We start from the raw sequence: 72,089 nt of genomic DNA, 5'->3' as shown, positions 1-72,089 counted from the left end.
AAAATCCATATAGATCACATCCACTGCACTACCCTCATCTATATGCCTGATCACCTCCCCAAAGAACTCTATCAGGCTTGTTAGACACGATCTGCCCTTCACAAAGCCATGCTGACTGTCCCTGATCAGACCATGATTCTCTAAATACCCAGAGATCCTATCTCTAAGAATCTTTTCCAACAGCTTTCCCACCACAGACGTAATGCTCACTGGTCTATAATTACCCGGACTATCCCTACTACCTTTTTTGAACAAGGGGATAACATTCGCCTCCCTCCAATCCTCCAGTACCATTCCCGTAGACAATGAGGTCATAAAGATCCTAGCCAGAAGATCAGCAATCTCTTCCCTCGCCTCGTGGAGCAGCCTGGGGAATATTCCGTCAGGCCCTGGGGACTTATCCGTCCTAATGTATTTTAACAACTCCAACACCTCCTCTCCCTTAATATCAACATGCTCCAGAACATCAACCTCACTCATATTGTCCTCACCATCATCAAGTTCCCTCTCATTGGTGAATACCGAAGAGAAGTATTCCTTGAGGACCTCGCTCACTTCCACAGCCTCCAGGCACATCTTCCCACCTTTATCTCTAATCGGTCCTACCTTCACTCCTGTCATCCTTTTGTTCTTCACATAATTGAAGAATGCCTTGGGGTTTTCCTTTACCCTACTCACCAAGGCCTTCCCATGCCCCCTTCTTGCTCTTCTCAGCCCCTTCTTAAGCTCCTTTCTTGCTTCCCTATATTCCTCAATAGACCCATCTGATCCTTGCTTCCTAAACCTCATGTATGCTGCCTTCTTCCACCTGACTAGATTTTCCACCTCACTTGACACCCATGGTTCCTTCACCCTACCATTCTTTATCTTCCTCGCCGGGACAAATTTACGGCTAACATCCTGCAAGAGATCTCTAAACATCGACCACATGTCCATAGTACATTTCCCTGCAAAAACATCATCCCAATTCACACCCGCAAGTTCTAGCCTTATAGTCCCATAATTTGCCTTTACCCAATTAAAAATTTTCCTGTCCTCTCTGATTCTATCCTTTTCCATGATAATGCTAAAGGCCAGGGAGCGGTGGTCACTGTCCCCCAGATGCTCACCCACTGAGAGATCTGTGACCTGACCCGGTTCATTACCTAGTACTAGATCTAGTATGGCATTCCCCCTAATTGGCCTGTCCACATACTGTGACAGGAATCCATTCTGGACACACTTAACAAACTCTGTCCCATCTAAACCCTTGGAACTAATCAGGTGCCAATCAATATTAGGGAATATGGCAGGGAGTTCAGAAGCCTAGTCGCCTGGGGTAAGAAACTGTTTCTCATCCTGACTGTTCTTGTTTTTATACATCATAGTCTCCTGCATGATGGTAGAAAGTCAAAGAGGATGCTGGATGGATGGGTGGGATCCTTAATAATGCTAAGAGCCCCGTGAATGCAGCGCTTCTGATAAATGTCCCCAGTGGATGGTAGGGAGTCCCCTACGATCCTCTCAGCTTTTCTCACGGTCTTTTGTAGGGATTTTCGGTCCGATACTTGGCTGCTCCCATACCAGATGGAGATGCACATTGTCAGGATGCTCTCAATGGTGCTCCTATAAAAGGTAGTTAAGATGTTTTGGGGGGAGGGCGCTTGCTTTCCTCAATCTCCTTAGGAAGTGGAGCCACTGCTATCCTTCTTGTTCAGGGGGGTGATATTAGGAACCAGGTGAGGTCTTTCCTGATGTGAACTCCCAGGAACTTGGCGTACGTAACTCTCCCTATGGAGGAGCCATGTATTTGCAGAGAGGAAGGGTTCATCTGCACCTTCCTGCAGTCCACAATAATTTCCTTGGTCTTCTCCACGCTCAGACTTAGGTTTCTATTCTCACACCAGTCCACCTGCTGCTCCACTTCCTCTCTGTACTCTGACTCATCATTGTTGTTGATGTGTCATCCGCAAACTTGATAACACATCCCCCGATCTAAAGACACTCGTTCATAAAATGGCATTTGGTAACTTCAACAAACCATATCCATATAATTAACAGCATGATTAGCAATTGAACCAGAGAATGGGTGTCCCGGATGGTTCTGATGATAAGTCATTGATCTGAAATGTTGATACTGTTTTATACTACTTGACCTGTTGGATCTAATGTTAAATGGTGTTGTCCAGGAGGTTCTTCAAACTTTAAGAATGAGGTGAAAATCTCACGGCTAAAGTTGTTTTATTAAATGTTCATCATGGTACAGGGTCAGACAGGAAGAAAGACAAGTAAAGAAATATCAAAGGAACTTGAGCTACGCTTTCTGCATAAAGTACAAAACGATTTGAAACAGTGCACAGGTACAGACCGAGTCACTCATCAGCTTTGCAGACAAAGAAACTACGGAAATAAAGAAATAAATATACTCGAAATTGCTAAGAGTTTACAGAAAAAAACAGGCGATTATACAAACATATAAGCAAGTGTAGAAAAAGCTAAAGATACAAGGGAAAGCATTAAAAACAATGATAAGGCATACCAGAGTAAACATTACAACTCATAACACGGAGTAACCTTAGCTCCCCAGGGCTGATTGATCAAGTCAAATACCTGAATCAGATATGCCTTCAGGCTCATCAAGTACATGTATGTAGGTACAATCCTCTTTGCCTATCACTGTACATGTTGCCCCCAAAACAGTTAAGAAAAGCTCTAGTAACATATGATTTTGGAGAGCCATTTTACACATTGCATCCATCTCTGCTGTTACTTTTTTAAGGCACAAGCAGTGTCATTGCTTATCCTTTCCAGAGCAGCAGCAACATTTTTAATTTCCCTCATAGGTATTGCAATTGCATACATTGGAAACAGAATTGCTTCTGAGACGTCATGTTTATATTTGGATTCAGGTAGCAAGATAAGATTTGAGTGTGTCTCATAGCAGGGAAGACATAACCCAAATAAAAGGATCCTGACCAATTAAATGGAAGGGAGAGATAAATTCCAACTCCACACATGAAGTACATGTTGCTCCATGAATTCAAGCCATTTTTTAGTGATTGACAGGAACCTTCTTGGATTGTGATATTCACACAATGAATATTGTCAATGAGAACACTGCTATCATTATTCCATTTAGGAGAGTGTAATGTATGGTTAGATGAACTATACCCAACTGGAGGTGCACATTATTAACTCATGCAAAAGGCAGCCTTTACAGTGAACACCTGAAAGGACTTAACAGGCTTGCCACAGACCTCAGATTTGAGTATAGAGATATCCCAGGTGAAAACATTGGCAGGATTAGACTCGATATAACTCAATAGTTTAGACTAGTGTTTCCCAACCTCTTTTAGCCCAATGCCTCCCTAAAGCACTTCCATACTTGCCAATGCCCCCTTAAAGCACCTTCATAATTATCAGCACCCCTCCTAGGTACAATAGACTTTCTGGCACTCCCATAGTGTAAAAACATGTCTACCATATGCTAACATGAGAAAAATGATTTTGCTTTGAATTTTTATTTGTCTTTAAACCTGGCTTACACAGTACCTGTGCACTGTACAGCAGCTTCAATACTGATGTGATCCTTGAGCTTGATGGTTGTTAGCAGAGTTGAAATATCTGGTTCAAGTTGTGACAGCAAAAGCCTTAAGACCCCACGTGTAACAATGTCCAAGCACTTACTGTTTTTTGTGAGTATGTGGTTCACTGAACTGAAGCCTCTTTCAACAAGGTAGGAGGATGGAAATGCAATGAAGAACAGATTGGCTTTTCTTAAAAGATGAGGAATCTTTGTATGACAGTGTAGTCACAAAGCTCAAAACTATTCCATACTATTCCAGTTAGTTCAATTGAACAATCACATAAGGTCTTATAATCCCCAAAGATGTCTCTTGACTGGATGAAGCGAGGTCACTTTGAACACCTCAGTAGGAATCCATGGGGTCGGCAGGTTCTCTGATTGGCTCTATTTCACCATTTGGTTCCAGCCAGTGCTGTATCGTTGCATGACCTGTTTTCCATAGATCTGTAGAGAAAGTTGAGAGGGTGTACTTGATTTACCACCTGTTGAATTGCATCAGTCAAGGGGAACTGTTTGGCACCCTGGTCACTAATATATGCATCCCCAATAATGTCTGTTTGGTTGGTAAGGTTGGTTTAGAGTGCTGAGTTTCAGATGCCCTGTGACAATGAATGCTCCCTGCCTGCAGAGCTATGGTTCTTCCTGTGTTCCAGTGCCTCATCCTTGTTTTTTGTGGAAGTTCCTGCTCTACTAATGGTCAGTTAGGTCTCGTGCCTTAAATTCGGGTGCCTTTTACTGCCCCCCAAGAATCTTGAACACCCCCAGACAACTTCTATTTCCCCTAACATGCCCTTAGGACATGTAACCGCCCCGTTGGGAATCACTGGATAAGACAGGCATTATCAGTACAAATGATCTAGGCTAAGATCTTGTGTCAGAGATGTGACCCTTGGATATCTATGTTTCCTTTGAATAGAGTCAATGAGCGATTGGATTTGATTGAAATGGAAAATTGAAACTGCCACACCACTCTTCCAGAAAGGAAAGAGGCAGAAGAAAGGAAACTGTAGGCCAGATAGTCTGACCTCAGTGGCTGGGAAGATGTTGGAGTCGATTATTAAGGATGAGGTCTCAGGGTACTGGAGGCACATGATAAAATAGGCTGTAGTCAGCATGGTTTCCTCAAGGGAAAATCTTGCCAGACAAATCTGTTGGAATTCTTTGAAGAAGTAACAAACAGGATAGACAAAGGAGAATCGGTTGATATTGTGTACTTGGATTTTCAGAAGGTCTTTGACAAGGTGCCACACATGAGGCTGTTTAACAAGCTATGAGCCTGTGGTATTCAAGGATAGATCCTAACATGGATAAAGCTGTGGCTGATTAGCAGGAGGCAAAGAGTGGGAATAAAGGGAGCTGCTGGTGACTAGTAGTGAGGCATCGCTTGGAGTATTGTGAGCATGTTTGGGCCCTTGTCTTAGAAAGGATGTGCTGTAACTGGAGATAGTTCAAAGGAAGTTCACAAAAATAATTCCATGATTTAATGGCTTATCATTCATATGAAGTCAAGTCAAGTCACTTTTTATTGGCATTTTGACCATAACTGCTGGTACAGTACACAGTAAAAATGAGACAATGTTTTTCAGGACCATGGTGCTATGTGAACAATACAAAAACTACACGGAACTACGTAAAACAACACAAAACTACACTTGACTACAGACCTACCCAGGACTGCATAAAGTGCACAAAAACAGTGCAGGCATTTGATGGCTCTGAGCCTATATTCACTACAATTCAGAAGACTGAGGGGAGTCCTCATTGAAACCTATCGAATGGTGAAAGGCCTTGATAGAGTAGATGTGGAGAGGATGCTTCCTATGGTTGGAGAGTCTAAGACCAGAGGACACAGCCTCATAATGGAGATGAGGAGGGATACCTTTAGCCAGGGAGTGGGGAATCTGTGGAATTCTTAGCCACAGGCAGCTGTGTAGGCCAAGTCTTTATGAATATTTAAGGAAGAGGTTAATAGATTCTTGATTGGTCAAGGCATGAAGTGATACAGGGAGAAGGCAGGAGACTGGGGCTGAGAGAAAAATTGGATCAGCCACGATGAAATGGCGGAGCAAACTTGATGGGACAAATGTTATCATTGTTAGACCCTAAAGCTGAACTTCATTCAGGGAAAATAGTACATGCTTATATACAGGGTCTACAGGGATGGGGTTATTGTGAGATGTGTGGCATTGGCATTTCCACAAGAGACTATAACAATGTCTTCAAACACATAAGGATATGTTATGGGTCATTTCAATTCAGTAGGCAAGACCGATAAAAATGAACATAGCAATAACAAAATCTATCAGGATGAGTTTCCTCCTGTCCAGTGGTTAGCAACTTTGATGTCTTTTTGCTGGTTAGTGATTTATTCACTGTAACCCAGTGGTGTGGGCACTGAGTCAGGGGTTGCTAGCACGTTAACCTTAGTGCTTGCTGTTTCTTCACTTCCTGATGCCACTTTAACTCACTTACCGTGGCTAGCAGAGTTGACCTACTTTTTCCTTTGACCATTACTGCTGAATTAGTAATCAACAGGACCTGATAGGGTCTTTCCCACCAAGTGCTTAATGGTTCCTTATGTGATTTGTTTATGGGAACCCACACTCTAGGAATCAAGCTGTGTTCTCCTTCTGTCAGTTTGCTCCAGGTGGCAGAAACCTGCTGAGAGGCAGATTTAACAGCATGGGTTCGTTTCGCACAGTAGTCAATTAGGCTGTCTGTCATTATGTGTATAACAGCTTCTCTGGGGTCAATACCTCTGGGTAATGTCACCATCTCCAATGGGCTTAGCCTATTCAGGAGAGAAGGAGGGAGAAGCGTAATGCGGTAGTCGTAGGGGATTCCATAGTCAGGGAAACGGACAGGAGATTCTGTGAGCCTGATAGAGATACCCGCATGGTGTGTTGCCTTCCAGGTGCCAGGGCATGGGATGTCTCCGATACGGTCCTGAATATTCTGAAGGGGGAGGGTGAGCAGCCAGTTGTCTTGGTACATGTTGGTACCAATGACATAGATAGGACAAAGGAGGAGGTCCTGAAGAGAGATTTCCAGGAGTTAGGAAGGAAGCTGAGAAGCAGGACCTCCAGGGTAGTAATCTTGGGATTGCTACCTGTGCCACGTGCTAGCGAGGGCAAGAATAGTAGGATCAGGCAGATGAATGCGTAGCTGAGAGACTGGTGCAGGGGACAGGGCTTCAGATTCTTAGATAATTGGGATCTCTTCTGGGGGAAGTATGACCTGTTCAAAAAGGACTGGTTACACCTGAACCCGAAGGGGACCAATATCCAGGTGGGAAAGTTTAATAGAGCTGTTAGGGAGGGTTTAAACTAATTTGGCAGGGGGATGGGCACCGGAATGACAGAGCAGAGGAAGGGGAAAATAAATCTAAGATAGTGAGCAATAAAGATGTCAGGAAAGATGGGCAGGTGATGGGGCAAAGAGATTTCAGAGATTTCCTGAAGAATAAAGCAAAGCAGATCAGAAACAACCTATAATCAGATCAAGATAACTGAGAATATGGCATGATTTCTAAATTTTATTTGAGGTAATATGTGATCCAAAATTGTGCTGCAATGCAATGTGATTTATGGCAAGTACTTCTGCCTCTATTCATTTAACCCTACTAGCCAATCACTTTTTCTGATTTGTTTGTAGCTTCATCTAATTTAAGTACAAATCAATTAGCCATCTGGAAAATTAGAGCCATGGGTGAAGATTTACAAGCTGATTATTGCAAGACTTAGAAATACAGATATGGATAGAATATTGAGTGTACTGAAATTATTATTGTGGCTGTGTTTTTTTTGTTGAATATAAAATATTGTAATAAATGAGTAAGTTTTCTCATATATGAACCATCTGAAGTGGTAAACTTCAGTTAATTGGATTGATATGTGAACTGAAATTTAATTTTGAAATACTAAAAGTTGTCAGTTCTGAACAACTTTTACCCAGCGTGTTGAAATAGATGAATTTACATATTTACCAGTAAAATCAGGGAGCCCACTAGATGGGTTACACTATCTATCTCAACCAAAATATTATGCAATGGTTCATTTCAAATTTCAGGTATTCTTTAGTTGTATTTGTGAAGAGAACTATTGTAGAATTTTATCATACTATTCCATGCAACAGAATATCTTAATTGCATTTTTCTTGAAGAAGCAAAGTAGAAATTGTTTTAATAATATATGTTGCTGGTGACTGTGCAGCACCAGCTGACAGTGACTCAGAAAGAGCTGACTAATATTTCTGAGTTCACCAACAACTTCATACAGTCATTTGTTGATATGGACCCATTCCAGAAAAATTTGCATGAAAATGGTGCATTTTATTCTACCATAAATTATTCTCAATGTTACCATGTATCTATAAACTTCACATTTGGAGGTTCCCTGAAATGCAAACAACTATTATGTACTTCCAGGAAGAATGCCATTTCAGATAAACAATGGTTTTCCAAATTTGTGCCAACTGTGCCAATTATGGCATTCACTATGAGTGAATATCCTCCCTAGCAGACAGCCTGAAAATGACCTTTCCATGGCTTAATTGGTTAAAATCAATATTTTCAATATTGAAATAAAGTACCTAAATTTAATTGCAATTGAGGTATCCCCTAGAAAGTTACAGCTGATATTTTTCCTCAAGCTCCTTATCTGCTATATGAAGGGTTTTTAGCAGAAATCCCTTCATATAGTAGAATGAACTCTCTCAATGACTACTGACAGTAGTGTACACATCTATTGTGATGAGGTTTGAGAAGTTGTTCATGGCTAGAATTAATTCCTGCCTGTGCAAGGACTGAGACCTACTGCAATTTGCCCACAAGCACAATAGACCTACAGCAGATCCAATCTCACTGGCTGTCCAATTGACCTTGGACCATTTGGATAACAGCAATACCTAAGCCAGGCTGTTTTTTTTTGTCAATTACAGCTCAGAATTCAACACCATTATCCACGCTGTTTAAATCAGTAGGCTTCAAAACCTTTACTTCACTGTGCAACTGGATCCTTGACTGCCTCATCAGGAGACCACAGTCAGTGCAGATTAGTAATAACATGGTCCTTCACTGTCAGTCAACACCCCAGGATGTGTGCTTAACTCACTGCTCTACTATCTCTACACTCATCTCTATTCTCTCTACATCCATGAAATGACCGTGGACTTTAGGAAGGTACAGGCTGACCACTCCTCACTGCACATGCATGGAGAGAGTTAGGAGCAGCAAGTTTCTGGCAGTGCACATATGGATGATCTCACATGGTCCCTCAACGCCACCTCTTTGGTCAAAAATGGAGAGCAGTGTCTCCACTTCCTGTGGAGATTGAGGTGAGTGAGGACTCACTCCTCCCCCATTTTAACCAATCACCATCGAGTGTGTCCTGACCAGTTGGTATGGGAATTGCAAGGTATCTGACTGAAAGTCATCACCACCTTTGATTTGGCATCAGCAATCTTAATATGGCTTTGGAGCTGTGCTTAGCTTCACAAACATAAATGTAACGCGAGAGAGCAGGAGACTAAGCACACAACCTTGTGGTGTACCTGTGCTGGGGAATATTGTGGAGGAAATGTTGCTAATCCGAACTGACTGTGGTCGGCAAATGAGGAAATTGAGGTCCAGTTGCACAAGCACTCAAAGACTCACATAAAAATGTGCTACTTTGATGAGTAATCACAAAGAAGTTGATGTTTATGTGACCACTGATACCTTCTGAAGAACAAGGGAATATAGAAGAGTTAAGAATGAAGAATGAGAATTGACTGTCAATACCAGTTAGTACTTATGTAGCCCTACTTTAGCAAAAGCTCCCAAGATACTTCACAGAAGTGTTATTGAACAAAATATTTAGGCTGTTAAGACTTTGACTAAAATATTATATTTAAGGAGGAGAGAAAGGTTCAGGGAGATATTTACAGGGTTTTGCCCCTATGGAATCAGAGTAAATAGTGGAATAATTAAAAAGGTCAGAAATGAAGGAACAGACATTTCTGAGGCTTGTGAGAGCACAAGAGATTATAAGGGAATGAAAACACTAAGGGCTTAAAGGAATGTGAAAATAAAGATGAGAGTTATACAGTGCAACGAGACCTGGGTGTCATTATACACCAGTCATTGAAAGTGGGCATGCAGGTACAGCAGGCGGTGAAAAAGGCGAACGGTATGCTGGCATTTATAGCGAGAGGATTCGAGTACAGGAGCAGGGAGGTACTACTGCAGTTGTACAAGGCCTTGGTGAGACCACACCTGGAGTATTGTGTGCAGTTTTGGTCCCCTAATCTGAGGAAAGACATCTTTGCCATAGAGGGAGTACAAAGAAGGTTCACCAGATTGATTCCTGGGATGGCAGGTCTTTCATATGAAGAAAGACTGGATGAACTGGGCTTGTACTCGTTGGAATTTAGAAGATTGAGGGGGGATCTGATTGAAACGTATAAGATCCTAAAGGGATTGGACAGGCTAGATGCGGGAAGATTGTTCCCGATGTTGGGGAGGTCCAGAACGAGGGGTCACAGTTTGAGGATAGAGGGGAAGCCTTTTAGGACCGAGATTAGGAAAAACTTCTTCACACAGAGAGTGGTGAATCTGTGGAATTCTCTGCCACAGCAAACTGTTGAGGCCAGTTCATTAGCTATGTTTAAAAGGAAGTTAGATATGGCCCTTGTGGCTACAGGGGTCAGGGGGTATGGAGGGAAGGCTGGGTTCTGAGTTGGATGATCAGCCATGATCATAATAAATGGCGGTGCAGGCTCGAAGGGCCGAATGGCCTACTCCTGCACCTATTTTCTATGTTTCTATGTTTCTATGAAACAGAAAAGTGATTGGTAAGCAAGACTTGGTTTAAGTTAGAGCACAGCTAATGAAATTCTGGATGATAAATTAACCGAAGGTAGAAAACATCAGTTTGAAAACAGTTGGCGATTAATGTAAAACCTAGAGTAATCAAATAGATAAAAGATAGGAAGCTGGACAGAAATGAGAATGAATAGGTGGAATTAACCAGTTTTGGAGTACTATTTCTAATTAATACTAATTGCTCAGATGTTTAATTCATCAGTTTGCAAGTGATTCCAAACTAGAAGGCACTGTTGATTCAGAAGAAGCCATGAATTTTAAATTGCATGAAATGACATTTATTATGAATGAAAAATTAATTAATTAACTTTAGTATGATAAACCACAGATTATTATACATTGGAAATAAATTATCCATTGTATAATAATCACAAATTATCATATATTGGATAACATAAATTTGCTCTGCATGATGCTGAAAATTGGAATTGCCGAAGGCAGAATTAAAAGGAAAATCATATAAAAAATGAACATATCTGAGGATGTCTGAAGTACTTAAGCTTGTTGGAACTTTAAAAGATTTTTAGTTTGAAGCACTTTTACAGTCTTTGAGAAAAAAAATGAATGTATGAAGAACTTGGAAATAATTTGTAGGAGAATGAAGTGTTCCTGATTTTTACTAAGACTGAGTTATGAAGAAGGACTGAAAGTCTTGTTACAGATTTTGACTAGCAACACTGTGATGCCATATTATAATAAACAGAAAGGAAGTCCATTCAGATTGATTCTTACAGTAGAACACATTGGTCATATTCATGGACATAAAAAGCAAATATAAGGCCAGTGTGGAGATTTTCACACAGATGTAGAGCACTGCTTCAGGAAGGACAGCAGAAACAATTGGATGCTGTGATATAGTGATTTTAAAGGGCTTCATTACTAATTAGTCTTCATTTACAATATTACTGTGAAAATTTCAGAAAAACGCATTTCAGGATGTATATTGTATACATTTCTCTGATATTAAATTGGACTTTGAACCTTTGAAATTTGATGAGAGAGATAAAAAAGGATGTAATAGTTTTTCTAATTTCAATGAGGATTTTGCATAAAATTATTTTTTTAATCATCACAAGTTCTTTTTGATTCTTATGAAACAACTAACTTGCCTTTCTCGTAGTCTACTCCATGTATTTATATTTACATTTATTTATTTAGAGCTACATTTCAGAACAGGTCCTTCTGGCCCAACAGGCCAAGCTGCCACCAACCCACCAATTAACCCTCGCCTAATCACGGGACAAATTAAAATGACAGATTAGCCTATTAACCGGTATGTCTGTGGACTGTCGGAGGAAACCGGAACACGCTGAGAAAACCCACATGTTCATGGAGAAGCTGTATAAATTCATTGCAGATGACATCAGAATTGAACTTCGAATCCCGATGCCCTAAGCTATAATCCTTTGTACCTTCCCTTCAATTATAACTATTTTATCACCACATTGATTATATTTATTATAGTTCCACCATACAATTTCAAATCCAGATGTGTATTCCAGATGAGCCACATACACAAAATGCTGGAGGAACACAGCAAGGCAGGCATCATCTATGAAGAGGAATAAACAGTTAACATTTATTCACCCTTCCTTTTATACTGCCTGCTTTGCCGAAATTATCCAGCATTTTATGTGTGTTGCTCAAGATTTCCAGAGTCTCTTGTGTTTATGTATTTTAGTTTAATTGAACACTAATTGTTATGTTTTGTAACTTCAAAACATTAAACTAATTCAAAGGAAGACACAGGACTCCGAAAATGTGAGTCTATCTTCAAGTTTACTTTAAGCAAGGTGTTCACGTATCACGTGGTAGCGTGATGTATGTAATTAATGTTTTTTGTATATAACCTGTAATTAATTATTTAAAGAACAAGAATGCTTAATCAACCAATATATATACAAGATTACTCAAATATAACTGAAATATTATATACACCACACTAACGATCTCAATTCATGATTCGCTTTTGTAAACTTTGTATTGACCTCTAGATGGAGCCAAAACATTTCAGTTTCGACTGCTTAGCCTGCTTGAATGTAGAATAACTATCGCTTGTAAATAAAAATTACTGGAATAACAAGATTGCTGTAAAGTTAATGTATTTCTTGATATAATAAACATTTTTTCTACTGTTTTTGAGTGATTTCCTATTATTAAGCTATTTTCCATCTTAATAAATCATCTCTGCACTCTGATACTGCTGTTAATTATCTGCTTAATAATTCACACAAAATGGAGCACATAGAATAGTGATAAACTTGAGTGACTTATGTTCATGAGAGAAAATAGAAACATATTTACCGCTGGGCATTCTGTTCTCCTAAATAAGGTGAATATATCACTTTTCCAATCTGACTGCATTGCATAAACCACAAGGTAAAGTCATTGAAAGCACCAAAACACGCCCTTTTTTCCCCTGAGTCCAAGATGATCATCAAATACCAATTTAAACTGATTCTACACTAATTCTATTTTGTTTTCCCCAGTTTGCCATCAATTCTTCCTTGATTCTACCACTCCTTTATACAACTTGGAACCATTTAAGGTGACCACTCAGCCCATTGGGATATACTAGGAAAGTGCACAACCTGGAGGAAACCCAAAAGGGCACGGATGGAGAGTGTAAACTCCATAGATGACACCATAGGTCAGGATTTAACCCAAGTCACTGGAGCTGTGAGACAGCAGCTCTACTATTTGCACCTTTGTGCCTGACATAAATCAATACAACCAAGTGTTGCAAAGAGTGAATAGAATCAGAGAAATTGCCAGTAAATTAACTATTTTCAACTTTTTCAACAATTGATATATCTGCAGCAGCTATGACTTGCATCAATTATTCCTGTCTTTTGATCTTCAGTTGACATTGATATTGCTGCAGCAGAGAAGACTTGTGGCTTTAGTTGACTAATTTAATACTCAGGCTTACAACTTTCTAAACAAATTACTATTTTTGCCGTGGCAGGGAAGACCATTTGATTGCTGTTCAGTGTGGAGGGAGTGATTAACACCGGCTTTCTGGGATCAGCAAGCTTATAGTGCACCGGATGAATGCCTGACACTGAACATCTTTTGCTCCAACACCTTCAGAATGAGTGCTGTTGTCAGAAACTCAGCTCTTCATCCTAGAGGCATGACTAGATTTGTATGTGGTGGCTGCACAGGATGAAATAGCTGTTTAACCAAAACAAAACATATTGGATATACAGTAGTTCATAAAACATTCAGAATGTTAAGAGGGGAAAAACATAAAAACTGTCAACTTCAGAAAAGGACTATAGGTTTGAATTATTCAAAGAGTGCGAACTATATGAATTATTCAAAGAGTGAGAAATATATATATAACGGGCCAAGTTAGCATAAAAGAGAAACTTCCAGAATAAGTGAGAAAAATACTTATTTGAATACAAATAAGAACTCAATGAAAAGACAGTTGCTCAGAGAACCAACAAATAGTAAACAAATCTCTTCAGAAGGAGTTCAAAGTTCAAAGTACATTTATTACCATAGTCTGTATACACTATGCATCTTGAACTTTGTCTCCTTACAGGCAGTCATAAAACAAAGAATCCTCAGAGGAATCCATTAAAAAAAGGAAGACAGTCAAACACCTAACACACAGAGGGAGAGAGAGAGAGAAAAAACAAATTGTGCCAGCGATAAAAGTAAGCAAATAGCTTCAGAGCTGAAGCTTTATGAAAGACACGAAGTCAGCCATGCAGCTGGAGCTGGCCACAGTCTTAGTTTATCACAAAGCCAAGTAAATGTCGCGAGACCATAAATGTGAAGTCATGCATCACAGAGCAGACAACTTGAAAATTATCATCAGTTGACACAGGCTCTGTGGAGAGAACAACAAAGATTTTGTGGGACAAGAACGGATTGAAATGTAGGCGAGTGGGTACCACCAGGGGAATCCTTGTGGATTCCAGAGCGAGCGAATTTGAAGAAATGATCTAAAAAGCGTGGATTGGGACAGGTTGTTCTCTGGCAAAGGTGTGATTGGTAGGTGGGAAGCCTTCAAAGGAGAAATTTTGAGAGTGCAGAGTTTGTAGGTTCCTGTCAGGATTAAAGGCAAAGTGAATAGGAATAAGGAATCTTGGTTCTCGAGGGATATTGCAACTCTGATAAAGAAGAAGAGGGAGTCGTATGACATGTATAGGAAACAGGGAGTAAATAAGGTGCTTGAGGAATATAAGAAGTGCAAGAAAATACTTAAGAAAGAAATCAGGAGGGCTAAAAGAAGGCATGAGGTTGCCTTGGCAGTCAAAGTGAAGGATAATCCAAAGAGCTTTTACAGGTATATTAAGAGCAAAAGGATTGCAAGGGATAAAATTGGTCCTCTTGAAGATCAGCGTGGTCGGCTATGTGCGGAACCAAAGGAAATGGGGGAGATCTTAAATGGTTTTCTTGCGTCTGTATTTACTAAGGAAACTGGCATGAAGTCTATGGAATTAAGGGAAACAAGTAGTGAGATCATGGAAACTGTACGGATTGAAAAGGAGGAGGTGCTTGCTGTCTTGAGGAAAATTAAAGTGGATAAATCCCCGGGACCTGACAGGGTGTTCCCTCGGACCTTGAAGGAGACTAGTGTTGAAATTGCAGGGGCCCTGGCAGAAATATTTAAAATGTCGCTGTCTACAGATGAGGTGCCGGAGGATTGGAGTGTGGCTCATGTTGTTCCGTTGTTTAAAAAAGGATCGAAAAGTAACCCGGGAAATTATAGGCCGGTAAGTTTAACGTCGGTAGTAGGTGAGTTATTGGAGAGATTACTAAGAGACAGAATCTACAAGCATTTGGATAGACAGGGACTTATTAGGGAGAGTCAACATGGCTTTGTGCGTGGTAGGTCATATTTGACCAATCTATTGGAGTTTTTCAACGAGGTTACCAGGAAAGTGGATGAAGGGAAGGCAGTGGATATTGTCTACATGGACTTCAGTAAGGCCTTTGACAAGGTCCCGCATGGGAGGTTAGTTAGGAAAATTCAGTCGCTAGGTATACATGGAGAGGTGGTAAATTGGATTAGACATTGGCTCAATGGTAGAAGCCAAAGAGTGGTAGTAGAGAATTGCTTCTCCGAGTGGAGGCCTGTGACTAGTGGTGTGCCACAGGGATCAGTGCTGGGTCCATTGTTATTTGTCATCTATATCAATGATCTGGATGATAATGTGGTAAATTGGATCAGCAAATTTGCTGATGATACAAAGATTGGAGGTGTAGTAGACAGTGAGGAAGGTTTTCAGAACCTGCAGAGGGACTTGGACCAGCTGGAAAAATGGGCTGAAAAATGGCAGATGGAGTTTAATACAGACAAGTGTGAGGTATTGCATGTTGGAAGGACAAATCAAGGTAGAACATACAGGGTTAATGGTAAGGCACTGAGGAGTGCAGTAGAACAGAGGGATCTGGGAATACAGATACAAAATTCCCTAAAAGTGGCGTCACAGGTAGATAGGGTCGTAAAGAGAGCTTTTGGTACATTGGCCTTTGCTAATCAAAGTATTGAGTATAAGAGCTGGAATGTTATGATGAGGTTGTATAAGGCATTGTTGAGGCCGAATCTGGAGTATTGTGTTCAGTTTTGGTCACCAAATTACAGGAAGGATATAAATAAGGTTGAAAGAGTGCAGAGAAGGTTTACAAGGATGTTGCAGGGACTTGAGAAACTCAGTTACAGAGAAAGGTTGAATAGGTTAGGACTTTATTCCCTGGAGCATAGAAGAATGAGGGGAGATTTGATAGAGGTATATAAAATTATGACGGGTATAGATAGAGTGAATGCAAGCAGGCTTTTTCCACTGAGGCAAGAGGAGAAAAAAAACAGAGAACATGGGTTAAGTGTGAGGGGGGAAGAGTTTAAAGGGAACATTAGGGGGGGCTTCTTCACACAGAGAGTGGTGGGAGTATGGAATGAGCTGCCAGACGAGGTGGTAAATGTGGGTTTCTTTTTTAACATTTAAGAATAAATTGGACAGATACATGGATGGGAGGTGTATGGAGGGATATGGTCCGTATGCAGGTCAGAGGAAAAGAGGTCAGTTTCTGCTTGGGAAACAATGGACTGAAAGTAGAATCATGACCCAGAGAGTGATGACCAGAGAGTTAGCATTCAGTTCTTGTGAGGTGATGATTAGTTTGCCAAATAACGACAGCACCATAGTTGCAGCTGGTTGATAACAATGTTGGGCTTGATCCCGTGTAAGTGGAGTGCTGCTGTTTCAGAAGTGGGTACTTTAGAATGAGTAAATGAGACAGTTAATGTCACATTGGTAATTTGTGCTAACCTTATTTAGAAAGAATAAGAATCTGGCGGAAGGGATCTAAATGGATAGGGGATTCTGAAATCAGGAAAAAGAGCCTGGGGTGTAGAGGCTTCTACCTAAAGGAATGGGTAAAGGTGGCAGAAGAGCTAATCTTCCAGTTTGGGATGGAATGCATTTAGTCAGAGATGTAGGGAGATGAAGTTTTGGCACTGATTGGGATCAGAAAGGAGAGAGGCAAAAACGATAGGAATGACTTGGGAAGGGATAAGATGCAGATCAGAAGGAAGTGAAGAGAAAAAATGTTCGAAGGAACGAATTCAAGAACTTTTCACATTTTTGATGCTTGGCATCTGGACGGAAGGAATATAGCCTCTTGTTAAATACCACATGTAGTAGCAGATGAAGTGTAGAGGCTCTGAGAAAGTGCAAGTTGGTTTTGCTGGAGAGTGAGGTCATACAACTTTAAGGGAAGATCATAGGATGTGACAAATACAGCAATTTGGGAAACACTTAATATCCTAACGATTATAGATACATCCTGAAGTGTGGGGCAGATTTTCATTTGGAAATCCATATGGATCAAGTCAGTGCTGAAGACTGATACATGCCTAAGGAAAGATATGTGTTGTGGAAGTGAACTTCAGTAAATTCGATGTCCATAACCTGAGGAGTAAATGTCCTCCCACCATGTATGATGTTGCTCATCTCGCTAATTCAAATCACCCACAAGCATGAAATGTGAGAACTGCAATTATCATAGCTAATGGCAATCTAAACTTATAATGCACATCTTAGCATTTTGTGGAAGCTTTCAATTAACTCTGCTAAAACATCATCACCTCAAACACAAACAAGTGAGAATCTGCAGATGCTGGGAATCCAAGCAGCACACACAAAATGCTTGAAGAACACAGTCCTGCCGAAGGGTCCTGGCCCGAAACGTCGACAGTTTACTCTTTTCCACAGATGCTGCCTGGCCTGCTAAGTTCCTCCAGCATTTTGTGTGTGTCACCTCAAGCACAGCTCATTTGATATAAATTCTAAAGTGATACTGTCAATGCACATTTTTGAGATAGGTAAAAGTTTATTAATGGTTTCCTGACTCCATCTTTTAATCTGATTTACACTATGTATAAATCTGCTACCACTGTGGCCATAAATGGAAGACTCATTTCTCTCCCTCACAGTCTTAAAGCAATTCCTGCATGGGCTTTAAAAAAATCAGAAAAATCCTTGCAGATGTGTTTTTTTAAAAAGTCACTTAAGTATGAAATGATTTAAAAAAGCCAATACTTATTTATTTGCATAATTTTCTTCCATAAAGTTCTTCCTGTGGAATGATTGGATATGCATGGTCGGTAAACAAGTTTTCAGTGTCTTTAATACTTACTCTGTAAACTTCAGGATATTTACATTTGTAATTATTGGACATTGGGGCATATAAATCAATTAAACATGGTTGCTTTGGGAGGGCCATCTTAAATACATGAATCTTTTAGCATGCTTAATAATTATTGAGATTTGGATGAGGATATACTTTTGCTCAGTGCCGCTCCCATATCCCATTTTACAACCCCCCATCACCCCCAAAATGGGGAATTAATCCAAATTTGCTACTAGTTCGTTGAAGGATTATGAGATATTGGAAGAGAATCAAGGAATATGGGTTTTGTGCAGGAAAGTGTGGCGAACAAAAAAGATGAGCATGATTGTAATTGATAGCAGAACAGGAATACTTATTTTCTTAAGTTCAACAGGTATGTTGTGGAGGAGAGTATTTTAAACAACAATAGGATGGCCTGAGGACCCACGCTCATGGATTTAGGAACAGCTTCTTCTCCTCTGCTATCAGATTTCTGAACCACCCAAGAACCCATGAATACTACCTCATTATTTTTGTATTTTCCTCTACCTATTTACTTTATCATTTATAGACTTTCATGTCTGCACTGCACTGCTGCCACAAAACAACACATCATGTGTCAGTGATAATAAATCTTATTCTGATTCTGATTCGCATTTAACTTGACCACGTACCCAGTCCGAGGTTTAGAGGAATAACGACAAGAAACAGCAAGTTTGCTGCTATTTCATCTGGAAAATCTGGGGTAATTTAATGGTTCTTAAGCAAACATATTGATACCACATCCAGATAGGAAGTGTGACATGCTCTGTATTTGATGTTTCTGTTTCTATGATTTTGGCAGATTTACTAAGAAACCCACAAATTTTATAACGTTCTGATGTGAGGTCACATACTGCATAGTTAGTGGCTGAATTCTGGAACTAACATTCTCTTTCAGATGATGCCCCAGAGCATTTAGCCTGTTAATGAGCAGTGGGATGGAACGGGTTTCCACAGTCAGATGGAGCTACAAACTACTTAGCAAGGCTGCATTTTGTATGTCTCTAACTTTAATTTTCTGTTGAAAAGGTGTGAGCAGGTAAACACGTGATGCCATATTACAACATCACAACCTGTTCGGAAAATTGCGTCAGAGGCAAGATCTCTTACTGAGTGTTGGCTTCTGGGTATTTTAACAGTTAGCATCCCAAATAAATGAATCAAATATAGTTATTTTAGTTATAGACCAAACGAGCCAATGCAGAATGTCCAGCCACCCAGAAGGTTTTGTTATTGAAAATGTTGTGCTTTTTTTCCCCATCTTGTCTTAGAAACATAGAAACATAGAAACATAGAAAATAGGTGCAGGAGTAGGCCATTCGGCCCTTCGAGCCTGCACCGCCTTTTATTATGATCATGGCTGATCATCCAACTCAGAACCCAGCCTTCCCTCCATACCCCCTGACCCCTGTAGCCACAAGGGCCATATCTAACTTCCTTTTAAACATAGCTAATGAACTGGCCTCAACAGTTTGCTGTGGCAGAGAATTCCACAGATTCACCACTCTCTGTGTGAAGAAGTTTTTCCTAATCTCGGTCCTAAAAGGCTTCCCCTCTATCCTCAAACTGTGACCCCTCGTTCTGGACCTCCCCAACATCGGGAACAATCTTCCCGCATCTAGCCTGTCCAATCCCTTTAGGATCTTATACGTTTCAATCAGATCCCCCCTCAATCTTCTAAATTCCAACGAGTACAAGCCCAGTTCATCCAGTCTTTCTTCATATGAAAGACCTGCCATCCCAGGAATCAATCTGGTGAACCTTCTTTGTACTCCCTCTATGGCAAAGATGTCTTTCCTCAGATTAGGGGACCAAAACTGCACACAATACTCCAGGTGTGGTCTCACCAAGGCCTTGTACAACTGCAGTAGTACCTCCCTGCTTGAATCACTTCCCTTCTGTGCTGGGCCATCATTTTCAGCACCGTCCCGTTTTTTTTTGCAGTTGAAATAAATTTCTGTTAACTGCAAATAAATTATGTTATTAACTGCAATACACACTTTTTTTTTACTGTCTTTAGTATAATGGTCCGGGCACTCTCAAGTCTTTATATGCCGTTATGAAATTACTTGACGACTTCTGATAATTCATGATTGAAATTCATTCATGCATAGCGAACACTGTTCCACATATTGTGAGCTCATTGTAGACTGTCATTCAGCGTACATTCGGTATATATAAAAGGAAGTAGAAACGATACGTGCTTTTGCTGGTCTGTGAATCGGTGACTGGTGGATATTTGCGAAAACGCGTTGGAGTTGGACAGTTCCATTACTTTTATCCAGTCCTGTGATCACGGCAACGGCACCGTTCTTACTGATACATCCTCCAGCAACTCTTCAATAACAGCACACTCCCTTCGGCGAAATTCCAGTCGCTCTTCTGCTCAGTTAATAGCCGTTCGGCGCATTGCAAGAAATGTCAGTTTGGGTGAAAGGAACAACAAAGCTTTCTACAGCAATTCGATCTGGAAGGAGAGAAAGAAAGAGATTCACCAATGAAACCTAGAAGAAAGGCGAGAGCAAGCCTACCAGTGAGCGAATGAGTGAAATCCCGCCTCCGTTTATAATCCAGTGTTGGGACTGCAACCGCGGCAGAGCTGGGAGCCCGAGGCATTACCTGGGTAGCGTCCAGCTCAAGTCAGATACGCTTTTTTTCAGTTAAAGCTAACAGGATGGACTTCAAAAGATTTTATATATATTTACATCTGCATGATGAAAGTGTACTTTCGGATGAAGTCTGTAGCATCAAATGCCAGTGCAAGGTAATAAAGTATATATACTGTTATATTTCAAAGTTATCAATTTCAATATTTAGTGGTCAGTTTGCATTGTTAATTTCGGTAGATTATTTTTAATAATTGCGACATCCCGTAGCATGAAAAATGTTATATTACAGATTTCTGCTATAAAACAAAGTTACCAGATTCCATTAAAAAAAGACTTATAAAGGTCTGCTAACTTGTTTTGCGTTTTCTACCAATATATGCCGAGGAGATAACTGTATTTTGAAAGGGTGTTGCATCTACTTCCTATTAAGTATACAACTGTAATTTATATATGTTAGATGGACCTCATCATTAAGAATTTAAAGTAAACCTAATTGTGATTTACTGCAGATGGGTTAACACTTGAGTCCATGAGATTTATTTAGATAAATATTTAAAAGTCTTCCTAAAAAGATATCACTTATTGAGACCGATTTTATAATTCCAGTTCACATCTTATATACTGTAAATCACATAATTATTTTGGTTTTCCATCGAGTGACATTTTCCCCTCAGTTGTCTATATATTTATATATTTCGAGATTTGCGCTATCTTTGTAAGTCTCGCAGTATATTTACAACCTCTAATTTGCCAGGTTGAATACGACAAACCACTTTAAAGGTTATTTTGTCAGCACAGTGTGCATGATTATGGATTGGAGCATGGGTTACTTTCGCTGAATAGCTAAGTAAGTCAGCTCGGGTAATGCTTCATACTCAGACTTGGTAAATGTTAAATTATTCACATTTATTGTTGTTATTATTATTATATATGACATTAAGGTTTAGCTGCTCTCTATCGGCAATAAATTTACAAGAGGTGAGAGGAGGTGATCTTAAAGCGGTGGCAGCGAATATTTGAACTTCTGCAACGCGCCCACACAGGTCCTTTTAACGCATTACGCCTTGTCAACTAACTTCCACCGAAAATTTGCTAGATGTACTTCAGCAGCAGGCCAGACACAACAGAAATTATGTGTTGGTGGCAAATAACAACCCATATTGTCAGAGATGTCCAGGTGATAAGCTTCTACGTCATCATTAATAGAATCTGGGGACTGGATTTCGATTATATAATTTCAGCAGTTTACGCGGATCTGAATTTTTAAGAGTTAGTTACATAACTCGGGAAATTCAGTGTTGCGACATTACAACCTTTATTTCTGCATGTATACACCATGGATCTACAGTACAAGTGATGTAATGCGTCGAGGATGAGTTTTATGAGTTTCCATCGAACTGATGGGTACGTAGCGACGGAAACAAAAAAGTAGGAGAGTTTCTGCAGATGCTGGAAATCCAGAGTAAAATGCTGGAGGAACTCGGCTGGTCAAACAGCATCGGTACAGAAGTACAGGCAGTAGAAATTTCAGGCTGATACCCTTCATCAGGACTGGAAAAGAAGGGTGAAAAGCCAGAAGAACAGACGCTGGTCTCCCCTATTTCGGCGTTATCTTGTCACATTTCAACATTTCGTTTGATTATGCTTCCTTTACAATCTTTTTCTTTTGGAAACAGGACAGTTTATAAGCTTGATAATGTGATTGGTTAGACATTGAACTATTTCTAGGGAAATGTTTGTTTCATTGGCTATTAATATACCTTTGAGTTCTCAGATAATTGATGTTTTCTGCTTCAAAACAATTCAATTTTTATTAGTGATGATATTCAGATCATATGGAGAATGACCTAAGGGTTAATATTGCACAATTTTAGCATGGTGAATTCTAAGAACAATTTATAGTCCATCTAATTTAATATATAAAAATTTAGAATATGCTGGAAAAATTATGGCAAGCCAAGGTAAACATCATTTTCATTGCCCATCTTAAAAAAGTAACTTCTGATGACGGGCCTTTGAATCAAACTACACAATGATTTATGATGCTCTGATGTTTGCCTTGTGAAACAGGGAGCTGACTGCTTGCCTTTCAATGAATCTAAATGCATTACTGAGTTTCACCATAAACCATTGTAAAAAGTTTGGGATAATGTTCCATGATTTCACCTATTATTGGAGTGATTTATGATCTGGATGTGCCCTTAAGCTTTGGAGATCCACAATAGTTATAATTAGAAAGTAGTTAGTAACTTCTTCCTTAAACTTTTTAAACACTTTAATTTTTACTTTTTGTTCCAAGCTTTCAATCTTTCTTTCCCTTGAAAGGAAGGCATGGGAGAATCTGAGAGCAAACTGACAAATACACAAATGAATCATAAGAGCTTTCAAGGATTTTAAAGGGAACAGAAAGTTCCACACGGTAGGCTTATTCAGAAAGTCAGAAGGCATGGGATCCAGGGAAGTTTGGCCAGGTGGATTCAGAATTGGCTTGCCTGCAGAAAGCAGATGGGCGTGGTGGAGGGAGTACATTCGGATTGGAGGTTTGTTACTAGTGGTGTCCCACAAGGATCTGTTCTGGAACCTCTACTTTTCGTCATTTTTGTTAATGACCTGGATGTGGGGGTAGAAGGGTGGGTTGGCAAGTTTGCAGATGACACAAAGGTTGGTGGTGTTGTAGATAGAGTAGAGGATTGTCGAAGGTTGCAGAGAGACATTGATGGGATGCAGAAGTGGGCTGAGAAGTGACAGATGGAGTTCAACCCGGAGAAGTGTGAGGTGGTACACTTTGGAAGGACAAACTCCAAGGCAGAGTACAAAGTAAATGGCAGGATACTTGGTAGTGTGGAGGAGCAGAGGGATCTCGGGGTTGTTGTCCACAGATCCCTGAAAGTTGCCTCGCAGGTAGATAGGGTAGTTAAGAAAGCTTATGGGGTGTTAGCTTTCATAAGTCAAAGGATAGAGTTTAAGAGTTGCGAGGTAATGATGCAGCTCTATAAAACTCTGGTTAGGCCACACTTGGAGTACTGTGTCCAGCTCTGATCGCCTCACTATAGGAAGGATGTGGAAGCATTGGAAAGGGTACAGAGGAGATTTACCAGGATGCTGCCTGGTTTAGAGAGTATGGATTATGATCAGAGATTAAGGGGGCTAGGGCTTTACTCTTTGGAGAGAAGGAGGTTGAGAGGAGACATGATAGAGGTATACAAGATATTAAGAGGAATAGATAGAGTGGATAGCCAGCGCCTCTTCCCCAGGGCACCACTGCTCAATACAAGGGGGCATGGCTTTAAGGTGAGGGGTGGGAAGTTCAAGGGAGATATTAGAGGAAGGTTTTTTACTCAGAGAGTGGTTGGTGTGTGGAATACACTGCCTGAGTCAGTGGTGGAGGCAGATACACTAGTGAAATTTAGGAGACTACTAGACAGTTATATGGAGGAATTTAAGGTAGGGGGTTATATGGGAGGCAGGGTTTGAGGGTTGGCACAACAATGTGGGCCGAAGGGCCTGTACTGTGCTGTACTATTCTATACTATCTATAGAATAGTCAAGGCAAATGTAGGTCCTGTACAGACAGTGACAGGAGATTTACAAATGGTTAATAACATATCAGAAGAGAAATTAAACAACTATTTCTGTCTGTCTTCACAAAGAAACATATACAAGATAGATCAGTTGCAGAAATGGGCTGAGAGATGGCAGATGGAGGTTAACCCAGATAAATGTGAGGTGTGGCACCTCAGTAGGGCAAATGCAAAGAGATAATACACTGTTAAGGGCAGGGTCCCTAAAAGTGTTGCTGAGCAGTGAGATCTTGGGATCCAAGTTTATAGCTTCTTGAAGGTGGCTACACAAATTGATAAGGTGATTAAGAAGGCTTATGGAATGCTTGTTTTCATTAGTCAAGGCACTGAGTTCAAAAGTCGGGAGGTTATGCTGCAACATTATAAAACTCTGGTTAGGCCACATCTGGAGTATTGCATACAGTTCTGGTCACCCTACCATAGGAAGGAACTTAGGCTTTGGAGAGTGTGCAGAAGAGCTTTACCAGGATGATGCCTGGTTTAGACACCATATTCTATCATGAGAGGCTACCTAAACTTGGGTTATTTTCTCTGGAAGATCGGAGGCTGAGGGGAGATGTCATAGAGGTTTACAAGATTATGAGAGTCATAGATAGAGTGAACAGAGGGTATCTGTTTCCCAGTGCTGAAGTGTCAGATACCACAGGGCACTCATTGAAGGTGAGATATGGTATGTTCAAGGGGGATGTGAGGGGTAAGCTTTTTGCGCAGAGAGTGGTGGATGCTTGGAATGCACTGCCTAGTATGGTGGTAGAGGCAAATACGTTAGAGGCTCTTAAGAGACATCTGGATAGGCACACATGGATGTAAGGAAGATGGAGGGACATGGAGGGATAGTTTAGGTAGGAGGGATTAGTGTTTGGGTGTTTTGATTTGCTTTTTAGCTGGTTCAGCACAATAATTTTGGGCTGATTGGCCTGCTCCTGTGCTGTACTCATCTATCTTCATAAAAGAAGAAATACCAGAAAATCAAGGAGCTGGTAAAAACAAATAGCTAAGAAATAAGTATTGCAGCCATATAAAACTTCGTTTAGGCCACATTTGAAATATTGTGTGTAGTTCTGGTCACTCATGACAGTAAGGAGTCTCTGAAGAGGGTGCAGAAGAGGTTGCCTAGATTAGAGTGTTAGCTATAAGGAGAGCTTGGACAAATTTGGTATGGGGCGACCTGAAAAAATGTATAAAGTTACAAGAGGCAAGTTATGAGAGGCAGGGTCTTTTCCCAGAGTGGAATGTCAGATACTAGATGGCATATTTTTAAGGCGAAAGTTTAAAGGAGGATTATGAAGCAAGTTTTTTTACACAGAAAGTAGTAGGTGCCCACAGCACGCGTTGTCGAGTGAAGTAGTGGAAGCAGGTATGACAGCAAAGTACAGAGATGCTGAGACAGGCACATAAGGAGACAACGAATGGAGGGATATCAGTAATGTACGGGTCAGTGAGATTAGCTTACATTGGCATAAAGGCTTTGTCTGCTGAAAGGTTTATCCCTGTGCTTATTTTTTGTGTCTTTTTTACTTAATTGGTTCCAGAGTTGGTTTGCTCATTTGCCAAGATCCCATATACCCCTTATCCTCTCTGCACTATAATAAAAGTCTTATAATTCCTTCATTAATTATACCTGAAGGCTGAAGGGGAAATATTCACCATAACCTCCTCTACCAACTTCTTCATCAGTATAGTATGAAACAAACTGGCTCTGTTGTTGGGTTCTTAACTTAAACCCTCTTCCTCTTTCCACAGATCCTATCTCACCTCCTGAGCATGATGAATATTCTCTCTTTTAATTTCACAGTTCCATTATCTGCAGTATTTCGCTGTAATTGTGTTAGTTAATGCCATGCCTTGACAAAGGAAGAGATTACGTTGTCTGATAATATTCTTGACAGTGAATAGTATCATGAATAAATGCATTGAAGCAAAGAATTTATTTGCTATATCAGATTTCACAGAGATATTGATGAAAGGATGTACTGTTTTCAGAGTTGGCTATTAAGAGACAGTAGAAACTTTTTTTTTACTTTGTTACTTTGAATTTTTAATTTTACTATACAGCAGGATTTTTGGAAGCAAGTATTGTTAACTGGACGAAATGCAGTCAACAATCCAGACTAAACAAAACTCTTTGCTGGTATCCACTGATTGAACCCGTTTAGTCATAAGGAAGACTAAAGATTTTAAAAACATAGGTAAGACTGCTGAACCACAGCCGGCAGAGAGATCAGTACCTCATAGGTCAGCAATTCTTTTTGAGATTTTAACTAAAACAGACCAAACCACCATAGTGTCAATGTGATTTGAACGTATATTTATCACTGTAACAATGCTGTCATATATTAACCAATTTTATTCATTTGTGTTATTCAAAATAACATTTTATACTTTTTTAATATTTCCAAGGTTGGAATAGTTGTCATCAATCCTGGTCACTGATTGCTGAACTATAGTGCAAAATTCAAATTTGTCAGTTAAACATTTCATCTGCTTGCTGCACTCAATTAATCAGGAGCATCTAACAGTTTTTGAAAAAGAAAAAAAATGAGGCGCTTAAAGTGTTTGATGGATCTGTTTTGTGAGAACAACATTGATATTATTAAAATTAACTGTTTCTCCAACAGAATGTGAAAGGTTCATTGAACTTTCTGCTGTGTCTTGTTTAACTTTAATGCCATCAATATCAGAGGTCATTAGTTAGCACTCTAAACATGAGTTCTGATCTAAAATTTTAAATTATTGATATTTAAGTATTTTAATAATGCTTCAGTTCAGGTACGATGCAAGTGCATATTTTGGATCTTGTGCTAGACTGAGGCATCTGCCCTATATAGAAGGACAACTGCATGCATAATTCAGTTTGATTTTTGCTTACTTCAAATAAAGTATCTGAAGTATTTTTTCAAAGAAGACCTGGAAACCCTCCTAATTTCCTGGCACTATTCATTCCCCAAAACAGCACGACAAATTTCCTGGCGGCCAACCATTTAAATTCCTATCACAATTCCCATTCCGACATGTTGGTCCATGACCTCCTCTGCTACTATGATTAGGTCATTGTCAGGGTGGAGGAGCAACACCTCATGTTCCGTGTAGGTAGTCCCTTCCCCTTTTCTTCTACTCCCCACTTTGGCCTCTTTATTCTTCTCTTCACCTGCCTATTACCTCCCCCAGGTGCCTCCCCTTCCTATTGTCTACTCTCTTCTCCTATCAGATTCCTTCTTCTTCAACCCTTTACTTTTCCCACCCACCTGGCTTCACATATCACCTTCTAGCTTGTCCGCCTTCCTCTCTCTCCCCCTTCCTTTCCAGTCCTGAAGAAAGGTCTCGGCCAGAAACGGCGACTGTTTATTCATTCCCATGGATGTGGCCTGATCTGCTGAGTTCCTCCAGCATTTTGTGTGTGTTGTATCTGAGTTGAAGTGTTTAATCAACAGCTGCATTTGATGTTAGATGAGATGCATATCATAGTGAACCTGGATTATTACATAGAATTATGATGTTGATGCCATTGTAAAAACATGGCTACTTGACAGACAAGACTGGCAGTTCAACGTTCCTTGGTTTCGTTGTTTTAGTTGTGATAGAGAGGGAAAACAGAGGAGGTGGAGGGTTTGCATTATCGATAGCCCAGAGATGTGGAGGAACAGAAATGGAAAGATTATGGAAGGATGTAGACATAAGAGGGTTGTCATTGGGGGAGGGATCTTGAACTTCCCCGGTGTTCTTCCTTATCACAAATATCTTAGAAGGCATGGGATATCTTTACTGTATCCAAAAGAAGGTTCTTGAATCAGTGTGTGGAAAGTCCAGCTGAAGCAGAGAACATATTGAGTCTAGTTTTGGGAAATGAGTCAGACCAGGTGACATATCTGATCATGATGAATAATTGGGAAAAAGTGACTCTCTGTTTTCAGATACTTATAAATAAAAATAAAGACCTTGTGGGAAGGTTTTGAACTGGGGGTGGGCAAATTATGACTGAATGACACCAGAACCAAGGGGTGCTGATTGGGAGAAACTGCTGTGGGGCAAGTCCATGTCTGACATGTGGGACTCGTTTCTAAAGACCAACAGAGCAGAGCTCAGATTCAGGGTTTTCTGGTAAGGGGTGAAGACAAGGATGGTAAGATAAAGGAATCTTAGATGAATCAAGACATCCTAATTTTAGTCAGGAAGACAAAAGGAAGCACATATAAAGTTTAGGAAGCTAAAATCAGAATATAAACATAGCAAGAAAATGCTAAAGCAGACAATTAGGAAGCAAAAGGGGCCAATAAAATGACCTTCATGGCCACAGTAGAGGATAATCACAAGGCATTTGATACTTATATTAAGAAGTAGAGGATAACTAAGGAGAGGACAGGTGCACTCAAGGTTAGAGGAGGGAATTTGTGCTTGAAGTCAGAGCAAGTGGCTGAGGTACTAAATGACTACTTAGCATTGTTTTTTTTTAACCCATGGACAAGGATTAAGGTACAGTGAAAACAGAATGGAGCATGCTAATATGCTACGACATTTTGAGACGTAGGATGAGGTAGTGCTGGGTCTTCTGAAAAGCACTGAGGTGGATAAGTCCTCAGTGCTTGATGGCATTTATCTCAGAATGTTGAAAGAAGCAAGTGAAGAAATTGCTGGAGCTTTGACAAAAATCTTTGTGTCCTCACAAGCAAATGGCAAAGTCCTGGAGGACTGAGGAGTAGCGAATGCTGTGCCTTTGTTCAATAATGGAAATAAGGATAATCCAGGCAATTGTAGGCCAGTGAGCCTCACATCACTGGTTTGGAAGCTATTGGAAAAGAGTCTGTGGGATAGGATTTATGCACATTTGGAAAGATCTGGCCCAGTTCTCTGGCTGGGGCTGTCGGCTCAGTGGTGTTCCCCAAGCAGCATCTCTAGGAAGAAGTACAGTCGACGTTTCGGGCTGAGACCTAGCTATGCGGCCTGAAATGCAGACTGTACCTCTTCCTAGAGATGCTGCCTGGTCTGCTGCCTTCACCAGCAACTTTGATGTGTGTTGCTTGAAATTCCAGCATCTGCAGATTTCCTCGTGTTTGTGTTCCCCAAGGATTGGTGTTGGGACCATGTTTGTTTCTGACATACAGTAAATCAATATTTTGGATGAAAATGTAATTGGGTGGATCAGCAAGTTTGTCAATGACACCAAGAATGGTGAAGAGTGTAAAATACTAACAAAGAATACAGCGGGATATAGATCTGTTATGGTTATGGACAGAGAAGTGGCAGGTGGAGTTTAGCCTGGGTAAATGTGCCATGTTGCAAACTCTCAAGGTCAAAAGAACAGAGAAAGTATACAGTTAATGGTAGTGCCTCAATAGCACTGAAGTACAAAGGGATCTTGGGGTCCAGGTCCATAATTCACCGACAGTGACTATACTGTGGATAAGGTCATATGGAATGCTTGATTTATCTATACTGTGGATAAGGTCATATGGAATGCTTGGTTTATCTATACTGTGGATAAGGTCATATGGAATGCTTGGTTTATCTATACTGTGGATAAGGTCATATGGAATGCTTGGTTTATCTATACTGTGGATAAGGTCATATGGAATGCTTGGTTTATCTATACTGTGGATAAGGTCATATGGAATGCTTGGTTTATCTATGTTGTGGAGTGCTGAGTATAAGATTAAGGAAATCATGCTGCTGCTGAATAGAACTTTAGTCAGACTGCACTTTGAGTATTGTGCACAGTCCTGGTTGCCCCAGATAGGAAAAATGAGGAGACTGTGGGAAGGGTGCAGAAGAGATTTACCAGTATGCTGCCCTGGATAAAAGGGTAAGTACTATAAAGAAAGGTTGGACAAAATTTGGATATTCTCCGTTGAGCATTGGAGGTCAAGGGGAGACCTGATAAAGGTTTTTAAAATCATCAGAGTCATAAATAGAGTAAACAGTCATAATCTTTACACCAGGGTAGCAATGTCAAACACAAGAGGACATGCTTTTCAGATTAGAGCGGGAAAGTTTAAAGGGAACATGAGAAGTAAGTTTTTCACACAGAGAGTGGTAGACATCTGGAATAGGTTACCGGGGCAATAGTGTAATCAGGGAGTTTGGTGGAGTTTAAGAGGCTTTTAGATAGATTCATGAATATGAAGAGAATGGAGGTATATGGATGATACACAAGAGCAGGACGTAGCTTGTCAGTGTTGCCCTGTTCTACATTCTATGTTCTAAATAGTAAAATTAAACAAAGAAAATACAGAAATACAAAGTTAATGAAGTTGCAAACATGGCAAGAGAAACATAGCTATTATTTTAGTTAATGACTTTGTATCTATTAATTGCAAAAAGAGAGAATAGATGATGATATCTGTCATGAACAGAGCAAGCACAAAAAGAGAAATAATGTATGAGATCATGAAAAGGCAACGTAACTTCATTGGACATGTGATTAAGAAAGAGGAGTTAGAATGCACAGTAATTATGGGAAAGATTGAAGGGAAGAAAGCAAAAGGAAGGCAGAGACAAATGATGATGGAGACAGCAGCCAGAGAACTGGAAATGAATATCAATGAATTGATCCACTTGACCCGAGACAGGAGTGTGTGGGCCATGGCAGTCAGAGCTCAATCTGGGCACGGCACCTGATGATGATGATGATGATGATGATCAGTATTATATTTAATCTCTTAAGAATAAAAAACTTGTAAAATCTCTGATCATCAGAAGCATTTTTAGATTCATTTGTGAACCTTCTGTGGAAACAATGAAATATTCAAAGATTCAAAAAACTTTATTTTCATTCTAACCGTACATCAGCTCTGCAGGGCAGAATGAGACAGCGTTTCCCAGGAGCAGCGCAATCATATTTAAAATATTAATATTTCCTAGATTTTCATAACTATTAAATTTTACTGAGAGTTCTCATCTTTTCAAATCTTTTTATTATTATTATCCATAATTTACAAGAGTACATCAAAGTAAACAACACTTACAATGTCTCAAGAAAAAAAAATTATTATAAAGATTGAAAGAATTTTTGGTGATTTAAAAAAAGAGGAAAAAAAACCCATACTGATCAAGAAAAAGTGAGGAAAAAACCCATTAGGTGTTCAACTCCAGAGCAATGCGTCATACAAAAGCTTCTAAAGATAAACATCAAACTGCCAGCAAAATACTGAGAGTTCTCCTCATGAGATTAATTTCAAGATACTCTTAAATAATGCCTTTTATCATTGTGAAAAGCTCAGGGTGGCTGTCAAGAGTCTTCGGAAATAAATATTGATGCGGAGCCATATGAAGTCAAGTCAAGACAAATTGGTCAAATGGATAGGTTTTAAAGATCAGCTTAAAGAAGGAGAGGTGGGCAGTTACAGAGGATTAGTGAGGGAATTCAGAGCTTAGTGTCTTTGCAATTGAAGCCTTGACCACAAATTGTGAAGCAGTTAAATTTTTGTGGGTCCGGGAAACCAGAGTCTGAGGAGCATTTGTAAGGTTGAGGGCTATAATAGAAGACATGAAGAGATTGGAAAGTTGAAAGCCAGAGAAGAATTGATACATGGATGAGAATTTGTCTTGCTAGAACATGCATGATTATAATGAATATATAGTAGTTACATTTTGAGTTCCTTCGAACATTTTTCCACTGGAAAGTTTCAATGAAAATAAACTTTAAATTTTATTTTTTATATGTGGTGTTTACATGCAAATTAATAAGGGATCTGTGCCAACAGTAATAAAGCCACTAAGGAGTCAGTTTTATTCATAGATGATAAACAATAAGTAATTTGTCAAGATGGCTAGGAAAGCAATAAACATATCACATCTATGAAACTGAGTCTTGGACTCGCAGCTGGAAGGATTTGCTTTCTGTGAGTATGAACAGAGAGTGAAACACACTGATATACACAGTCTCAACTAGAAAACAGTAACAATAAAGCCATATAGCAACAAAACAAGATTAGAAATCCAAAATGATGAGGCTGAAGGAGAGGCGGTGAGAAAATCAAAACTTACCATGTTTAATTTAGGAAGACTCATTGAAGTAGGACAACCTATAGTGTTCTTTTGTGCTACTGAAGCAAGATAAACCACACTCTTTAAATTACATGAGCTCAATTCTAACCATCTCTCTATGAAATAAAATATTTTATCAATTCACTTCAAGCTTTCTTTCAATCTGAGCCTTGGACAACTTTTGGACAGATTGACAATTCGCAAATATAACTTGTTTGAGTAACTCTGGTTCTGCAGGTATGACCTTGGTTTCAGCTTTCATGCAACACATCTTAAGTAACGTGAATCAAAATGAAAAAAAGTAACTGCTGGAAATCTAAAATAAAAACAAAAAATGCTGGAAATACTCAGCAGGTCAGACCAAATCTCTGGGAAGAGAAACAAAATTAACGTTTCAGCTCAAAGATCCTTCTTCAGTATAGTGAGTCATCTCCCATAAAGAAGAAGACGCTTAGGATTCATTCAAAACCAGTTGATACTCTGACCTCACAAATATTCCAATAATAGACCCAAATTTGCAATGGTGGCCATTTGTTATTTTTGATATTACATTATTACAATTCAGAAAAATATAAATAATTTAGTAAAATGCAGAGTATTTTTCTTCAAAAAATTTAAGTGGAAAGTTTTACATTTTCATTTTACCTGTGAGCCCTTCTTCATGTACAGTATACAGTATGTGCATTTTTGCCTGAATATGACTTTTAAAACATGTTTATCTTGAAACTTCTATGACTGTTTTACTTTTCAATCACAATTGTGCTCTCCTGTGCTCTTATTTTGGTAATGTATCCAATATGAATAGTAGTTTGTATATTAATAGCATTGCAGATAATATTTTAATGATACAAAATAAATTAAGTTTTTAACCATTGCAGAACGTATTATTTAAAAATCCTATGCATTATAATTCAGCCACAAATTACAAATTCAAATCAGTATGTACTTATGTACCATATTTCACAGTTCGTCATACTAAAATGGAGAGAACAGCTCATTTGAAGCAACTACAACTGGAAATTGTAATCTATACAATGGAAAGTGGGAAGGAAGGGTATGGATATCATGAAGTGGAGTGAATTTGAACTCCAGAATACCCTCTTCTGCAATAACCACACAAATGACCAGCATTTTGCGTCAGCTCAAATACTTTATGCAGTGGTCCTTGAGGCGAAAATCTGAGCAGTTCAGTTGTTACCTGACTCCACTTCACTCCCTTATCTGTGTAACTGCAATTGTATTTTCTTTTACCACCATCTTAAAAAAGGTGCTTTAGATAGTGTCTGAAGCTTTACCAATTCTTCATAAAATCATTTCTTCACTATTTTATAACAGGTCAATGATGCTAAGTACAAAGTAAAATGCTAACATGAATGGAATGGTAGACACTTATGTACTGTAAATGCTTATGTTAGTCACTCACAGGGAAGTTACATAACCTAGGCATGATACCTAGAGTACAGCACAGAAACAGACCATTTGGCCCACAATGTTGTGCTGAACCAGATAAAAAGCAAATCAAAGACACCCGAACACCAATTCCTCCTACTATAGAACAGTTCTTTAACTTTCATTTCTTTCAATTTGAAAACTATCTTTTGTGACATCAATCACTATTGACGCTAATAAAGTTCCCTTTATCAAAGGTATTTCACTGTGGATTAAGGGGGAAATAGACTCTGAATAAAACTGACATGAGGAAGTGAACAGGAGGAAGTGTTTGGGGTTGGAACAAAGTTTTCAAAATGTGTTTTTATTGATAGCTAAAGTTGCTGGGACCAATGGGGTTAAGGTAGAAATAGTTTCCACGATTGTTTACTTTGCTCAGGTATTCCAATTACATGTGAATCCCTAGTAATACTAATTAAAATGTAAACATTCACTGAACAGTAGACGTCAAGCATGCTGCGGTAAGCATGAGAAAAACCATGATTTATATGGTGGAGAAGCATAGTAATTTTACAGTAGTTGTGTTAGTAGGAATAGGAAAATGAAAGCTGACTATTTAATGCTTTATATTCTGGGGGGTCTATTCATAATCTCTTTCATCAGTTAGACGGAAGTTATTGATCTTGAATATTATAACTCTTCTTCTCTTTTTACAGTTGCTGTCTGACACGCCAAATATTTCCAACATTTTCAGTTTTATTTAAATTCCACGATAGTTTTTAAGTTGCCTTTTTTATTTAGAGATACAGCACGGTAACAGGGCCTTCCAGCTCAATGAGCTTGCACTGTCTGGATATGCCCATCTGACCAATTAACCTACTAACCATACGTCTTTGGAACGTGGGAGGAATCTGTAGTCATGGGAAGAACGTACAAACTCCTGATAGACAGCGGCGGGTTGAACTCGGATCACTGGTTCTGTAACAGAATTACGCTAAGTGCTATGCTTCCGTGCCACCTATGGCAATGGTAGTTCGATTGTACTCTCACATAGGATCATGTCCATGTCTCAGTGATGAAATTTTGCTTGCTGTTTTGTACTCTTCGTTATGCCCACACCTACTTATATCAGTGTACACAAGCTTATCTTGTAAGTTTATGAAAGTTTCATACAATATTGTTAAATAAAATCTTATAATTTTTCATCATTTATATTTTACTCTTCTTTAGTAGTTTTGGGAAAAAATTTGAAAAATATTTAGTGATGTAGAGAAGCAAAAAACTATTACAGTGTTTCTAATGAATACAAACATACTTTTTAAAATTAATTATCAAGTAAAAAAAATCTAGAAGTACATCAGACCAAATATGACCTATTTAAACTTTTAAAAGATAACTTTATAAACTATGGAATATTATTTTGAATTTAGAAATGTTATTATTTCACAAAATCTTTGACTAAAATCAGATATCGTAGATAGATTTTGAAGGTAAATAATATGAGAACACTTAGTAACTGCTTTCTGCAATATTAAAGGTAAATGATTATAGTATTGTTCTGTGACTTGTGTTTACAAACAATGTAATGGTTTTAGTTATAATTTACATTCATTGGCTTCAGTGCTTTGGAGAAAATAAAGAGTTTTCTTCCATTTACTCCATTGACTATGTAACATTACTTTATTTTAGGTATCAATTGTTTCTTACTTGGGACTAGTAAATGGAAGTACTAAATGATAAGGATTTGTCACCATGATTTATGGGAGGCTGTTTGAAAGGACTGTCACTGATTGCGAACTTATCAACATAAATGTGGGAGGATACAAACAGAGAATCGACCAACAGACCCTGCTACGATTTCCTCACACCAGGTTAGGAAAACTGCTGAAATGTGACACCGAGGAGGATATTTTAGAGCTCTGCGATGATTACAATGTTGTGGACAAGGAATTTTACTTTGATCGGAATCCGTGCCTGTTCCGGTACATTCTGAACTTCTACTACACAGGGAAATTGCATGTCATGGAAGAGCTCTGTGCATTTTCTTTCAGTCAAGAGATTGAGTACTGGGGGATTAATGAACTTTTTATTGACTCTTGCTGCAGCAACAGGTACCAAGAGAGGAAGGAGGATGTGGTGGATAAAGACTGGGATCAGAAAAGTGATGAGAGTATTGACTCTTCCTTTGAGGAGCTGTCAGCCTTGGATAAAGATATAGATAAATTTGAGAACATGTGGTGTGGAAAACTAAGGATGAATATGTGGATCAGGTTAGAAAATCCTGGACATTCACTCTCAGCCAAAATCTTCACAATTATATCATTGGGTGTGGTCCTGATATCCATTGTGGCCATGTGCATTCACAGCATGCATGAGTTCCAACAACGTGATGCAAATGATAAGGTGATAGTTGATCCTGCTCTAGAAGGACTGGAGATTGCGTGTATTATTTGGTTCACCATAGAGTTTATTGTGAGATTCTCAGTTTCACCGTGTCTAAAAAAATTCTTCAAAAAACCCCTGAACCTAATTGATTTTATTTCAATTTTACCTTTCTACTTTACATTGACCTTGGAGTCAATGGATGAAGACAGCGAAGAGTTAGAAAATGTGGGTAAGGTGATTCAGATCCTGCGTCTAATGAGGATATTCCGTATCCTGAAACTAGCCCGGCATTCAGTGGGGTTGCGATCGCTGGGAGCCACACTCAGGCACAGCTACCATGAAGTTGGACTGTTACTCCTCTTCTTGACAGTTGGGATCTCTATATTCTCTGTGCTTGCTTACTCAGTTGAAAAGGACGAAAGTGAGTCAGGACTTCACAGTATTCCAATGAGCTGGTGGTGGGCGACTATTAGCATGACCACAGTTGGGTATGGCGACACATATCCTGTCACACTGCTTGGAAAGCTCATTGGAAGCATTTGCATTATATGTGGAATTTTGGTAGTGGCTCTGCCCATTACTATCATTTTCAACAAGTTTTCCAAGTACTACAGGAAGCATAAGATGGTGGACATTGACCGTTGCAATGCAGAACTTGCAGAAAGTTGTCCTGATTTACCTTACGTGAACATTCGAGATATATATGCCAAAAACATGCACTCTTTCATAGCTAGCATCTCTTCTATGGTTAGCACTGATGCCAGTGATCGCACCACAGATGCTTCTAGCATCCAAGATCTTGAAACTGTTCATAACACAGCAACATTTGAGAACTGAACACTTACATATATTTTTTTTTTGGCTTGAATCTCTGCTTTCCTGACAAAATTATGTTCTATGATTCAGATATTTGTTGCACTTTAAAGTACTCAGGGTATTATATGTTTGACAGACAATATCTAGTTAACTGAGTGTAATATCTTCATGAACATGAAAGAAGCATGTGAATTAGTTTACTGACTTCGACTTTATGCAAGTACATAATGTTTTGTCTGTTTCTAAAAGAAATGTCAATGCAATTATAAATTCAGTAAAATCAAAGACATATGATAAAGACTATACTGTATGCCTGTGGAAATATATGATTTGACTGTTATTTATTTTAAGAGAGAGATGCAAACTGGCAGAAATTCTGACTTTATCTTTTCTGTAATAATTTTCATTTTCAATGTGTGAATTGACATCTTTCCTGGAGGCAACTTCTAGAATGTACATTGTGCACCAAAATTAACAAAATAATTAGACCAAATTATAGTAGAAGTATGTATATTTCAAACATAACAATATGTTTAGTATTTTGCTAAACTCATCAACCACAGATTGTCAATAGCAGTTAAAAAGAACAGAAGTAAGTATTGTATAAAAATATCAAAAATGTTTGGCATCTGTAACACAATTTGTATAAGTCAAATGCAAACTTATTTTCTTTTCAGAGTCATCTCAACATTGGAACTGGAAAATTTTTGGAGCAAGCAAACTGTCACAAATATCACCATTTACCAATCATAATAGCTGGTTGAAATTAAGAGTTAAAATTCATATCAAAAACCTGCGAGCTCATGAGCCACTCTTGCAATCAAAGAATTAAGGGAATTACTTGTCTGATTAAAGATTAGACCAAGGCCTTCTCTGCCCCCTCAAGAGGATGGAATATCCATAGTTCATAAAAATATGAGAAATTTCCCTTAACCCCTGGCAAATGTTTATCCTTCAGTTAACATCAATGAATCAACTACTCTTCACTTGTCTGGTGAAACCCAACTGGACCAAACACATAACCATACCGACCTCAGCAGGTCACAGGTAAGTATCATATGGTGATCAACTCACTTGCCTTTTACAGTTTACAAAGCACAAGTCATCGAGTCATATAGCATGAAAATATGCCCTTCAGACCAGCTGATCCATGCCAACCAAGATTCCCAAGTAATCTAGACCCATTTGTCCAAGTCAGGAGTGAAATTGAATGACAGCAGCTCCAACAACTTCAATCTCAACTATTCCGGACAAGGCAACTCATTCATCACTCTAAGCATTTCTTTCCTCCTTCGTTGTTGCTCAGTGCCTGCACTGTGTAGCATCTGCAAAACATCCTGCTGTTATTCACCTGGGCTACTCTGAATGCACTTCCCAATTCATTGCCTCTATCTCCATGAAGGACAAGGGCAGCATGTGCTTGGGAACACCACCATCCCCCAGTTGTACACCAACCCAACTTGGAAACTTGTTACCTCTCCGTTATTGTGGATGGTCTTAAACTCTGGAACTCCCTCCCAATTAGAAATATGGAAGTACATTTCCTAGATGGATTGCAGTGGCTTGAGACAGTGATATGCCACCACCTTCTTAAGAGCAATTAAGGTTTGGTAATTAATGCCAATGACGCCCAGAGCCTGAAAACTGAATAAAATGTAATCTGGTAATTATCCTATTGCTGTGTGTGGAAACTTACTCCAGCAAATTGACTGTGACATTTTAATATATTGAGATTAAACTTTGTTGGGTGATAGTTGTTTGACATATCATAAGACCACAATTGGTGTTTTGTTAATATAAGTTCCAAATTTAAATTTCCCACTGAATTAAAAAACTCCTTTGCTATGAATCAAGCAAATGAGAATCATAATAGATATGGTGTTTTCTGATGTTCTCATTTACATAATTTATTTTAAATTGGATTTTTCCAATTCAAATTGGAAAGAATTTTGGGAACAGTGAATGTGCGAAACAAGTTTCAGTTTGATAAAATAAATGCAACTCATTCTGACGATATTCCATATCAACCATGGGGTTAAAATTAGAAACAGCATAGCTGTCCAATATTAGTTCCTGGATTCTGGTTTCCTGCTATTAGTTTGATTAAATCCCGGTCAAATACTAAAGTCAGCTTGTGGCATTAGTTCAATGTAGTTAAGAAATACATTTTAGAATTTATTTGACATGAACCTTCCTATTTTAAGCCGACAAGCAGAAAAAAAAATGAACTGGGTATGCAGGAATTCAGCATATGATCATTGCTCCGAATCTACTTGGTAGCTGGTTCAAAATCTATAAAGCTGTAAGGAGAATGAGAATGAAATATAGGAAGCAACATGAGATCTCCATTTCTCTCCATGTTTTAATTTGTTACGTACACTCAATGCTTTAAATGAACCAGCAGCAAAGAACACACCTGGAGTCTGGTTTCAATGTTAAAACCACTATTTATTAGTAAGTACTTAATATAGTAACTTAAACCAGGTAAATCCAAAGTTAGCAGTGTTATGCATGTATATGTGTGTAAATATAATTCCCAAACTCATTCAAGCTTGGGTGGCAAGATTTAAAGTCTTACGATGGTAATATAAGGAAGTTCAGTTCAATGCACGGAGTTGGTGGGGGAGAGAGAGGTGTTTGTAAGCCGAGGTGAAACCCACAATAGGAGAAGAACAAATAAACAGGTGCCATGGGTCTTCCATCGTCGGACCCTGAATCCACTCTCGTGTTAGCCAGATGTAGCTTATCACAAAGGCGACCTTCTTCGAGGGCAAATGTAGCTTATCACAAAGGGGACTGTCTGCGAGGGCAAGCTACCACCCAGGCAAGGGTAGACACACCGGTAGCCTACACAGGGTCAGCCCTTCCACACACCGTGATAGCCACTGATGGATTCTCCAGATGGATCCTCAACCCACCCTTGTGGGCACTTGAAAGTTTCACCCAGTGACTCTTCTGTCACTGGTTTCCTTTTGTTGACCGGTCACCTTAACCGGTTTTCCACTCTGTGTCCGAGAGAGTCATCTGACCTTGCTTAAATAAACACGCTGCGAAGCAACTGTAAACATCAAACCATCCATCCCATTACTTCACCTTTCTCTCTCACCATAGCAACCCAGAAGCAGGCAGCAGTACTGTAGTCAGTTTCTCTCTCTCTCTCCCTTTTAAAGGCACAGTCTATGTCTGTCACACCTCCCTCCAAAAGGGAAAATATTGATCAAGGAGCAAAATTTTTAACTGTAGATTACAGAGTGTAAAGCAATACATATGTAACTACCCAGTAACACATTACAGAAGCGTATACAAACTTTAACTTAACACCTAGATAAACAATCTGTGATAATGTTATCTGTATCTTTTACATGTTTTATTACCATGTCATATTCCTGCAAAATCAGACTCCAGTTTAACAACCTTCTATTCTTGTCCTTTATCTTACTCAGAAACACTAATGGATTATGATCAGTGTAAACCACAAGTGGATTCTGCGTGGGACAAACGTAGACATCAAAATGTTGCAAGGCCAAAATGAGTGACAACAACTCTTTCTCGATAGTGGAATAATTCTTCTGATGTTTATTAAATTTCCTTGAAAAGTAAGCTATAGGATGCTCAACATCATCATCATCCTTTTGTAACAGCGCTGCCTCAGCAGCTTCGTCACTGGCATCCATAGCTATAGAAAGCGGCTTTGTAAAATCAGGTGCTCTGAGCACAGGTTGATAACGTAGAATAGTTTTCAATTGATCAAATGCCTCCTGACAAGGTTCAGTCCACACAAGCTTTTCACCTTTCCTTAATAGATTAGTTAGGGGAAGAGTGATATCAACAAAGTTTTTACAAAACTTACGGTAATATCCAGCCATTCCCAAAATCCTTCTTAAAGCCTTCTTACCCGTTAGAACAGGAACCTCAGCAATTGCTTGAACCTTGGCCTGAACAGGAGCCAATTGACCTTGACCTACTACGTAGCCAAGATAGGTAACAGTGGCATGGCCTAATTCACTCTTAGCTAGGTTGACAGAAAGGCTGGCCTTAGAAAGCCTGTCATACAGCTTTTCTACTACCAAGACATGTCCTTCCCACGTGTCACTCCCTATGACTAAATCATCAATATAGGCAGCCGTATTTTCTAACCCTCGAATCACAGGGTTACTCATTCTTTGGAATGTTCCTGGTGCATTTTTCATTCCAGAGGGTAAAACATTATACTCATACAATCCAGGGGGTGTTAGGAATGCAGAGATTTCTCTGGCCCTCTCGATCAATGGAACACACCAGCACCCTTTTAACAGGTCAACCTTCGTAAGGAATTTAGCCTTTCCAACCTTATCAATACAATCATGCACCCTTGGGTTTAGCATTTAGGGTAAGCATCTGTCTTTGTCACTGCATTTATCTTCCTATAATTGGTACAAAATCTCACGCTACCGTCGGGCTTCAGCACGATAACACAAGGAGAGGCCCAATCAGATGTTGATGGCCTAATAATACCATTTTTCAGCATGTATTCAAACTCTTGCTCAGCCAATTTACTCTTCTCTGAATTCATCCAGTAGGGGCGCTACTTAATGGGCCAGCTTGACCTACATCCACATTATACACAGCTGCTCTGGTTTGTTCGGGCACATCGGGAAATAAATTCTCTTACTCAAGAAGTAACCTTTTCATTGTTTTTGCTGCTCGGGCTCCAGATGGCTTCATTTGGTACTAATGATTCCCAAAATAACAGAATTCCTGAGCCACACTGAGACTATGTTTGGCTTATTAAAGTTCTCTGACATGTCAATTACCCCTTTCTCAGGCTCTCCAGTTTCATTTGTTCTCACAACAATACTCACAGGTGCCATTTCTGAGTCATAATAACGTTTTATCACATTGACGTGTACTACTTGAGTGGGCTTTCTATGGTTGGGTGTTTTAATAGCATAATTCAAAGATTCAATTTTAGAGATTATTTGGTACGCCCCACTAAACTTTGCTTGAAGAGGGTTTGTCAATATTGGAAACAGCACCAGCACTTTGTCTCCCACGTGATATGTTTGTTCTCGGGCTCGTTTATCATACCAGACCTTCATTTTATTTTGAAACCTTGTAAGTTCTGTTTTGCGAGATTATAAACCCTGTTGAGTCTATCCTTGAATTCCAAAACATAACTCAACAAGCTGACATGCATCTTCTCATCAGACCACTGCTCTCTGAGCAAGGTCAAAGGTCCTCTCGCTCTGTGACCAAATACGAGTTCAAATGGACTAAACCCCAACGATTCCTGCACTGTCTCTTATGGCAAATAAGAGTAAATGCACCCCCTCATCCCAGTATTTCCCATTCTCAACACAGTATGTCTTAATCATTGTTTTAAGGGTGGAATGGACTCTCTCCAAAGCTCCTTAGGATTCTGGGTGATATTCAGACGATGTAATTTGTTTAGCTCCCAGTTCATAAACTATCTGTTGGAATACTCCTGATGTAAAATTACTGCCTTGGCCGGATTGAATCTCTTTGGGCAGACCAACCAGAGTAAAAAACCTAATGAGGACGTTCACCACAGTTTTAGCCTTAATATTACTGAGAGGAATTGCTTCAGGGAACCTAGATACAGTGCACATAATGGTTAACGGATACTGATGGCCAGCTGCACTCTTTGGCAATGGGCCAACACAACCAACTATGACTCTGGAAAAAGGTTCTCCAAAAGCAGGTATCGGACAAAATAGGGCCACTGGGATGGCCTGGTTAGGTTTACTGATAACTTGACAAGGGTGACAGGTCCTGCAAAAGGTCACAACATCTTTCCTTAAATTAGGCCAGTAAAATTCCTTCATAGTCCTTTACGCAGTCTTATTCACTCCAAAATGTCCAAACTAAAGGCCATGTTTAAAATTTCAGTCCTGTAAACCTTTGGGACCACAACTTGATGCACAATTGCCCAGTCCTCACTCACGGGCACAGTAGGTGGTCTCCACTTCCTCATTAACACCCTGTCCTTGAGATAATAGCCTACTGGCACATTATGAATCTCATCATCTGAGAGAGCTGTTAATTTTAAAGCTTCAATCTCAGGATCTCGGTTCTGCTCCTCTATAAGTTCCTTCCTGGACAAAGATAAATCTTTCCCATCAGACTCATGACCTGAATCCTGTTGTAACATAGAAGGTAGAAAAGTCTCTGATAAATCATCATAACCTGAACCCCGCCTGTGGCTATCATGGGCATCAGAATCAAACTGCCCAGAACTGTTTGCATTGGCAAACTGTTTTTAGTCATACTTCCGGTTACTGCGCAGGTGGGATAAATATCACAATCCATGTGTGGATCATCATTGGCAGGCTTGCTTGTTAGCTGCACTGCTGGATAAACTTCACCACCTGCAAGGTCATTTCCCAACAATAAGGAAACATTCTTCAGTGGTAGTTCAGGTTGTACCCCTATCTTAACATGTCCGGGTACCAATCCGGACTCCAAAATCACCTTAGGCAGAGGTACGGAAACAACCCCTTTCCCAATACCTCTCACAATGTTTACTTCACCAGTTTTTGTCTTGTCACCAAACTCCAGAACGCTGACCAATATAAGGGACTGAGAAGCACCAGTATCTCAAAAAAATCCTCACCGGGACCCGGGTTGACCCCTCCCTTATGGACAGAAACCCATCTGATATAAAACGATCAAATCCCTCCTTAACTCAGTCAGACCTCTCTGTCCTTAGCGGTGCCCCAACCGACTGAACACAGGCATTCGGGACTGCCTCCTGTTCCTTTTCCTTTCTCTTCTTCAGAATGGAACAACTAGCCATCATATGACCAGGCTTCTTACAAAAGTAACAAGCAAGACTGGAAGATATCTCCTTCGACTGCCTCCCTTCATCCTTACATTTGTCACTAGTTCCCGATTTAATTTCTGATTTACCCTGTGGGTTATCCCTGCTACTCTTTTGGAAGCTCTTGTTCGAGAAGAACTTAACCTCGTGCGTTAAAGCAAACTCGTCTGCTAGTTTAGTGGACTCTGAAGGAGTTGCAGCCCCTTTTTCATTTAGGTATGTCTTTATTTCATCAGCGATGCACCTTTTTAAATTCTTTGATCAAGACCAACTCTCTCAGGTTGTTAATATCCCCATTTACCCCTTTTGAGGTACCAATGATTGAAATACACAAGCTTCTCATAGGCAAATTCCACATACATTTGGTTCCTAGATTTCCTCAAACTCCTAAACTTTTGTCTGTAAGCCTCCAGAACCAACTCATAAACCTTGAGTACAGCCTCTTTTACTAAGTCATAATCAGCTGTCTCTGCATGTGATAGGGCCAAATGAGCTTATTGGGCTTTACCCTTAAACACACTTTGTAACAAGACAGTCCAGTCGCCTTTTGGCCACTTTTGATTCTGAGCCACCTTTTCAAAATGCAAAAAGTATTTATCAATTTCCGCTTCGTCAAATGGAGGTACCAACTTAACCTCCCGACTGGCACTAAACCTATCGCCAGGGTCTAACACTAAACCTCCTTGCCGCAATCTCTCTATCTTTTCCAGTTCGAACTGCTTCTATCTTTCTGCATCCTCCCTCCATTTTTTGCCGACTCCCTCTGTTTTTTTGCCTCTTCTCTCTGTTTGTCTGCCTATCTAGCATCATACTGCCTCCGTTTTAGTTGCAGCTCATGCTTGAGCTGTTGCTGTCTTCATCATTCCTCAACCTCTAATTTAAGTTGCTGTAACTTTACTTGTTCCAACTGTAACTGCTGCTCAGGATTAACTGGTTTACTTTCAGGAAACAATTCCAACTTTTCCACTTTAAACACACCCGTAGATACATAATACTCAGCTATTGTCCTCTGCACCTGTGACCTCCTCATTGTTGATTTCACCTTAGTAAGTTTCAACTTTTTAGCAATACTCAACAACTCAAACCTTCTGGCCTCAGAGGTTGGCGTTTCCAGAAACTTATCAACATCCATTGCTGCTGATTTTCCCTCACACAAGTAAATCAAAAGGGATTTCTCCAATCAAATTGATCATTAATCAATCAACTAAGCCCCCAAATAATTTGTTCATATCCCGGACGCACACCCCAATTATGTTACATACACGGAACAGTTTAAATGAACCAGCAGCATTAGAACACACTTGGAGTCTGATTTTGATGTTAAAATCACTATTTATTAATAACTACTTAATATAGTAACTTAAACCAGGTAAATCCAAAGTTAGCAGTGTTATGCATGTATATGTGTGTAAATATAATTCCCAAACTCATTCAAACTTGGGTGGCAAGATTTAAAGTCTTACGATGGTAATGGAAGGAAGTTCAGTTCAATGCACGGAGTTGGTGGGGGAGAAAGAGAGGTGTTTGTAAGCTGAGGTGAAATCCACAATAGGAGAAGAACAAATAAACAGGTGCCATGGGTCTTCCGTCGTCAGACCCTGAATCCACTCTCGAGTTAGCTAGACGTAGCTTATCACAAAGGGGACCGTGTTCGAGGGTAAGCTACCACCCGGGCAAGGGTAGACACACCGGTAGCCTCCACAGGGTCAGCCCTTCTACACACCGTAATAGCCACTGATCGATTCTCCTGATCGATCCTCAACCCACCCTTGTGGGCACTCGAAAGTTTCACCCAGTTACTCTTCTGTCACTGGCTTCCTTTTGTTGACCGGTCTCCTTAACCGGTTTTCCACTCTGTATCCGTGAGAGTCATCTGACCTTGCTTAAATAAACATGATGCAAAGCAACTGTAAACATCGAACTGTCCATCACATAACTCCGCCTCTCTGTCGCCATAGCAACCCAGAAGCAGGCAGCAGTACTGTAGTCAGTTTCTCTCTCTCTCTCCCTTTTAAAGGCACAGTCTATGTCCATCACAAATTTACCTGAACCGGCTTGGTTCTGCACGGAAAGCTTCCAACTGGCAAGGTTCCAAAACATATGTTATTAGGTAATGGGGAGTTGGGACTACACATAAAACTAACTTGGGTGTCTCAGAGTAAGAGATGTGGTAATTGTATCACTGCTCCTGGTTAATATAGAAAGTCTCCCCACAGAAACAAATGCATTTGATTAGTAAAGGAATTTTGAACTTATAATTTAAGCAAAATATTTAGCGAAGTTTAATATCAAATGATTTATCATCTCTTGGCTACATATTGGTGCCTGATGCCTTAAAGGCTACTAAATGCATACTGACTCAATAATATGTTGTTTTAATGTGCCACTGAGGACAGAATTATGGTCTGCCTCCAATATGAGATAATAGCTAAAAGACAAAAATTTTTGTCATATTAAGAACTTTTATATGTATTATTCTAACTCTGTTTTGGTACATTTGGTGTTTTTAAATGTGGATAAGTGGATAAGCAGACATTGAATCATTGCACGATACTTTAAAGAATTTTTAAATATTCCGTGTGAAGAAGAGCAGACAGAAAACAGAACTGAATCACAAGTGGAAGAACCTGCATGCCTTTTAGTAATCCCCTGCTGTGTTGTATGTTACAATGAAGAATGCTGATGAAGAGAGTGGGGCTGATATAACTGGCAGGGGGTTTTGGTTCCTGTCAATGTAATGGGATAATTACCATGGAGTCCTAAGAGACAGCAAATGCTAGAACCTGTCACAAAATATAACCTGCTGGAGAACTCAGCAGGTCAAGCAGTGTCTGTGGAGGCAGAAGGGATAGTTGCTGTTTCATGTCTCAAAACTGAGATTCTAGAGTGTCAATAAACCGATGAAGAATACATGGCTGTGGAAATATATGAGTATATATCGGCCCTCTTCCCTCTACAGTCACAGTCTTGGTGTAGGGTCTCAACCCAAAATGTTGACTTTTTGCTTCCACAGATGTGGCTGACCCACTATGTTCTTCCAGTAGTTAGTTTTTTTTTTGGAATTATTACCATCATTTGGTACACTCATGAGTGTGTGCATGTTTGAAATTTATTACATTAATCAGAGTAAAATAAATTCTGCGGTTGACACAATCCATATGACTGCAGATTATATACTGTTGTTGTCCTGGATATGCCCCTCCACTGTAAAGAATGGAAGAATTAATCTTTAAAGCAATACCTCCACAAGTAAGTGAATTGTTTATGTATAGAACTATGCCAAGAGCATTAATATTGTTATATTCTTAATGAAGAAATGATTAACTGTGATTACGTGGGTAATATAATGATTAAGTATCTGCTGTTCAAATACTGTAAAATGCCTATGTGCGAACAGTAGAATTATAGAATTGTTACGGTGCAGAAGGAAGCCTCTCCACCCTTTCCATCCACATGAAATTTTTACCAATGCAACAGGCCATTTGCTTCCCAGCCCATTCTCCACTGCTTTGAAAAATTTCCTCAGTATACTGTATATGTATATTGTCTGGCTATAGCCATCCACAAGGAAGAGAAACTACTTCACTCTTGCTGGGGGTGAAGATGTTAAGCAACACACACAAAATGCTGGAGGAACTCAGCAGGCCAGGCAGCATCAATGGAAAAGAGCACAGTTGACGTTTCGGGCCGAAACCCGAAACCCTTTGGCAGGATTGGGGAAAAGAAGCTGAGGAATCCTGCTGAAATGTTTCAGCCGGAAACGTTGACTGTCTTTTTTTTCCATGGATGCTGCCTGGCCTGCTGAGTTCCTCCAGCATTTTGTGTGTGTTGCTTGGATTTCCAGCATCTGCAGATTTTGCCTTGTTTGTGAAGATTTTAAGCTTTACATTTGCAATTAATTTCAATTGACACAAAATCAGAGGAAATGGATACTTTGTGCCTTGTGTTCCCTGTGATCACTGCTATTTCATGAATTCCCTGGCCAGGGAATTTGTGTTTTTGTATTTACCTACATCACTGAATAATTTATTGCTCACTGAAATGAAAGAAATTATCTAACCTTTTCAGCACGTAGGATGATTACATTTCTTACTCTAATGGCTAGAAGATCCATTTTGCTGAATTGGAAAGAGATTAACCCTCCTACTGTATTTCATTGGTTTTCACAAACTATGGTATGTTGGAATTTGGAAAAAATTACAAGTGTGGTTTATGACCCTTCCATTAGATTTGAAAAAACTTGGAAGCCATTCATTCAGCATTTTCATTTGATGTAATTTGACCATTTCCAAACTTATGTTATTTCTCTGTACTGTTGGTTGAGAGGAATGGAGTCGTCGACCCTAAGGTTTCCTTCTTTCCCATTTTCAAGTTGTTAGTATTGCCCAAGTCTTTTAGTTTAGTCAACTAATTCTGTTTAGTTTAGTTTTTTTTTGTGATGGGGTTTGCTTTTTTTTTATGATTTTTCTTCAGTTTTTTTTTGCTTTGTATTATTCATTATTATTCTACACGATTGGGAGCTTCGTCAATTTTTACTATTTGGTTTTACAATTACTCATTTTAAATGTAACAATGTATCTCCTACTACTTGTATTTTTGCTTTGTTATGTTTTCATTCCATGAAATTAATAAAAAGATTGAAAAAGAAAAGAAAGAAAGAAAGAAAGAAAGAAAAAGAAATTGATTGGCTCGCTTGTTCAAGGAAAGTTTTAATAGAGTTATAAGGTTATGAGAAAAGGCAAATGGCTCCAGACTTCAATCTTTCAGGATGTTCTTTAAAACAAAAAGTGCCACACAACGATATTCAAACTTTAGCTGGGTAATAACAAAGTCGATACTCTCAAAGCAAAGCCTTTTGATCTGGGAAAGCAGTTAAGCAGTTAAACAGTTTGGGCACCCACATCTCTTATTTTTCTGACTACTGAATTTAATAATATGAAAATTGTGGGCAGAGAGCCCTTGCAGAATTTTATATACTGTTGGCAAGTAAAGCAGCATCTAGCAGTACAGGCCTGTAAGAATACGTCCCCCAAAGTAACAAACAGATAAAATTGTCACCATTTCCCTTTTCATGTAGTGGAGTTAAACAATTTATTATGTACAGGTGATGTAGGACACATCTGCTAATATTCTGTACATTACTTTTTATTAATCTGTATTACATTTCAGTTGCCATTTACTTCTTTAATTACTTAATCAGTCTACTCTTCTGCAAACTATAGTTCCCGTCTTTGTGACAGAAATTAATCCTCAATTTCTTGTGTTATAAATTTAATATAACATTAAGTTTGACTTCCATTCCCATTGCCATTCCAGTATATCTGTCCATGTCCTTCCTCTGTTGCTACGATGAGGTCAAACTTTGGTTGGAGGAGCAACACCTTATATTCCGTTGGGTAGCTTCCATGAACATTGATTTCTCTAACTTCTGAAGGTTTCTCCCCCTTCCCCCTTCTATCTTTATCTGTTCCTCATTCAGCTTCCCCTCTCACTCCTTCTCTTCTCCTTACCTACCTATCTCCTCCCTCCCTTTCTTCCTTCCTTCTCTTTCTTCCATGGTCCGCTGTGCTCTCCTATTAGATTCCTTCTTCTTCAGCCCCTTACCTCTTCCACCTATCACCTCCTAGGTTCTTACTTCATCTTCCCTCTCCCACCTATCCACCTTCTCCCTCACCTGGTTTCATCTATTACCTGCTAGCTTGTATTCCTTCTCCTCCCCCCCACCTTATTTTGTCTTCTTCCTCTTCAGTCCTGATGAAGGGTCTCTGCCTGAAATGTCAATTGTTTTCTTCCCTCCATAGCTGCTGTCTGACTTGTTGTGTTCCTCCAGCATTTTGCGTGTGTGCTTAAGATTTCCAGCATCTGTAGAATCTCTTGTGTTTGCATAATTTATCAGTGGCTGCTCATTCTACTCTGCGTCTGAAATTCTCAGTGGGACTGAAGTGCAATACCTGCTAATGTATTTTACGTTTAGAGAAAGTAACCAGTGGTGACCTTCTAACCCTTTTGTCTCAATGCCTCCTTGATTTTAGAGTTGGTAGTAAATTTTCTTAAGTTAATATTATGTTAAAGTCTCCAGATCATCTATATAAATTACATATATTTGACATTGATCACTATAGGATTTCTGTTTCTCTTTCCTCCAGTCTGGGGCTAAATTTACATTTCCGAATGGCAATTTGTATTTCTGATTTCTTAACCATTCCCACATTCTGGTCTCTGTTCTCCAAAGAGTTTACTGGAGAGCTTTTCGACTTCAGAAAGTTATTTAAATCTCACAGGATTTGCATATATCCATTGAAGTCATAATAGCTATAAGGCATTTTTTTTCTGGCTGTTTTGCAATTATAGCTTATCCCAAAGCCATGTTGTGTTTAGCTTTAAAATTTTAAACACATGATTACAATATTAGTCATCTTTGATTGGATATCTAAGTTTAAAGTATGTTCTGAGTTCTAAATGTCTGTGGAGAGATTAAACCGTTGAAAGTATTCAGCATTTATATATTAAAAAATTTTGTCCACAGTAAAATCTCTGAGGTTTGTTCAGGTTAGGGGATTGAGTTATTGAATGGAAGCCCCCAAAAGCAATTTCAGTACATCACCCTGCACAACTTCAGTGACATCCTGTCTGGAAACTTTGTCACATGGTGTGAGCAGAATTATCTGCAGCTTAATATGAAAAAGACTAAGGAGCTGGTGGTAGACCTGAGGAGAGCTAAGGTACCGGTGACTCCTGTTTCAATCCAGGGGGTCAGTATGGACATGGTGGAGGATTACAAATACCTGGGGATAAGAATGGACAATAAACTGGACTGGTCAAAGAACACTGAGGCTGTCTACAAGAAGGGTCAGAGCCGTCTCTATTTCCTGAGGAAACTGAGGTCCTTTAACATCTGCCGGATGATGCTGAGGATGTTCTTCGAGTCTGTGGTGGCCAGTGCTATCATGTTTGCTGTTGTGTGCTGGGGCAGCAGGCTGAGGGTAGCAGACACCAACAGAATCAACAAACTCATTCGTAACGCCAGTGATGTTGTGGGGATGGAACTGGACTCTCTCACGGTGGTGTCTGAAAAGAGGATGCTGTCTAAGTTGCATGCCATCTTGGTCAATGTCCCCCATCCACTACATAATGTACTGGTTGGGCACAGGAGTACATTCAGCCAGAGACTCATTCCTCCAAGATGCAACACAGAGCGTCATAGGAAGTCATTCCTGCCTGTGGCCATCAAACTTTACAACTCCTCCCTTGGAGGGTCAGACACCCTGAGCCGATAGGCTGGTCCTGGACTTATTTCATAATTTACTGGCATAATTTACATATTACTACTTAACTATTTATGGTTCTATTACTATTTATTATTTATTGTGCAACTGTAACGAAAACCAAATTCCCCTGGGATCAATAAAGTATGACTATGACTATGACTATTAATAGTGCAGACTCTGTGAGATTTGATCATATATTAGAGAGTCAATGCTTCAACTCCACACTTGTTCTAAGAGGACATAGATTTATTTGTACAAAGATAATACAACTGGTTAGTGTCATGGACGCATATAGCCTGGAAACAGGCTCTTCAGCCAGCTGTGCCCATGCTAGCCCCACCCGACATCAGCCCGACATTATTCACCCCAGATAAACCCCTGTTGATTCTACCAGTCACCTGCACATTAGATGCAAGTAGTTACCAATCCTCAAATCTTCCAAATCTTTAGAATGTGTGAGGAAACTGAAGCACTTTGAGGAAATACGTACATGTGGTTAGAGAGAAAATGTCCACACACTCAGCACCTCTGGTCAGGACTGAAGCTAGTTGTGCTAGTGTGCTGTCTTCCTTTGTTATCAACATCTGAAGAATTATCAGGTTGTTTACCTACTCCTGCATGCTAAGTATGGAACACTATATTGATTATAAGGCCTGAGTTCTGTGAATATATCTCAGCCAGACCTGATCAGAACCTATCTCTTTCCCATGAAACTGAAAGAAGACAATGCTTCCTTCTGAAGGCTTTATTAGATTGTCGCCACATTATCAAATTTCTCCTATAAAGCTGCATCAAGATTTCCAACTCAAATGTATTGGTAAGGGAAACACATGTTCTCCGACCATCCCCTCTCACCCTGACTGATGAGGTAGATCTGACTATGTACGTATTTGCATGTTTGACTCAACGATCTCTGCCCACTCACTTGCGTATACTCTACATGATTTTCTCTGCAGCTACCTTCTGCCCTAGAAAGTATTTCCTCACATGCTGCCTGTACAGTAGTAACATGTATATTCCCACATCTTGCCACCTAAGCAGATTTGCACTTATAAGCCTTGACTTCTGGATTCTTCTCAGCTCTGTTTTATGTTCACATGAGTTTACTTTGTATAAATATTCTTCCACTTTTACGTTTATCATCAAATACAGAAGAGTTGTGGACTCACCTGCTGCCCTCTGAACACAGAAAATTATTTTTTCAGGATCTAGGCATCACCAATAATGTAGCTTTTAATACCCAAGCCTAGCTGTCATTGAGAAACGGGTGGTGAGTTGTCATCCTGAAGCCTGTAATTCATCTGGGGAAACTACATCCTCACTGCTGATGAGGTGGGAGTTTCAGGATTTAGACCCAGTGGTAATGATATATTTCCAAGTTAGGATTATGTGAGACTTGGATGGTGGTACTTCCATGAGCCTGAAATCTTTGTTACACCTGGTAGCAGAGGTCATAGGTTAGGATGGTGCTGTCAAAGTAGACAAAGTGAAGGAGGAGAGTGTACTTGGTAGATGGTACACACTGCAAGCACTGTGCACTGGAGAAGGAGGGAACGAATGTTTATCGTAACAATCTAAAGTGGGCTGTTTTGTCCTAGAAGGTCAAACATCTCGGGTTGTTGTAGTTCCACTTATTTGTGGATGGAGGGTGTTCCGGTGTACTCCTAATTTACTTTGTAGGTAGTAGAAATGCTTTGAGATGTAAGGAGGAAAGTCACTTGCCTCAGAATACCCAGCTTGTGATCTACTTTTATAGCCAGGGTGGCTGCTCCAGGTGAGTTTCCAGTTTATAGTGGTCTTCATGGTGTTAATGTGCATATTTGATGATACCATTGAATGCCAAGGTTAGATAGTTGGACTCTCTTTTGTTGGAAATGTTCATTTCCTGGCACTTTTGAAATGTTGTTACTTGTAATTGAATAGTTTATCAGTACACACAAAATGCTGAAGGAGCTCAGCAGGTCAGGCAGCATCCGTGGAGGGAAATGAACAGTGATTGCTTTCGGCCAAGACCCTTCCACATGACTGGGAGGAAGGGAGGAGATGGTGGTATAGAGGGGCAGAAGGCAGAATAGAAGGGCGGAAGGAGGGAAGAGGAGATAGGAGAGTCCTGGTAAGAGGGGAAAAGCAGAAGGGTGGGGAGTGGATGAAAGAGAATAATGTTCGAGGCTGGGAAGAGATAGGTGGTGAAGGAAGAGGGCAGAAGAAAGAGGAATCTGATAAGAGAGGACAGCAAACCATGGAATAAAACGAGGGGATGAGGAACCAAAAGGAGGAAGGTGTGAGGGCGATGTGCAAGTTGTGAGAGTGGGAGAGGAGAATGGAGTAGTTACTGGAAGCTAGAGAAAATTACATTCATCGTGTCAAGTTGGAGACTACCAAGCTTGAATATGAGGTGTTGCTCTTCAATCTGTGTCTGGCTTCAAGGTTGAGTCTGGGAACAACTTTGCCATCTTTGAATACCTAAGTTGCTAACAGGTGGATTGAATTGTTTTATTCTTTTTCTGAACTATAATAGTGAGAGCATGTAAGCGTTAACAGCAGTTGTAGAGGTCTGGAGTTACTTAATTGTTAGGCATTGTGGATTTCCTCTTTCGAGGGCAATAAAGAAGCAGATGGGTTCTAAACATTTAATCCAAAGAGGAAATTGGAAGGAGCTAGGAGCTGCATCAAAGTGAGGGAGAAACGTTTCTATCACTGGGCATCAGCGCACCCAAATGTAATATAAATCCTTGGATATGTCATTGTGCGAGTGAAGAATGAGGGAAAGATACTCTCTCAGTAAAGGGAAGGAGAAACATACTGTTGTAACAAAGATGAGACATATGAGGTGCAGACAGGTTTGCTAGAGCCATTGGGGAGGGTTAAGCTAATTTGGCAGGGGGATGGGAACCAAAGTGATAGGGCTGAGGATAGGTTTGTTGGTTTACAAACAGAGACAGTGTGTAGTGAGACTATCAGGAAGAAATTAAGGCAAAGTTGCAGTCAGTGGGATGAGTTGCATTGTAAAAGGGGGACAAAATCATTAAGGCTGACGAATACAGAAATGAAGGTATTATATTTGAATGCACACAGTATACGGAATAAGGTGGATGATCTTGTAGAATAGTTAGAGATGAGCGATTATGATGCTGTGAGCATCACTGAGTCATGGCTGAAAGAAGATATAGTTATGTGCTTAGCATCCAAGGATGCACATTGTAACGGAAGGACAGGCTGAGGGGTGGCATGGCTCTGTTGTTAAAAAATGAAATGAAATCCTGAGAATGAGGTGACATAGGATCAGAAGATATAGAATCCTTGTGGGTAGAGTTAAGAAAATGCAAGTGTAAAAAGACCCTGATGGGAGTTATATTCTGATGCTCGAATAGTAGCCAGGATATAGGCTATGAATTACAATGGGAGATAGAAAAGGCATGTCCAAAGGCCAAAGCTACAATAGTCAGGAGGGAATTCAATAAGTAGGTACATTGGGAAAATCAAGTTGGCACTGGATCCCTACAGAGAAACTTTGTAGAATGCCTATGAGATGACTTTTTAGAGCAGCTTGTGGTTGAACCCTGTAAGGGAACAGCAATTCTGGATTGGATGTGGTGTAATGAAAGGGATTTGATTATGAAGCTTAAGGAAAAGGAACCTTTGGAGACTGTGATCGTAATATAATAGAATTCACCCCACAGCTTGAGAAGGAGAAGCTAAAATCAGATGTATCGGTATTGCAGTGGAGTAAAAGGAATTACACAGGCATGAGAGGGACAGGCCAAAGTTGATTAGAAGGGGATACTAGCAGGGATAATGGCAGAATAGCAAGGGCTGGTGTTTTTGGAGGAGATTCAGAAGGTGCAGAAAAGATGCATCCCAAAGATGAAGATGTATTCTAAAGGGAGACTGAAGCAACTGTGGTGGACAAGGGAAGTGAAAGACAGCATAAAAGCAAAAGAGGGGGCATATAATATAGCAAAATTTAGTGGGAAGGTATAGAATTGGGAAGTTTTTAAAAACCCACAGAAGGCAATGAAAAAAATTGAGAGTGTCAGGGGAAAAAAGTGAGTGTCGTTATTACTAAGGAGAGGGAGCTTGAGAAGTTGAAAAATCTGAAGGTAGGTAAGTCACCTGGACCAGAATGGCTACACCCAGGGTACTGAAAGAGGTAGCAGAAGAGATTGTGGATGCATTAGTAATGATCATTTAAGAATTAATAGATTCTGGCAAGGTTTCAAAGGACTGGAAAATTGCAAGTATCACTCCAGTCTTTAAGAAGGGAGGGAGGCAGAAGAAAGGAAATTATAGGCCAGTTAGCCTGACTTCAGTGGCTGGAAAGATGTTGGAGTCTATTATTAAGGATGAGGTTTCAGGGTACTTAGAGGCACATGATAAAATAAACCAAAGGCATCATGATTTTCTAATGAGGAAATCTTACCTGACAAATCTTTTGGAATTCTTTGAGGATAGACAAAGGCCAGTCAGTGGATGTAGTCAGGGGGCCTTTGACAGGGTGCCACACATGAGGTTGCTTAATAAAACAGGAGCCCATGGTATTACGGTAAAGGTACTGGAATGGATAGAAAATTGGCTGACTGGCAGGAGGCAAAGAGTGGAATAAAGTGGACCATTTCTGGTTAGCTGTGTGCCACAGGGATTGATACTGGGACTTCTTCTTTTCACATTGTATGTTAATGATTTGAATGAAGGTATTGATGGCTTTGTGGCCAGGTTTGCAGATGATACGGAGATAGATGGAAGGGCACATAGTTTTGAGGAAGCTGGAAGATTGCAGAAGGACTTGAACAGATTGGGGGAATGGGCAATGTGGCAGCTGGAATATAATGTAGGGAAGTGCTTGGCCATGCACTTTGGCAGAAGGAATAAAGGTGTGGAGTATTTTGTAAATGAGGAGAAAATTCAAAAATCAGAGGTGCAAAGGGACTTAGTGTCCTCGTGCAGGATATGATAAAGTTTAACTTGCAAGTTGAGTCAGTGGTAAGGAAGACAAATGCAATGTTAGCATTCATTTTGAGAGGACTAGAATACAAAAGCAAGGAATTAATGCTGAGGCTTTGTGAGGCATTGGTCAGACTGCACTTGGAGTGTTGTGAGCCATTTTGGGTCCCTTATCTAAGAAGGATGTGCTGGCATTGGAGAGGAGGATCCCAGCAATAAAGGAGAAGAGGGTCCTGGCTCTGGGCCTGTACTCATTAGAGTTTAGAAGGATAGGGGAGGGGGGTTAATCTTTGTAACCTATGAAATAGTGAAAGGTCTGCATGAAGTGAACTTTGAGAGGGTGTTTCCTATCATGGGGGAGTCTAGAACCAAAGGGCACAGCTTCAGAATTAAGAGACAACCATTTTGAATAGAGATGGGAAGGAATTTCTTTAGCCAGAGGTTGGTGTATCTGTGGAATTCTTTGCCACAGACGGCTGTGCAGGCCAAGTCATTGGGTATATTTGAGACGGAAGTTGATAGGATCTTGGTCAATCAGGCGTCAAATGTTAAAGGAGAGAAGGCAGGAGAATGGACTTGAGAGGGATAATGAACCAGCCAGCATACTCAATGGTAGGATTATTTTCTGTTTCCGTCTCTGTTGTGGTCTTCTGGTCTTATGATCCACAGGTATTAATGCTCTAAATTCAAGGATCCCTTCCTGCCACTTTGTAGCCCTACTTTGTCCAATTTTTCATTACTGTATTTAAATTGTACTCTGCTTTCTTTGTTTTACATTCAAGGTGGTCACTATTATTCTTATTAAAATACAGCATTTTGCCACAATTTAACCTATTTAGTATATTGTCATCTCATTGTAACTTAAATGCTTTCATCAGTGACACTTACTGGACCATCTCCCTGTTTTATTATCACCAAACAGGGATTCCTGGTACCAAGGATTCCTCCAGAGCTGTAGAGTAAGCCTCCATTATTAGATCAATTTATTTCCAATGGCTAGTGTCCTCCCAGCACACAATAACACTGACAACCTTGTGATAAGATAGCCACCCAGCCTGAAGCTTTCAACGGCAAAGTTAGAGGAGGAACACAAAATGTTTTGGATGCTTGTCCTGTTATAAGGTGAAGGAGAGGCTTGCGAGTGACTGTGACTTCACACTTCCAGAGGATGGCAATCCTGGAGAGGCATTAATTTGTAAAAGAATGAAGATAAATCACATCGGTGGGTAGACCGATGAACATTTGACAAATTGCATATAAAACCATTCCAATGCATAGCAATGCCAGAAGTTGCAGACTGTAATAAAGTCAGCCCAGTCCATCACATACAGAGCCCTCTCCACTATTAATAGTGTCCACAGGAAGCACTGCTTCAGGAAGGCAGGACCTATCGTCAGGGATCCTCAGCATGTTTGCCATGTCCTCTTGTTACTCTTCATCAGGTAGAAGGTACAGAGGCCTTATGTACCACACCACCAGGTTCATGAACAGCTACTGACGGAAAATATGGACAACCACCTACTAATGCACCATTCCAAGTCTTCACAGCATTCTCATATTTGACGCTTGATGCACCCAAATATACTGGGACAATGTAAGAACTTGGAACTCCAATTTATGTAGCATCTTTGGAGACTTCCTTGAGGGCAGCAATCATCATCTTGTACCAAAGTTTCTAATCAAAAATACTCAGCAGCTGTTCTCTGGGTTTTCTGCTAGACAGATGCTATATTCTGAGTTGTATCATGGGAAAGAATTATCCAGGCAGAAATTGCAAAATGTACCGTACACAGGTGCTTTCAATAAGTCTTTGAAAAGATGCAGCAGCCCCACTGATTCCTGGGAATCCCTGGTGAAAAACTGCTCAAAATGGAAAAGAAACGATGGGGATTAAACTCAGTCCATGTTCTTGGATTGGACAGAAGCCCAGAGGGAATGCACCAACTCCTTAATTACCAATAGCCCCAGCTCATCTGTGGAAGGTTCTTAAGTCACCTTAGACCTGACAGACCAGACAGGCAGAAATCAATCTTTGATTAGAGGGGCAGCCTAAGAACAGACAAATTTTGCATGCTTTCAGCTCCATTTCCTTCCATCTTTACTGTACAAACTTGGTTCTCTACCTTGACCATGATGTATGGTAGTTTTCTGTTCCTCTTACATGCAACATAATGTCACCTGGTAGTGGAACCCAGATTGAATGTCAAGTTCTAGAGTAGCTGCTGGCTTTTGGAAATCAAAAAAAAAAAAAAAAATTGCAGGCAATGGAAATTTGAAGCTAAAACAGGAATTGCCAGAAAAGTGCAGCAGATGAAGCAGCATCCGTGGAAAGAAAAGCAGTGAATGTTTCTGGTTTGTGACATAACCAGGAAAGAGAGGAATGTAAGTTATTTTTAGTAGGAGCTAATGTGGCGGGGGGGGGGGGATATGTCAAGCAAAGGGAATACCTCTAAGAGAATAAGTTGCAATGGTGTAATGGGAGCAATTACTAATACATTATGCTTTTCATTGTGTAATGTGTTATTAATGGTAAGATGTTCAGCAAGCTAGTCTTCTAGAAGCAGATAAAAGGAAAATGGAGCCAACATGCAATAAAAACAGGAAATGAAGATTATTGAAGAATTAAAGAAATAAGAAGGATCCCTTATCAGAAAAGTTAGCTGTTTTTCTTTCCATAATTGCTGATGTGCAAACATGGAAAGTGAAATAGTTTTCAGTCCTCATGGAGTGTTTTTGCAATGATTCATTATCACAAAACCAATGCTGATCTGAGACCAATCCAGATTTTATAAATGCAGCCCAGAGGCAATGTTTGGCATTCAGCCACAACCTCACTTGCTGCTCCTGAGTTTGTTCTCTTTCAGTATGGCATCGTCTCACTTCCAGTAAGTGAATAGAAACAATATTTCACAGTATTATTAGGCCTCAAACAGTCTCCTGTAATAATGTAATCACCCGCTCATGTTTGCTGGCGATGGAAGTAGGAATCTCCATCCTTGCTTAATAACTCTTTCGAGATCTACCTGATGAATCTGTGACCTTGATGTAGCTGTGGGCTGAAAACTTGATGATTCTGCTTTCCTCTGCACCAGGATTCATGGAGCCAAAGACATAACAATTGAATTCTGTAATGACTTTGATATTTGCAGGAACTACTCTATGGATAATGGATCTCATCAGCAGTGCTTTTAAAATTGCTGGCACACTCTGCCACTGCTGCCCTCTCAGGCTCAGAATCTTTGGTAAATGCCTCTTCAATTCCCCAGTACATACACAATAACTGAATGCTAGATCTGTTACGTTGCACATCTGAGACACTTGGACTTTAGTGCCAAATAAATACATAAATGCCTTTTCCCTGATCTTGTCACTATGTCACTGCTATGCACATTGTTAGAGCACACTCCCTATAAGATCGAAGCAAATCAATATCTATCAAATAAGTTACACACTGATGCTGGAGGAACATTGTGTGTCAGGCAGGATCTGTGGGAATAATAAACAGTAAATGTTTTGAGTTGAGACCCTTCATTTGGACTGGTAAGGAATATTAAATAAGGCCAACAAATAGAGTTAGGCTGTCGTCTCACTGAGTGGCTGAATGAAGGACAAAATGGCTTCTTCCGTTCAAGAATTTAGGAATAGCTACAGTATACCTTTGATTGTATTACCCTGGTAATGCGTACCTTCCTTTGGCTTGTTGTTCAGTTTTCTCTGAATATACCTCTGTGAAGTGTCTTTGAATATTTTCCACGTTAAAATGTCACATAATTATATATTGTTTTTGATGTAGTTTGGCAAACTAAAAATAAGTCAAGATCCAAGCCCTCTGTTTAAAGGGTCTCAGAACAAACGATTGACTCCGAGTGATTGCCATTCAACAAAGGAGCAGCTGTGTGGCAACAGACCAATTTGCATTGATCGTAATGATTTTCTTGAGTTAATGAAGCTGATAGATGCCTTTTAGTGGCTCCCAAAATCTCAAAAATTAACTCATTGTAACTACCTTGCTTTTTCTGAGGCCTTTTTGTTTGGCATTTAGGGTGCAGCTGTGGAAATTGCCATAAGGCAAGGGTTAACATTATGTCCAGACAAGTTAAATAGCAAATAGAGTGCAAACAGTCCAGGTAAGGAAGGTCTTTGAAGAACATAGCTTCCCTTTGCAGACCAGGTTCACAGAGCCATCTTCGCTTACTGGAGAAAAGATAAAAATACAATTGAAGGATGCAAAACATACACACTAACTAAGGGACAATTGTTTTACTAAGTTCAAAGTATCATCAATCGTTAGTATGTAGTTTCTATTAACCTCTATTGTGAATGACAATTAATCTTGTAAGTAAGGAATTCAAGTAAACACAGTTTGCCAAATGGTCAATATCCATAACTGATAAGCCAATTCTGTATAATTCAGAAAGTGTGATGATAGGGACCATGCTGTTCTCCTTGTGCACAGGTAAAATAGAGCACGATTGAGGAATGAGTGTGTGTGTTTAGAGTCCAGTTAATGGGCAATGACACTACTTTCTAATCATGACACTGTTGAGTTGGTCCTTTGGTGCACTTTGAAGTGTGTTTTATATCAGTATTAAAAAGCTTAATCTTCTCAAAGCATAGCTACTTGATGCCAATGCCCATGAAGATCTTATCAAAGGCCATCTCCAAACACCTTGGACATCCTTGCTACAGGACCAAGTCCGTGTGTGATGTGCAATACCCAAGCCACATGAAAATGAAATATACAGAGGCACCTTCCACTTGATGAGACATAAAACACATCCCCTTTTAAACAACCAGCAGCTAATGTCAAAAACATGATAGTATGCTTCAATAAACCCCAGGAATATCTCATTTAATGGAGCTGTAATTTCTGAGCACTTGTAAATATAGTCTGTGTTGTCCACATGGAAACATAGTGCTACAAAATTAGTGAATATAACCCAAACCATCACTGGTAAAGCTCTCCCAGCCATTGAGCACAGATCCATGAGACACTGTGACAGAAAAGCAGCATCCACCATCGGGGTCTCTCACCACCCAGGACAGGCAGTCCTCTTACTGCTGCCATCAGCAAGAAGGTACAAGAGCCTCAGGAATTGCACCACCAGGTTCAGGAAAAGTTACCATCCCTCAACCTTGAACCAGAGGGGATAACTTCACTTGGCTTCACTTGTCCCATCATTGAAGTGTTCCCACAACCAATGGACTCACTGTCAAGGACACATCATCTCATGTTCTTGATAGTAATTGCTTATTTAATATTATTGCTCCTTCCTTTTGTACAAACATTTGTACTTACACAGTTTGTTGTCTTCTGTGCTCTGGTTGAACCCCTAGTTGGGCAGTCTTTCATTGATTCTGTTATAGTTATTATTCTATAGAATTGTTGAGCATGCATGCAAGAAAATGAATCTCAGGGTTGTATATGGTGATATATATGTACTTTGATAATAAAATTTACTCTGAACTGTAAGATCCTTATTGTGGGTTTTAATGCCTTGCAGAGAAAAAATTGAATGTATCTCTGTTACTTTGTCCTCAAAAATTTGCAGAAATTCATAGAGGATCAATGCTGCCTGTTTGCATTGAATTAGATCACTGTAGCATAGCTCATAAAGTATTAAAATGAATCACATGTACAAATCAATAAACAGTAGTGTGCATTAGCCTGATTCACTAAAATGATTCCTGGACATCAAAATACATTGATTACCACAAGTAGCATCAAATAAAAATCTGCTTTAAGCATTTTGGCACCACGGTAAAAATGAGTCAAAGAATTGTAAGGCATAGATACAGGCTCTTCTGCTTGCAAAGGCTTCATCAACTGTAAAGCATCTATACACGTTTATGGAAAATCCTACAAACAGTAGTGGCTCAGTCTATCACAGATAAAGCCCTCCCCACCAACGAACACATCTACAGGGTGTTGTCTCAGGAAAGCAGCATCCATTATCTGGGACCATCATCACCCAGGTCATGCTCCCCTCTCATAGCTGCCATCAGGAAGAAAGTACAGGAGCCTCAGAGCTCACACCACCAGGCTCGGGAACAGATATGACCCACAGCCATCAGATTCTTGAACCAGAGGGCATAACTTCACTCGCTTCATCACCAAACTTCTCTCACAACCTATGGACGGAATTTCAAGGACTCTTCATCTGTGTTTTAGATACTTATTTCTTTTAATTTATTATTATGATTTCATTCTTTTTCTTTTTTCTTTGGTATTTGCACGGATTGTTGTCTTTTACACACTGGTTTTCTACCCTGTTGGTGCAGTCTTTCACTGAACTTATTGAGTATGCCCGCAAGGAAACAAAACTCAGCATTGCATATGGTGACATATATGTACTTTGTTAACAAACTTACTTTGAAATTTCAACTTTGAACACTCGTTTTACCTTCTAAATCCACTTTCACAAGACCCCCACCACCTGATTCTCTCATTACCCTCCTACCTAGGTGCAATTTACAGTAGCCAATTGACCCTATTATGTCTAAGGCACATCAGAGAAAACTAAATGGCCAGAAGATGGATGTGCAAAAGCAGACAGTATCAAAGATTGGGGATCAAACCCAGGTCTCTAGTGCTGTGAGACAGCTGTGCTATCTGCTGCATCAATGGGCTGCCCCATTTGGAAATTAAAATTCCAATTAAATGGCCGAGCAGATAAAAAAAACCTACTATTGTCAGAATGAATCCAGCTTCCCATAAACTTCCTTTAATCTTGTGGAAAAACTTCTAACTGCCAAAACACGTTTTATTAGTAATACGTGCAATACTTTGATATTTTGTGACCTTTCCTTTATTCTTTATGACAGTAAATCTTCCTAATGTTTGGACTATCAGAAAGATGGAATGCACGATTTTATGGCTTTAAGACTGGCAAAAACCATTTTGATATTAATGAAGTTATATCATTACATTAACTTTCTGCCTGGCCACTTGCCTTGAATGCATTCTCATGGGAATGAATTGTACAGGAAGCATTATCGTAAATAGGTTGGCTCTTTACATGGATATCAGTTTGGGAGCATTTAAAAATTCTGATATGCAGTGTATTGTTTAGATATCAAAGGGCACCTCTGACCCATCTGTAACAATTGCAGTTTTTTGTATATAATAACTATTTCCAGCTACCATGGGAATGCTTGAGTAATTCCCCTGTCGATCAAGCCCACTGAATATTTTGCAGTACACAATTTATATGTAACTATCCTACCTTTTTTCAGAATAAATTACCTTATCTTTATTGGGATAAATTACAGTGGTTCCTATCCCAATTTCTATTTGCAATGCCCTCTAAATTCAGGACAAATTGATTTTGAGCTAGAAATTTATGGCACAGCATAGCTGAAGATAGAGTTAGTACAGAATTGAGGAAGTTTTGCACATTTCTGAGTACCTTAGTGCCTTTTGGGAAAGTCACCTCTTCAATTTTTGGTGGGTTTTTGTTTGTCCTTGCACTTTTTTTCTGATGTAAATTGGCACCATCAGGAGTGTAGGACATTAATCTCAACTGCAATGAGATTTTTGTCTCCCTGGTGTGAAGAATGACAGCGCCTAGTTACTCATAGAAGAGCCAGCTGTTTACTAATCTGACTTGTCATGAAGTGATGTTATTTAAATGGCTGATACTCAAGTATATTATTTGTCCTCACTGAGATCTGTAACCCTCTGTGACACCAAAAATAACCTTACATGTCTGCCTTGTCTGTTTCTCTCACGGAGGTCAGCGTCCTGATCACTCTCATCATCCCAGGATTATTCTAGCTACTGCTGTTCCTCTCACAATTTGCTGTTCTTTGCAATGAAAGGGAAGTCACTCAATGTTGCAGTCAAGGATCAGGGAATGATCTCTTTAACCTCCACCTAAAGAGGCAGACAGAGCTTGCACGGACTTGCACTTGACTGCTTGGCAGACTTTCCCAAAGTACTGATATTCATAGATTACATTATTTAATATTAATTTTACATTAGTTTTTCCTTAATCATCTTCTGCCAGGAAAACCTGGTTATGGTCTAGGAAACTATCTTAACTCCTTTGCATGACGAATGTACCTCCATTGACTGCTCCTCCTGATCCATCTGTTCATAATCCCCTGACCTTCTGAAAGCACTCTCTCGTCACCTTCCCATTATCCCATCATCCTTTCATTCATCAAATTTGTGGAATTCTTTAAGGAAATGATAGGCAGAATAGAAATGGAGAATCAGTGGGTGTCGACTGTACCTCTTGACTCTTGAACTACCTCTTCTCACCATGTCTCCTGTTAAAATGCCATTTCCTTTTCTCAGTTCCTTTGTCTCCACTGCATACGTTCCCAGGATGAGGCTCTCATTTCTAGGATATAAGAGATGCCTGCCTTCTCGAAAGAACAATGTTTGCCTTCCTCCACCATTGATGCTTTCCTCAGCCACATCTCCTCTATTTCCTGGACCTCACACTCATCCCATCTTCCGACTGCCTTAACAAGGATAGAGTTCCTTGTGTCCTCACCTACCTTCTTATGAGTCTCTGCATCCAGCACCATCATTCTCCTCAGCTTCTGCCATCTTCAATGTGATCCTACTACTAAATGCATCTTTACATTCCTCCCTTTCTCCGCTTTCTGCAGGGATCACTCCTTCCATAATTCCCTTGTCCATTCATCCCTTCCCACTAATCTCCCTCCCGACATTTATCCTTGCAAGCGACAGAAATGCTACACCTGACCATTATCTTCTCCCTTACCTCCATTCAGGGCCCCAAACAGTCCTTCTAGGTGAGGCAACACTTCACCTGCGAATCTGTTAGGCTCATCTATTATATTTGGTGCTCTCCATGCGGCCTCCTCTACTTTGGCGAGACATGACCTAAATAGGAAGACCACTTTGTCAAGCATCTCTGCTCCATCCACCACAAGCGGAATTTCCCAGTGGCCAACCATTAAATTCCTATCCCATTTCCTGTTCCAATATGTCAGTCCATGGACTTCTCTTTTGCCATGATAAGGCCACTCTTAGGGTGGAGGAGCAAAACCTCATATTCCATCTCGTTAGCCTCCAACCTGATGGCAGAGAAATTGATTTCTCCTTCTGATCTTTCTTCTTTCTCCCACAAAAAAGAAAGACTCTTTTGATAAAGGACCACTTCTTTAACATTATATGTCAATGATTAGGATGATAGAATTGATGGTTTTGTGGCCAGGTTTGTGGATGATATAAAAATAAGTGGAGGGACAGGTGGTTTTGAGGAAGCAAAGGGTCTGTGGAAGGTCGTAAACAGTTTAGGAGAATGGGCAAAGAAGAGACAGGTGAAATATAGTGTAGGAAAGTGTATGGTCATGCACTTTTGTAGAAGGAATAAAAAGGAATAGACTATTATATAAATGGGGAGCAAATTCAGAATTGAGAGGCACAAAGGGACTTGGGAGTCCTCTTCTAGGATTCTCTGAAAGTTAACCTGTAGGTTCAATCAGTGATAAGGAAGGCAAATACAATGTCAGAGGATTGGAATATAAAAACAAGGATGTAATGCTAAGGCTTTATAAGGCTTTGGGCAGATGGAGCTCATCAGCCGTGGTTGGTAGCTCATTTAGGAGAAAGAAAACCTTGATCTCAAACATCCACTGCCTTGCAGCTGTACCCACCGATAGGGAAGGTTTCGGGAGTAAACCCCCAGGGAAAATTCTGGAGCTGAATTCCTTAAGGCAGTCCTACGTTGAAGTCAACACTGACTGGCAACTCCTGCGACACCACTGGCACCAAACTGTATCAGTCCCTGCTGTTCCTTTGGGTTCATCAGATGCACGAAGAGGGGGAGCCTGCTACATGGAAACAGCTTGCTGTCCGTATCATACTGCCTAGGTTGGCATATCTAGACAGCTAGGATACAACATCCATGGTCGACCCTGACCTACGGAGACCTCACTCACTCAGAGTACATTGGTCAGACTGTATTTGCAGTGTTGTGAGTAAGTTTGGGCATCTCATCTAAGAAGTATGTGCTGACATTGGAGAGTGTCTAGAGGACATTCATGAGAATAATCCCAGGAATGAAAGTGTTAACGTATGAGGAGTGTTTGATGGCCCTGGGCCTGTATTTGCTAGAGTTTAGAAGAATGGGGGTGGGGAGGTGGTCATCTCATTGAAACCTATCGAATATTGAAAATGCGTAGAATAGAAAGGACGTTTGCTTTGCTGAGGGAGTCCAGGACCAGTGGGCACAGCCTCAGAATAGAAAGATGACTTCTTTAGCTAGTGGATGATGAACCTGTGGAATTCATTGATACAGACAACTGGGAAAGCCAAGTCATTGAGTACATTTAAAGCAGAGGTTGATAAATTCTTGATTAGTAAGGGTGTCAAAGGTTATTGGGAGAGGGCAGGAGAATGGGTTGGAGAAGGATAGTAAATCAGCAATGATGGAGTGGGCTGAATAGCTTAATTCAGCTCCTATTTCTTATGGTCTTAATGACTAACACTTGGGTGAACATTTTGGAAACAGTGACCACAACTTCCTGGCATTTATGTTACCTTAGACAGGCATAGGCGCAGACAGAATGGGGAATTATGATGCTATTAGACAGAAACACTGAGAGTGTAAATTGGGAACAGATGAACTCAGGGAAATGCACAGTGAAAGTGTGGAGGTTATTTAGGGAGAATTTGTATAGGGTTCCGACAGATTTATCCCAATGAGGCAAGGAAAGGATGGTAGCCTCCCATGTGGTCCATACTGTTCGAGCTGTGACATCTGATGCCGTTGCTTAATCACATTACCTGTAGATGCAGTAAGTAACAGCTTATATGTCAGAATTTTATTTTTTATTTTTGTCAGCTCTGATCTTGTCCACTTTTAAAGGACTTGGTTACATCAGCACAGTTTCTATAGGAAACTGACCTCTCCATGTACTTCTGTTTATTCATGAAGCTTAATTTTTTTAGCCCAGAGCAAAGATTCATAATAAACCTAGATACCCCAAGACAGAAGCAATATTTGAAGATTAATACAAGGGGATGTAACTTTAAAGGAATGAGTCAGGATAAATATACTGTAGTCACTAAATATACTGCGTGTGGATAAATGTACAGTAGGTTAAATATATAGAATAAAACACACATTACAGCATAGTACAGGCTCTACGGTCCAAAATGTTTTACTGACCTTTTAACCTACTCTAAGATCAATCTAACCCTTCCCTTGTACATAGCCTTCCATTTTTCTGTCATCCATGAGTTTATCTATAAGCTTTTAAATGTCTTTGATGCATCTGTCTCTACCATCACCCCTGCCAGGGAATTCCATGCATCCATCACTCCCTTGTCTGTTGCATTATTTTCCTGCTAATATCTCCTTGAATATTATATTAGTCATTATATTAATTGTTCTAAAAAATAATGTACTGAAATTTGCATTTGCAATGACGGAGAAACTCTCAATGTTCATTGCCATGACTCCTTAAAGTTGACAGCAACATCTGGCACTATTATACCTATGTGACTAACCAGAACATCTGGGCTGATAATTTCATGTAAAAGGCTAAACCAACAGCTGAGATCACAGTATTTAGTTCTGTCCGTCGCAGGGGTAAAGGAAGGGGAGAGTTAATATTCATCCTGCATTTTCATAATCTCCTACTTTATAAATGAACATGTAACCTAAATATAAACCCTTTTATGTAGATAGGACAACTTCGTTCTTTTTGAAGTCATTGTTGCAGATGATAGTGTTTGAAATTACGTGTGCATACTCCAATTTAATGACAACAGCCTTGCCTGTGGATTGGAGGGTGGCTAACGTTGTCCCTGTCTTCAAGAAGGGAGGAAGAGAGAAAACAGGGAATTATAGACCGGTTAGCCTGACGTCGGTGGTGGGAAAGATGCTGGAGTCAATTATAAAAGATGAAATTCTGACACACCTGGATAGTAGTAACAGGATTGGTCCGAGGCAGCATGGATTTACGAAGGGGAAATCATACTTGACTAATCTTCTGGAATTTTTTGAGGATGTAACTATGAAAATGGGCAAGGGAGAGCCAGTGGACATAGTGTACCTGGACTTTCAGAAAACCTTTGATAAACTCCCACATAGGAGATTAGTGGGCAAAATTAGGGCACATGGTATTGGGAGCAGAGTACTGACATGGATTGAAAATTGGCTGGCTGACAGAAAACAAAGAGTAGTGATTAACGGGTCCCTTTCGGAATGGCAGGCGGTGACCAGTGTGGTAGCACAGGGTTCAGTGCTGGGACCGCAGCTGTTTACAATATATATTAATGATTTAGATGAGGGAATTAAAAGTAACATTAGCAAATTTGCCGATGACACAAAGCTGTGTGGCAGTGTGAAATGTGAGGAGGATGTTATGAGAATGCAGGGTGACTTGGACAGGCTGTGTGAGTGGGCAGATGCATGGCAGATGCAGTTTAATGTGGGTAAATGTGAGGTTATCCACTTAGATGTTAAGAATGGGAAAGCAGGTTATTATCTAAATGGAGTCAAGTTAGGAAAAGGGGAAGCACAACGAGATCTAGGTGTTCTTGTACACCAGTCACTGAAAGCAAGCATGCAAGTACAGTAGGCAGTGAAGAAAGCTAATGGCATGCTGGCCTTCATAACAAGGGGAATTGAGTATAAGAGCAAAGAGGTCCTTCTGCAGCTGTACAGGGCCCTGGTGAGACCACACCTGGAGTACTGTGTGCAGTTTTGGTCTCCAAATTTGAGGAAGGACATTCCTGCTATTGAAGGAGTGCAGCGTAGGTTCACAAGGTTAATTCCAGGGATGGCGGGACTGACATATGTTGAAAGATTTGAGTGAGTGGGCTTGTATACTCTGGAATTTAGAAGGCTGAGAGGGGATCTTATTGAAACATATAAGATTATTAAGGGATTGGACACACTGCAGGCAGGAAGCATGTTCCCGCTGATGGATGAGTCCAGAACCAGAGGCCACAGTTTAAGAATTAGGGGTAGGCCATTTAGAACGGAGTTGAGGAAAAACTTTTTCACCCAGAAAGTGGTGGATATATGGAATGCTCTGCCCCAGAAGGCTGTGGAGGCCAAGTCTCTGGATGCTTTCAAGAAAGAGATGGATAGAGTTCTTAAAGATAGCGGAATCAAAGGTTATGGGGATAAGGCAGGAACTGGATACTGATTGTGGATGATCAGCCATGATCACAGTGAATGGCAGTGTTGGCCCGAAGGGCCAAATGGCCTACTCCTGCACCTATTATCTATCGTCTATTGTCTATTCCTTACATAAATATTTTGCAGTAAATGTAACTAATTATTTGGAAATATCTGTTTCTTTGACAATGACTTGCAACCCTGCTTTCCATTACACTATAATGTTCACAGTGGTGGTCATCCTAGTGAACACAGGACAGCATGCATCCTGAACCATGAGGAACAGCATATAACAGTCAGCACAATGCAATTTCAGACCTACAAAGTCAAATCAAAGCTCTGCAGTCTTGCTTTATCTTGTGAGTGGTGGTGGGCTATTATAGCTAATGGGAGGACAAGACTTCAAGAATATCCCATCCTCAATAATGGCAATTCCAACGTGTCACTATTTTAATTCATTTTTGGGAGCTGGCATCGGACCGGCGGCATAAATGTTGTAACTACAAGAGCAGGTCAGTGACTGTAAATCTTGTACTGATTCACTCACCTTTTGACACTCCAAAGACTTTCCAGTACCTATAAGGCAGCGGTCCCCAACCACCAGGCTGCGGACTGGTACTGGCCCGCAAAGCATGCGCTACCGGGCCGCGAGGAAACGATAAGATTTGGCGATATGAGTCAGCTGCACCTTTCCTCATTCCCTGACACGCCCACTGTTGAGCTTGAACTTACACGAGGTCATTAACAGCGCGTCATCCGTGTCAGCGCGGGAAGATCAACTCCTTGAGCTTGCAAATGATGGCGGGCTGAAAAGTATGTTTGATATAACATCTCTGCCGGCATTCTGGATCAAAGTCAAGGCTAAGTATCCTGAGATAGACACGAAAGCACTGGAAACGTTGCTTTCATTTCCAACATTTTTCTACGAAGCGGAGTTCTCTGCAATGAATGCAATGAAAACTAAACTGCAGAACAGACTGGGAATAAGAAACCCCCTTCGAGTATCGCTGTCTCCCATCACCCCTCGAAAGGACCGTCTTGTTGCAGGAAGACAAGCCCAGGGCTCTCACTGATTCAGCGATATTGGTGTGTTGCAATGATTTTATATGTTCATATGGGGAAAATATGCACTGTGTGTTTAATATCCAAACGTTACTTAAAATGTTATGATGCTATTGACTTACTTATATAACCATATAACAATTACAGCATAGAAACAGGCGATCTCGGCCCTTCTAGTCCGTGCCGAACGCTACTGTCACCTAGTTCCACCAACCTGCACTCAGCCCATAACCCTCCATTCCTTTCCTGTCCATATACCTGTCCAATTTTTCTTTAAATGATAATATCGAACCTGCCTCTACCACTTTTTCTGGAAGTTCGTGCAACACTTACTTCCAGCTCCCCTGTCCTCCCCAATAATTGACTTATCGCTATATTCATGTGAGGAAATATGTGCTGTGTGTTTAATATTAAATTCGTTAGATAAATCATTTTAGAAACAAAATTGAGTGTATTAGCCACTTATCACCTATATTCCGGTCGTGATTAACCCCTCCCCGCGAACAGAATCGCCAAAAACGGTTTGCAGAAAGAAAATTGGCTGGTTACATGCCTGTGCAGGTCACGCAAGCGCACTGGTGCCCGCTCAAGGCTTCATGGTCATTGTAGTCTTTCTCTGGGTAAACACGACGTATTTGACTGCTACTCTTGTTCGTTGGCAACCCTACCCCCCCCCCGCCACCCCCCCCCCCCGGGGTTGGCCGGTCTGCAAGAATATTGTCAATATTAAACCGGTCCGCAGTGCAAAAAAGGTTGGGGACCCCTGCTATAAGGCACAGGCCAGGACTGTGATGGAACACTCTCCACTTGCTGAGATGAGTGATGGAGTCTCTTTTAAGAGACTCCTGGACAGGTACATGGAGCTGATAAAAATAGAGGGCTATGGGTAACCCTAGGTAATTTCTCAGGTAAGGACATCATTTGGCACAGCTTTGTGGGCTGAAGGACCTGTATTGTGCTGTAGATTTTCTATGGTTCTATGTGTCTACTGCTCTACATTCATCAATGTGTTTAGTCACATCCTCAAAAAATTCAATCAGGCTCGTAAGGCACGACCTGCCTTTGACAAAGCCATGCAGACTATTCCTAATCATATTATATTCATAAGTCCTGCCTCTCAATTTCTTTTCCATCAACTGACCAAATACTGAAGTAAGACTCACTGGTCTATAATTTCCTGCGCTATCTCTACTCCCTTTCTTGAATAAGGCAACAATATCTGCAACCCTCCAATCCTCTGGAACCTCTCCCATCCCCATTGATGATGCAAAGATCATCGCCAGAGACTCAGCAATCTCCTCCCTCGCCTCCACAGTAGCCTGGGATATATCTTGTCTGGTCCTGATGACTTATCCAACTTGATGCTTTCCAACAGCTTCAGTACATCCTCTTTCTTACTATCTATATGCTCAAGCTTTTCAGTCCACTGCAAGTCATCCCTACAATGGCCAATATCCTTTTCCTTAATGAATACTGAAGCAAAGTATTCATTAAGTACCTCTGCTATCTCCTGCGGTTCTGTATACACTTTTCCACTGTCGCACTTGATTGCTCCTATTTTTGCATGTCTTATCCTCTTGCTCTTCTCATACTTGTAGAATGCCTTGGGGTTTCCTTAATCCTGTCCACCAAGGCCTTCTCATGGCCCCTTCTGACCCTCCTAATTTCATTCTTAAGCTCCTTCCTGCTAGCCTTATAATCTTCTAGACTCATATCATTACCTAGTTTTTTGAATCTTACTAAGCTTTTCTTTTCTTTTTGACTAGATTTACAATAGCCTTTGTACACCATGGTTCCCATACTCTACTATCCTTTCCGTGTCTCATTGGAACGTACCTATGCATAACTCCACACAAATATCCCCTGAACATTTGCCACATTTCTGCTGTACATTTCCTTGAGAACATCTGTTCCCAATTTATGCTTCCAAGTTCATGCCTGATAGCCTCATATAAAGTTGTCTACCTTTTAAATCCTTCCTGCTGGTCTAACTAGCTTCAATGTAATGTCCATTTATAAATT

At 40.1% G+C, this 72,089-nt stretch overlaps 1 protein-coding gene across 1 annotated transcript; it reads left to right on the top strand.

Moving 5' to 3' along the window:
* Nucleotides 1-20,780: 20,780 nt before the first annotated feature.
* Nucleotides 20,781-38,881, top strand: kcns3a (potassium voltage-gated channel, delayed-rectifier, subfamily S, member 3a). Its single transcript, XM_063071101.1, has 2 exons — nucleotides 20,781-20,865; nucleotides 35,350-38,881. The coding sequence occupies exon 2, from the start codon at nucleotides 35,413-35,415 to the stop codon at nucleotides 36,880-36,882; it is 1,470 nt and encodes a 489-aa protein (XP_062927171.1). The 5' UTR covers nucleotides 20,781-20,865; nucleotides 35,350-35,412; the 3' UTR covers nucleotides 36,883-38,881.
* Nucleotides 38,882-72,089: the final 33,208 nt, after the last annotated feature.

This window comes from Mobula hypostoma, chromosome 2, assembly GCF_963921235.1.
Source record: "Mobula hypostoma chromosome 2, sMobHyp1.1, whole genome shotgun sequence".
Taxonomy (NCBI): Eukaryota; Metazoa; Chordata; class Chondrichthyes; order Myliobatiformes; family Myliobatidae; genus Mobula; species Mobula hypostoma.
The sequence above is the reverse complement of the archived record's forward strand: the minus strand, read 5'-3'. Positions and strand labels throughout refer to the sequence as shown.

Bases quoted from the DNA above. Each gene is read 5' to 3' on its own strand.
- kcns3a (XM_063071101.1), top strand. From the start codon at position 35,413: ATGATTTATGGGAGGCTGTTTGAAAGGACTGTCACTGATTGCGAACTT.